This window comes from Antedon mediterranea, chromosome 5 (assembly GCF_964355755.1).
Source record: "Antedon mediterranea chromosome 5, ecAntMedi1.1, whole genome shotgun sequence".
In the NCBI taxonomy this organism is placed as follows: domain Eukaryota; kingdom Metazoa; phylum Echinodermata; class Crinoidea; order Comatulida; family Antedonidae; genus Antedon; species Antedon mediterranea.
The window spans coordinates 13,866,695-13,938,783 of record NC_092674.1 but is presented as its reverse complement, the minus strand read 5'-3'; the positions used below and the strand labels follow the sequence as shown (position 1 = coordinate 13,938,783).

The 72,089-nt window shown below is 32.2% G+C and overlaps 2 protein-coding genes and 1 long non-coding RNA gene across 3 annotated transcripts; 2 read left to right on the top strand and 1 right to left on the bottom strand.

Annotated features, from left to right (window-relative positions):
* Positions 1-20,385: 20,385 nt before the first annotated feature.
* LOC140049718 (uncharacterized) lies at positions 20,386-29,569 on the top strand. The gene is made up of 13 exons (XM_072094666.1): positions 20,386-20,765; positions 21,380-21,545; positions 21,921-22,024; positions 22,315-22,434; positions 22,772-22,885; positions 23,378-23,553; positions 25,730-25,819; positions 26,201-26,359; positions 27,530-27,778; positions 28,314-28,499; positions 28,869-29,024; positions 29,111-29,392; positions 29,564-29,569. The coding sequence occupies exons 1-13, from the start codon at positions 20,594-20,596 to the stop codon at positions 29,567-29,569; spliced, it is 1,980 nt and encodes a 659-aa protein (XP_071950767.1). The 5' UTR covers positions 20,386-20,593.
* A 5,040-nt stretch (positions 29,570-34,609) lies between these two features.
* On the top strand, positions 34,610-39,840 carry LOC140049120 (uncharacterized). Its single transcript, XM_072093948.1, has 6 exons — positions 34,610-34,676; positions 34,985-35,201; positions 36,395-36,568; positions 36,660-36,959; positions 37,450-37,773; positions 38,617-39,840. Exons 1-6 carry the CDS (start codon positions 34,617-34,619, stop codon positions 38,886-38,888), a joined length of 1,347 nt encoding a protein of 448 aa, XP_071950049.1. The 5' UTR covers positions 34,610-34,616; the 3' UTR covers positions 38,889-39,840.
* Positions 39,841-44,829: 4,989 nt separating this feature from the next.
* LOC140049134 (uncharacterized) lies at positions 44,830-46,137 on the bottom strand. Its single transcript, XR_011845192.1, has 3 exons — positions 46,056-46,137; positions 45,475-45,684; positions 44,830-44,997 (listed from the first exon to the last, which is right to left on the bottom strand). It is a non-coding gene; the product is annotated as an uncharacterized lncRNA (long non-coding RNA).
* Positions 46,138-72,089: the final 25,952 nt, after the last annotated feature.

Here is a 72,089-nt window from a genome sequence, read left to right as displayed (position 1 = left end):
GAATTCAGTCGTTATCCTCTAACCCAGTTGTTTAACTCTTGTCCAGCGTCTTCGTCCCTTCTGTCCTCGTTCTGTCTCGTGTTTTTGTCCTGTGTCTTGTTGTGCTTGTGTATGTAGCTTAAATTGTTTATTATTTTTCTTTATTCTTGTTATTTATTTATTCATATTTTATTTTCATTTATTTATTTATTGACTACTTTTGAAACATTTATTATATATACTTTTTGAATTATATATTTTTTTCTGGTGGAACTAGCCTTAAAGCCCTCCGGGCTTATGTTTCTCCAGCATAAGTGCATTCTAATTATAAAAAAAAACAAAAAAAAAACACTGTAATTTTATTTCACAATGATGTATCTTATGAAAATAAATTGAATTGAATTTAAGCAGGATAACATAATTCAGAAAAAAAAGATCATAATTTTCTGTTTTTCAATATGGTCTCGCAAACAACTTAAAAACACAAGAATTAAAAAATCCAAAACAAAAAATACAACAATCAGTAAATATAGAACGTTCAAAAGAAAAAGTATGGAAAAGCAATTATTTTTTTGAGAAATGTTTTTATAATTAATTTTAAAACTATTACTAGACAAGTTATCTTGAATATTTAGAGGGATCTTATTACAAGCTTTGGCCCCTGCAATTTTTAGCGATCCGTTCATTAATAAGCAATTTGGCATAGGTGGTATAACATTCAGAGATTGGGAATATCTCGTAGAGTATCCATGTTGGTCGTAAACCATTTCACCATCATTGCACAGACGGGGGAGGGGGGAGTGGGTACAATACCATGTATACATTTGTACGTATTACAAGTAAGAGCGTAGTCTCTGCGTTCATCAAGCAATTTCCATTTATTTTGTTTAATAATATCAATCCCACGAAAGTTTTTGTAGTCAAAATTATTTTTTACAACTCGGGCGGCACGTTTTTGTAACCTTAAAAGAATATTTTTATTTTTCGTGACGTAGTCCCCCACAGAGATAACATAGTCCATACAGGGCTGAATTACGCTGGTATATAGCATATTATTTAAAAGGGATTCACCTAGCGTTTCAGACAACTAATTTAGGATATTAATTTTGTATCCAATAGTTTTATTTAATTGCAGAATATGATCATTCCAATTTAGATTCTCATCAATTTGAAGTCCAAGATAACGGATATTTTTCACGACATCAAGGGTTTCACTACCAACATGAATATTCAGAGAGGACTGAGGGCGAACATTACGATTTCTAATTAACATAAGTTTTACTAGAATTTACTCGTAATTTATTTTGATTATACCAATTTCCAACATTATTCATAATTGTTTGCAGTTTGATGTTTATATTTTCCATTGCATTTCCAGTAGTGTAGATGACAACATCATCAGCAAAAATACTACATGATCCTGGGTAAACATACTGAGGAAGGTCATTTATAAATAATAGGAATAATATTGGTCCTAAGACACTACCTTGTGGTATGCCAATTTTGACTTTTGTTTTTTTAGATAATTTATTATGACATTTAACTATTTGTTTACGCTGGGAAAGATAACTTTTGAACCATTTAATTTCATTACCTTTTAGCCAATAATTCTCCAATTTAGTAAGTAGAATTGTATGATCAATGGAGTCGAAGCATTTGGATATATCGAGAAAACAGGCTCCAATCAATTCACGGTCATTTACATTTTCCATCCATTCATCCACAACACGATGGAGGCAAGAAACAGTGGAGTGGTTTTTTCTAAACGCATATTGGTCCACGCTTATGAAATCATTTTCATTTAAATAATTAATTAATTGATTTTGTATTACTCTTTCAACAATTCTCGATATATGGCATACCACAGATATCGGTCTATAGTTACTCATAACTCAGTTTGCTATACATCCCTTTCCTTTATAGATAGGTGTTGTTTTAGCCAGTTTCAATCATCTGGCACAATTATACCTGAATCAATAGATAAGTCTATTAACGAAGAAAGGGATCTTGCTATATTAGGTGTACCTATTTTAAGCAACTTTGAAAAACTTGAACTTCAAAATTCAAAATATCTAAATTACTATTTTCAGACAAACCTGAAAGGGCTTTTTCAATATCCTCACATTTTACCTTTTCGAAAATAAATTCATGGATACATACGGGATGTTTCCATTCGGGGCTCAAATTAATATCAAAAGATTGTGAAATTGTATTCCCAATATTGGAGAAATAATTATTAAAATCTTCACAATTTAGGTCTGTGTGTACACTATTTCTATTTTTATCTTTACCAATGGTCTTACTTATTTCTTCCCATTCCTAATTTTTCTGGTAACTAAGTTACGGAGTTCACGATACTTAATTAAATGTGCATCACTTTCAGATTTATCAGAGAGGACCTTTTCATGGTCTCCTTTATACATTTATAGTTTCAATAATATCAGGAGTCATCCATGGACAAAAGCGATCTTTCACGCGCATTGTCTTTAGTGGAGCGTGTTTATTACATATACTTAAGAAGGAGTTCATCCAATTATTCCAAAAAACGTTTATGTCCTCATAATTAAATATACTATTTGAAAGAAAAGGTTTTTATTTAAGTCATTTATAAAAGATTCTTGATTAAATTGTTTAAAGTTCCTAAAAGTTATGCTTTTGTGTTCGTTAACTTTTTCGATAGCTTAATACATGTATAGATAAAACAGTGATCACTAAGAGAAATTTGTGCAACATCAGAATAAATATGGTTGTCAGGAATTGAAGTAAGTATTAGATCAATACATTTTGCAGATGTGTTTGTAACTCGCGTAGGTTTATGTATTAGTTGTCTAAGTACAAACATATTCTCTATTTGATTTATAGGATTTGAGTTCAGGTCAACATTAAGGTCATAATTTATATTAAAATCTCCTAAGAGTACAATTTCCTTGTTTTCGTTTGCCACTTTCTCGAGCATTTCAATAATAAGATTAATATAGGTTTTTTTTGCGTTAGGGGATCAATATTAGCTTCCAACAAGCAGATTATTTTTTTATTAGTGATTTCAATTCATAAAGCTTCCATATTGACACATGTATTACGTTCGTCTCTTTCAACATAGGGAATTCCTTCTTTATGTATAAACACACACCACCTCCTCTGTTTTTAGTTTTACCATTACAGATTGTCATATTCCTATCTCGTCTGATTATATTGAAACTATCAATGTGAACAAGTACATCACTATCGTCTGTATTTAACCAAGTTTCAGAAATGCATAAAATATCCAGAGTGGCATGTGAAAAGAAAACTTATGTCATCGACCTTGTTTATAAGACTCCTCACATTAATTTGACCGATTTTTAGACTATGCTTTAACCTATCATCAGCACATTTTTCATATGCTGATGTGTGATTTTGAAGACCAGGTAAAGCATAATATTCATCTTCCAATTCAGAGTCAGTATCCAATAAAGATACATTATCACTATCAGAACTATCACATTTTTCATCTTCATTATCACTAATTACAGAATTAACAACACTAATATTTACATTATTGTCATTGTTATGTAAAACATTACAATTACCGTTAACATTATCCTTTACAGTATCACTATCATTCACAGTATCATTATCGTTGTCAATATCGTTATCATTGTCGCTATTATAGTCATCACGGTTTATATTTGTAATATTAATATTTACGTTGTTTTTATTATTAGTTTTATTATTATTTTCATTAATATATATGTTATTTTTATTGTTAGTTTTATGATTATTCTTATTATTATTAATGGTTTTACGATTGAAACTACTAAGACATGGTACCAGTGTATAATAATTTATTGGGATGTTGCCATCATCCACACTACTTGCTTGAGATCAGTTTCTTTGCCATCGGCAGAATTTCCTTATGCGCCCAAAACCACCACATCCATAACATTCGACTGTGCTCCTTGAATAATTCCTACTACGCCCATAGGATCTAACTGGCCTACGCGCATTGAATGGAAGTCTCTGGTTCCTACGCTCATAATAATCATTTTGTCTAAAAAATTCGCGCTTACGGCCGCGATCTCTCATTTCTGCGCTTAGAATTAATGTTCTTTGCCTATTGTGTTTATATATATATATATATATATATATATATATACATATAAATATACATATATATACATATATATATAATTATACATATACATATACATATACATAATATATATTATATAAATCATACTGTAAATTATAGAAACAGTGCTCATATTCGGAACATGATCTCATAATCGCGTCAAGCATAGCTCATTGGCGAAAGTTCCGTATTTTTTAGTTGTATGAAAAAATGTCTCTGGCTGGATTCGAACCTGCAACCTCTCGCTTACAGGGCGAGTATCATACCACTAGATTATCACAGATTTTCACCCACCAGATACATTCTCTCATACAACAAACGCCCTCACAATCAGTGGAGGCTTAACAAGTCAGAATAAATTCCAACTTTAATTCGCAACGGTTTTTTAAATAATATTGTGTATATGTAAATCAATGATGTTGCGTAGCACTGTGTAAATTATATATAAATCATACTGTAAATTATAGAAACAGTGCTCATATTCGGAACATGATCTCATAATCGCGTCGAGCATAGCTCATTGGCGAAAGTTCCGTATATTTAATTAATTAATTTGAAACCTTATCCACTCTCAGTAACGGCAAAATGAAACCAATGAAATTGGAATTTACCAGTCAAAATGTGTTACCACCTGAACACATTTTGGATACGTTTTCAGTCGTAACTGCTTGTTCAAACGCAAACACCACTGAATTATAATTTACATTGGTGCATCCAACATCGTGTATAAGAGAATGTTGTATAAAGTATAACAGCACATGAAAGAGTACTATAAGAGCATGATGTCAATACAGATAGGAGATTAGTGGCTTTCTGTAGTTTGCAAGGCCCTTTTTAGGTATGTATGTTAATAGAACATTGTCACAAAAAACATTGCATACACAAATAAGTCATGATATTTTTTTGCTCACAAAAGTTAATTCAGAACATCAATAAATATAATTATGAATAAAACTGACAACATGAATTATTTGTTTAAATTAATAAAATAAATACTGGGATTTACTATTACAGCTATACCCATCTGAATATACATACACCTTAATCAGTCTGTATACATTATCCAAATGAATACCGTAGATTCATTCCATAACATAGCTTTATTCCATCAAAACTACAAAAGTAACATTATCATTATCTTCTGATGATGAGAATAGTTTCTCCAAACATGTCACATTTTAAGGCTGTTTTGCTATTCATTAAATGCCTCACTATTGTTATTTTAACATTATCATATAACCATACCTACCACTTTATAATAAACCGAATGCTATCATCTCTTTTTGAAACTATTTTTAAATAGTGTGTTTACATATACACCGAACACAATAACATCTACCCGTCTTTGATAGTGCAGCCTATCAATACACTCTTGTACACTTGTTTGTGTCTTATTATCCAATGCCTTCCAACACAATGCTGCACAGACACCACCTTATTGCTCTGCTTAAGTTCGCTAGATCATATAAAAGTGCATTATATGATCAGATCCTTTTCCTATTGACCTTTATTAATAATTATAATATTGTCAACCATTCTGATGTTTCTTCATGGTTGTGCAGAGCGATGATAATACAATTGTCACAGCTGGAATAAGATGACCAGGGAGAAAATTAATTACTTCTGCAATGTTATGAAAACCTTTTTCAATAATATTTCTCTGCTTGAATGCTTGATTGTAATGAGTTTTTTTATAAAATATTGTTATAATGTGTCCTATTAATTTATTGTTTGTTTAAGGTCTTACCACACTCTAACTTTTAATGTGAAATCGAGTTAAATGTATTCAGAGTGAGATCTGACAATGTAAATTATCTTAATTAAAATAATTTACATTGAAAACTTTCAATTGTATTTATATTATATTTTATTAATGTTAATTGCTGTTCAAACACAAATACACAGATACAAACACAAAACAATACAAACACAGTCTACCAAATCATGGAGATATAAAGCTCAGTCAGACTAAAAACTGTTAACTTATGATGTACACAGCCTATGTAATACTTTGTTGAAATGCCATTATTTTATCATTTCAATCATTGATTTATTTAGAGAAATTTATAAAACTTCATCAGAAGTTTTAGAATGTGGTCATACTAGTTGTATTTTGATTATTTATACTACTATAACAATATATATTCAATTTTTTTAGTAATACAGTACCAACATGTATAGATAGCAATATAAAACCATGTTTGCACAGGAAAAAACAATAAAAATATGGATGTTTGTTTTTGAAAGAATATGGAATGGATCAGTGTATATCTTCACTGGGTAAACTTTTATTTATGAAAAGTTAAAATCATGACTGAATTTAAAAAAATGATTTAAAAAGATATATGAATAGTTAGTATTAATGTGTTTAAACAAATTAAACACATTAATAACCATGCCTCCTCATTGCTAAGAAGTTTGTAATATTGTATGAAATATTATATTCTATTTTTAGGATGGAAATACACCACTCTTGTTAGCTGCTAGCGTAGGTCAAACTGCAAGCTGTATAGCATTAGCCCAGCATGCTGATTTAAATCGCAAAAACAAAGTAAGTTGTGAATAATCTACGGGGGAAGCCCCTTCGTCGGGGAGCCTAGCGGGGAACGCGAGTACTTTCGTCGGGGAATATTATACAGTAAAAATTATTCGTGTTCACTTCGTAGCTTCAGCGCCTAGAAAACCACGACGTCCCATTGTTGTTAGTACGTCGGAGGGCTATTACACTTTATATGCATGCATTATTGCCAGCGATCTAATTCACAATATACCGTATATTTCGGTGTATAAGTCGCACTTTTGACACGCAAATTTGACCTCTAAATTAAGGGTGCGTCTTATACACCGAACATAAATGCCTCACCACACCGATTAGGTATCGGATCATCTCGGTCGCGTTTCATTTCGGTCGCGCTTCCGGTAAATCGAACTTCCGGCGATTTCTATGGAACGCCGCTCAATGCAGTACTGTACACTGTAAGCTCTAAATAAAGATCGAAGTGTAGTCTCTATTGTTTTTTAGGTGTTTATTTAAAAATGATTTTATATAATAATCATTATATTTAAATAAATATTGTAAAAACAATATGTTAATAATATTAGTTTAACTTTTTTTTAAATGTTTTTATAAGCATTATATTTTGATATATTTTGTAAATATTCTATTTGTTTCTGACGGGAAAAATAACATACAAACTCACTTTACACTTTTGTCAATGGTCATTCAATCTTTTTATTTTCAAAACAAAAACATATACACAATTATTTACATATATTTAAAAACAAAACATAGATACGTTAATTTAATGCAAAACAAACTCGTTTCACACTGTTTTTCAATTCAATCCTTTTATTTTTAAAACAAAAACGCATATACAAATGTTTACATTCATCATTCAAATTGAATATTGAAACCTTTTTATTTACATCTACAAACGTTATTTAATTTATCTATGTATTTAATATTTTATTTATTAACAATGTTTACCTCGATTTACATCTACAGACGTTATTTAATTTATCTATTTATTTAATCTTTTATTTATTAGCAATATTTACATCTATCTCATCTACAAATCGCGAACATCATTTGATATAACGCGCGATCCAGCATAAGGAGCGATCTCTCCTCCGATCGTTGGCCTGCGCGATACTCGTCCCAGAGGTGTAAGAGCGTTCATGAGCAAGTTAACAACATAATACATAATATTATAATTGAAAAGTAATTTTCTTACCACGTCGTCCTTTTCGATTCAGTCTGTTGTGATGCGGGTGTCTCGAAAACAGAGACATCGAGACCCGAGACACCCCCCCCCCCCACTAAAACGTCTAAATAATACGTTATATAGGGGGTCTCTGTTTAACAGACACCCCCACTAAACCGTCTCAATATTACATTATATAGGGGGTCTCTATTTTCGAGAAAAGCTCGAAAACAGAGGCCCCCTATATAATGTATTATTTAGACGTTTTAGTGGGGGTGGAGTCCCCACTAAAACGTCTCAAGAATGATGTATCAGTAATAAACGGTAACTGATATGCCGATCAAAGAACATGCCGCAACGATAAGAAGAGATTGATGAATTCTTGAACGCGTGTAAAAAGACTGTCATTTTGGAATACAAGGTCGACGTCCTAGAAGTAAGATGTATAAATGCATGCTGTGCCTTTTAGAAGCTAAAAAGCGGGAGATTATTTAAAAAGCTGACACTAGTTTCGTAACATTTATTTACAAGCATAAAAGATAATAACGTACAATGCAATAACAAAATGATATGAGGTACGACTTTGAGGCAGACTGGAGGATGAAGACAAATATATTGTGTTGGGCGCGCGAGCCTTAAAAAAGAAATGAATTAAAATAAAATAAATTGATAAATAAATAAACATAAATTCACGGTTTTTGCGATAAAAGTTGGGTGTTAATAATTTGTGACCAAGCTTGGTAGGTATTACACACTCACTCTTAATAAACAGGGATTATATTAGGGGGTCTCTAAGAGGTTAGAGTTTTATTATTGGATTTTAAAAAGGCCTACGATTTGATCGACCACAACATTCTCTTAAACAAACTCATTGCGCTGGGGGTTGATAGTCACCTGATCCGATGGGTTAATGCCTTCCTGTATAACCGACAACAACGTGTTAAAATTGGTGATAGTCTTTCTGAATGGCTATCGCCAAACGGAGGCATACCCCAGGGGTCGTGGATTGGCCCTATTATGTTTATTATTTTTATCAATGACCTTTTAAATGGTAAACCATGTGTTAAATTTATGGATGATACTACTGTATTCGAAAGGGTGTCTAAACTGTCCAATAGTAACTTGCAAAATATAGCTAACTCGGCCCTTGCATGGACTCGGCTTAACCATATGACCCTCAATGCTAAAAAAACATGTGAATTAATTGTGAGTTGTAAGAAAAACAAGTCGATATTTAATCCTCTAATTATTAATAAATGTAGTGTTAACCAGGTTTGCCGTACTAAGCTCCTTGGAATTATTATATGTGACAATTTATCATGGCAACCCCATATTGAGTCTTTGATAGCTAAATCAAACTCACGGTTATATTTCCTTAAACAATTGCGCCGGTCAGGTCTAGACGCCCAAGCCTTATGCTATTTCTATTGTTGTGTTATCAGACCTGTACTAGAATACGCCGTCCCCGTTTGGGGAACGTGCTTAACTAAATTGCAGTCTGACCAACTGGAAAGTATCCAACGAAGGGCGCTTAGAATCACGTTCCCAGAGCTCAGTTACAACAAAGCAATGGCTCAATGTAATGTGCCTGTGCTATGTGAACGTCGAACTAGACTGTGCAAGGATTACTATCAGAAACTTAAAAACCCTTCCCATAGACTACATCACCTTCTTCCAAAAGCGCCCAAATCTAGATACAATTTAAGACAAGTTAAAGAATTTTGCATTCCAAAAATAAAAACGGAACGATCAAAAAATTTTATTGTAAACTTTGGTCTCTTTCACAAGTGGTAAGCATACATATATATCCCTGCACAGTCGCTTCGTTCCCTGACTTGACTTCAGTTTGTCTGTTGTTCGATGTTTTTGTGTTATTTGATTTATATCGTTGATGGATTTGATATATTTTTTCATTTAAGTATAAGTATATATTTTTGTATAATTCAACCCAAAAGTTGCAATAAAGTATTTTTATCAGTTTATCAGTTATCTCGAAAAAAGAGACCCCCAATATAATGAGACGTTTTAGTGGGGGTCTCTGTTATCGAGTTTTTCTCGAAAACAGAGACCCCCTATATAACATAATATTGACTTAATATTGAGACGTTTTAGTGGGGTCTCTGTTTTCGAGAAAAACTCGAAAACAGAGACCCCCTATATTACGTAATATTGAGACGTTTTAGTGGGGGGTCTCAGGGTCTCTGGTCTCTGGTCTCTGTATTATACATAGGCCTAGGCTATCGTCACCTCGTTTGCTAGGCCTGAGTAGGCTAGGCCTAGCTACAGTAACTAAAGCCCCTTTCTCACAGATGTGCCTGCAATATACCGGTACGCAAAATTTTCTTTACTCGTCAGATAAGGCAGAAATCATGAATAATTCATTAGAATAATTATGACATAATATGCCACATTAGAGAGGGCGCTATATAAGCATGCAGAGATATTAAATAATTTGTGTAAACAGCGTTTGCCAACCGAAATGTTTGGTCTAGTGGTAAAAGCTTTAACCTATTACGCTGGAGCCCTCGGTTCGAGGTCTTTCAAGAACATGTTTTTTTTTAATAGTTGAGAGAGATTATTTAGGGGGTTAAGCCGATTTTCCACTAGGCGAATTTGTTCGCGCGAATCTAACGTTTCGAAGAGAAAAAAATCGCCTACTCTCTTTCCACTACATGAGCGAATATCTGCGACGTTCATGTTCCTCGCGTGGTTGCTGAGCATTTCGATTCGCATGACTGCTCATGAAAGCGTCATAACTCATTTCCTGAGCTCTGATTGGTTGCGCAATATTTCGCTTCGCAAAAAGTAGAAACAATTCGAACTAGTAAATTTCGCTGCAGCGAAAAATTAAGGAAATAGAATTCGTCACAGAAGGGAGTATGACAGACAGAAACTCGAATACGCATGCGCAGAGTATGACGCTTTCGATTCGCGTGAACAAATTCGCCTAGTGGAAAATCGGCTTTAGGTTTAGTATATTTAGGAAGTAGATCAGCTATCTTGCAATTATTGAATGAATTATTCATGATTTCTGCCTTATCTGTCGAGTAAAGAAAATTTCGCTACCGGTACAGTGCTGGCGTCGTGCCGGTATCGTTACCGGCATATACCCATTCTCATCGGACTATCGTGCAAGAAATATAACCGGTATATACCGGCTTTCTGTGAGAAAGGAGTCGGGCATATTCGGCCAATAAAAAGTCTCTGACAAAATAATTATTGAGGGCGTCCTTTATTGTTATTATTTTTGTCTAGCGATGATATGGCGGCGAATGTTAAGTTACAGATTATTATCTTCCTTTATAGCATATTTATGCAATACATGCTATGTACAGTATATTGTGCATATATTATACAGGTATAGCAATTAATTTGCCGTCATCGGCAATCTGTAAAACACCTTAGAAGGCCGTAGGCCTACAATTTACAAGGCGACGAAAGGTCAGGCACCAACAAACAAAGAGCTATGGCTGGCCTAGCCTAGCGGCCTATATAGATTATGCTACAAATTTCTTCTTGTCCCCTTATTTTAAGCAGCTCTCTTATCTCATTATCCCTCCAGTTCGACATTATTATTGTTAATTGAATTGAATAGGCGCCAAAGTGATACACTTGACTGCGCAAGGTGTCAAAGCCTCGACGGGGAACCCCGGAATATAACGGCAATACGTTCTCACAGAATGCCCGTCTGGCATTGCGGGGAATATCCCTAGAATATTACTAGGTCTAAAGCAGGTCATGTCGATGCCGGCATGGTGCCTGCATGATGCCAAGACGACCCGTTCTCACAGAAAACCATACCGGCATGGTAATGGTATATTCCCGCAATATTCCTGGCACACAACTCTGTGAGAAAGGGGCTTAACTAACGTAACGGCAACCTGCTTCTGCCTAGGCATAGTTTTCAAGTCATTTTAGCATGATGTTATACTAAATATGATGAAAAGATTTGTTCATTATGGCGCTCCGATAAAATTTCATTTGTAAACGTTTACGTCGTACGATTGGAATAGTATTTATTTATACAGTAGTTATACGCACGATCGCCGTACCCCAAGCGCAAGCCCTTCTTTTGGTGGCACATGGTGTACGGTATTCGACTAGTATATTCTCCAGGTGATTATAGCATGGACCTAGCGTACACACTTCTCGGATACATAGATACTAATCGAATAAGATTGTCCGTGAAAACGTGCGCCCTCTCGAAATGATCGAGCGAGGCTAGTGTAATATAACGAAATACTTTTATATTTAAGAAATTGACCTTTGTATCGGAATTCAAATAGGTTCACAAACTTGACCCAGAAAGTCCAGAGGAGAGTTTGTCCAGATGTTTTAATGACCATTTAGTTTATAATAGAATCCCTAAAGAAAACACTTAGCTTAACTTTGTGACTTTTCCCATCGTTAAACCAGGAGTGACTGACACTATTTAAGTACAGATTTGACAGTGTCATCCATCACAGAAATACCTTATTATACCGTTAATCACTCCCACTTAAACACCCCTGGATCAACTTAGGACCAATCGTTACCCTCTAATATTACGTAGTGACATATGCAAATGAACTGAGCCAATATACTCCCAAGTTTCAGAAGGGCCCAGACACACCTCACAGCCACTTCTTCAGAAGCAGACCTACACACTTCACACCTCACTGACAGCATCATTGATTGTCCGTTCCTTATCTATACTTATAGTTGTATATTGTACTGAAGTATTATACTGAATAAATAATATATGTGTTACGACAGTCAAGCGAGTAAGAGTCTTCATTAGTACCTCAACAACGCAACATTATATTACACTAGCCCACACACGTGCGTGTTACACACACGGTCATGCACTCGATGTTGCGGCGAAACTCATGAATAACAAGTTAGAAAGAACTTGTTGAGGCTGGGCGCGGCCGAGCCTAGGTAAGAAAAAACCTAAATAAAGGACGCCGTTGTAGATATAACAAAATATATTATTACAATAATATTGATTACAATTTAAAAAAACATTTTTTTGATGAAATATAAGGTGCGTCTTATACATCGACGATATAAAAAATACCGATATTTTACTCTCAGTTGGGGGTGCGTCTTATACACAGGTGCGACTTATACACCGAAATATACGGTATGTACGCACTGCATTAGGCCCGGCCGCAAAATTTTCTTTACTCGTCAGATAAGGCAGAAATCATGAATAATTCATTAGAATAATTATGACATAATATGCCACATTAGAGAGGGCGCTATATAAGCATGCAGAGATATTAAATAATTTGTGTAAACAGCGTTTGCCAACCGAAATGTTTGGTCTAGTGGTAAAAGCTTTAACCTATTACGCTGGAGCCCTCGGTTCGAGGTCTTTCAAGAACATGTTTTTTTTTAATAGTTGAGAGAGATTATTTAGGGGGTTAAGCCGATTTTCCACTAGGCGAATTTGTTCGCGCGAATCTAACGTTTCGAAGAGAAAAAAATCGCCTACTCTCTTTCCACTACATGAGCGAATATCTGCGACGTTCATGTTCCTCGCGTGGTTGCTGAGCATTTCGATTCGCATGACTGCTCATGAAAGCGTCATAACTCATTTCCTGAGCTCTGATTGGTTGCGCAATATTTCGCTTCGCAAAAAGTAGAAACAATTCGAACTAGTAAATTTCGCTGCAGCGAAAAATTAAGGAAATAGAATTCGTCACAGAAGGGAGTATGACAGACAGAAACTCGAATACGCATGCGCAGAGTATGACGCTTTCGATTCGCGTGAACAAATTCGCCTAGTGGAAAATCGGCTTTAGGTTTAGTATATTTAGGAAGTAGATCAGCTATCTTGCAATTATTGAATGAATTATTCATGATTTCTGCCTTATCTGTCGAGTAAAGAAAATTTCGCGGCCCGGCCAATTGCGGTTTACACGTGATATCATGTTCCATCCAGGGACCAGTATGTACTGTAGTTTCCAGGCGAACATTTCCAAAGCGTTACGTCGTGATGTGATGTAAATCGACGAACGCTATACAGCAAAAGGGTACGAATTATGTTGGCGATCTATTGTTCGTATGTTAAATTTTTAAAATTACGATTAACCCTCTGTACCGTGGGATACCTAAAATAGACGTTTCGCTGTAGGCTCACTAAAAAATTTCCAATGTCCTGTATTTCATGAACTGCTCATCGTACATCGAAATTCACATCTGGGAAATAATCTGATTTCCCCGAAGGGAAATGGTCTACGCTTGCGGACGTATTCCCTTCAAAATAAAAGGTAAAATTTTGGTCACTTTTTAAGGCCTCTAGGCCTGAATTTTTATTTATTTAAAAATGTAGTTTTTGAAGACCTGCAGCTCTAGTTTTCAAAATTGTCTTAGCTCAACCGTCCCCAATTATAGAGCTGGTCATGGATACTTATACATTTCATTTCATATTTTGATGTACAAGTAAAGTAAGTATTTTTTGTCCTATTCTGATGTAATTGTTCTATGCTGAGTGCATTGCAAACACTCGTGAATACATTCCCAAATAATTCTTGACTTGAACCCATTAGTTCCTGGACTGTTGTGTATCCCAGATTATTAGTGTCCCAGAGCCTAAAAATTGTTCTATCCTTTTCAATGTCTATCACTATTATATCCTCTACACTACTTTAATATGTTGGTGGTGCCATTAATTATTTTTGTTAAACTTATTTAAAATATATGCAGTACAGCTGGTGCACTTATTTTTTCACTTTTTACTAGAATGGAGACAATGCTATGCAAGTATGTGCTCGAGCAAATATTCAATATGAAGAACACAAGAATATTTTTGTGTTCTTCATACAGGAAGGAAGTATGGACATTTACAATAAAAACAAGGTAAGCTTGTTATTAAGTACTGTAATGAAATTATGTTAATAATATAGATGTTCTATTCTTTTTTTTTACGTTATATAATGAAAAAGGTTTATTCTTATCATTGACAATTTCAGGCTAGTTTCTTCTTGTCTAATCATCGAGCAATCTATTGACCATCCACCATGTACCTGTATATTTGTTTGAAAGAATGATTAATTACAGATATATTAAAATGAAAATGATACTCCCAAACAAATGTTATAGTGATTAATATTTATTTTTTTCATTACAGTATTCAAATTGTATTGTTAAAGTGTAAATCTAAATTGAATTGTTTATAATCACAAATAAACATAACCATGCGTCCTTTATTGCTATTTTTCTCATATTTTACAAAACTGTAAACTGAAGTATTATACATAATTAAATACAGATAATAAATAATGAAAGTACATTAAGTATTTGTTCTATATTTCTTTAAATTTTAGTTGTTGACATATTATTTGATATTAAATGTATCCTCTCAGTTGCTCATTATATATAAATATTAACAAAATAATTTATTTCAGCCGGATGTACAGTGTCAAAGATTTGTAAGCTTTAAATTTAAAGCAGAATGATTTTTGTGGTCAAAATGTTCAGTTAATCTAATCTACATTTGCTTAACCAATTCTAATCAATACATTTTTAAGACAATTTGTCTGACAATGCTTAAGATGAACACTTTTATTCCGTCTGTCTAGGAGGTCACGTTTTCACCCCTGTATGCATGTTGTTTGTTTGCTTGTTGGTTTTGTTTGTTTGTCAATTCAAATGTTGTCTGAGGATTTGTTTATGCTTTTCTACTGTAACTAATAAATATTGAGAGATAGTTAATCAGAACTTAGTGTCAAAGGCCTGCTACATCTAATTCTTACTTTTTTTTTTTTGTAATTAAAAATTTGTGTAAAAATTTGGTCAAAGCTCAATAGCTCAGTAATCAAATTTCAGGAATGTCATTAATTGTTTTACTTCATTATAGTTAACTTTTTACCGCCCCTGTATATTTGTTTGTTGTTGGTTATGTTTTATGTGAAAAACTTTGCAACACCAATGATCTTGACCCGACAGAGTTCTAGTTTAAAAAGAAATCGGTCATAACCCGCACAAAAAAAAAATATTCTGGGATTCGAATTAGGCATTCAACCATGGGAAGTTAGGTGTATACTTATTATACATCAAATGCACATTCACTTACTATGCAGTGTAATTAAGCTATGACACAAAATGTAATGTAGGTAGAGGTAGGTACAGCAAGATAAAAATTACATTTATATGATGGAGAAAAAAGACAAGGGGGTTATGGTCTTGCAAATTATGTGACATTTTAAGCACAAATTTGTAATATGTTTAGGACTGCTTAGTATAACATATTTTGTAATCATATAATAACATGACATTTATAACCTTTGATTGTTAGGAGGGAAAATCTGCCTTGGATTGCTATAATGAAAACAGTTGTGCTAAATATGATAAAGATCAGAAAAAAGAAATCATTAACATTCTGAAAGGTAAGTACTATGAAAACTTAAAACAAAGCTTGGAAAAGTAATAATGAACAAAATAAATATTGTGATTGCTTGTTAAAGAAACTAGACGTAATTAAATCTTAATGATCATGGATTCTTTTATCAAGTAGTAATTGTCAGTCCTATTATAAGATACGTACATATGAAGCGTAAAAAATACAAATTTTTGGTAAAAATTGCATTCTACTCATCTTCCTTAGTACATTCACCAAATTTGAGTCCATTTCGACTTAAAATAGTTATATACGAGCACGTTAAAAATGACAAAATGCGCACATTAATTGTACAAAAGTGCTAAAAATGGTAAAAAATATGGCCTTTTAAAATGAATATAACTCTTCCAAATGGAAGGTGACCCCCATTTTTTTTGTAATTATTATGGAAGCCAATGAGTTGTAGATATAAATGTATATACACATTACGACGTCATCATTTGGCCACATGAATTTTAAAAATAGGGTTTTTACCTCTTTTGTCATAGACCACCATATTCAACAGAGCGCAACTCGCTTATCTGTGATCGATTTTCTTTTTAAATTTTAATATCTTCTACCTCAACCAATTATGTTACTCATGAATTGCCAATATTTTCATTTTTAAACGTCATCACGTATTAAAATTTGAATAACGGTGGTTACGTAATTTCACCTACAACGTATATTTGAATACCTTACAGCTCTTCTGAATTGATTGATTGATTGATTGGTTGATTCTTTTATTTTTCACACAACATTCATATATCAAATAAAGAAACTAAAGTACAATAAAGTGTGAAAAACAGGATAACCACAAGCAAGCAAAGCTTTTTATCTGTGCCACCCTAACTTAAAATATAAATTCACAAATATATTACAAAAATGTTTTCAATAAGTAACTAAATTATTAAGGAAAATACAACGTACTATAATATATATATACACATCACAGTCACAGAATATATACGCAAATGTAATTAATTAATTTGAAACGATAAAGATACACGATGATGAATATGTTATATATGTCTAAGTTAGACATATTTACAAATGTTGTCATCACAAGGATATATTGTTTCTTTATAACTATTAATGCATTTTTTTAGTAATAGTTTTTTAAATTTTGATATATTTTTACTCTCTCTTATATTTCTTATGAGTTGATTCTATAGCTTAGGTCCTCTATTTGTTATACTTTGCTGACCCATATTAGTTGATTTTAATTGTATACAATAATTGTCTTTATTTCGAGTGCTATATGTATGATAATTATCAAATAAACTAAATAAAGAATTGAAACATTTTGGAAGTTGTCCTTTTTGGTATTTAAACATAACATTTAAAACACTGTTTTTATAAAAATCAAGTACATTAAATGTGCCCGTTTTCAAAAAAAGAGCTGAGAAGAGGGATGATGATAGTCTACCTTACAAATGATCCTAAGAGCTTTTTTCTGAAGCAAAAGAAGGCGGTCCATATTTTCTTTGTTTCAAACACCCCATACAATAATACCATAATGTCAACATTGGTAATATAAGTGTCTTGTATATGGTAAGTAACACTACAGTTGATACTACATTTTTTATTTGATACATGGCACCAATTATTGAGGATGCTTTACAAGAAACTGCATTTGTATGGTGTCTAAAGTTCAGTTTTTCATCAATGATGACACCGAGAAATGTAGTATATGTCACTCTGTCTATTGAAAAAATGTATTGAAAGTGCAAATTGGGATCTGTCAATGTTGGTATTCTTTCCACTAAATAACATATACGTAGTCTTGGTTGTATTAATAGTTAATATATTAGTTTTACACCATTTCTCAATTTTATTTAGTTCATTTGGCATTATTGTAAAGGCAGTGACGATATCATTGTGTTGTAAAAACATATTCGTATCATCTGCAAACATTATTAAATCAACGATCAATTCATTTTCTTTCGATATTGTTATCCACAAGTTTATTTTGATGATGTCATCAGTGCCAAAATATTAGAACATGATGTGTCCATAATTTCACCAATGCTACACTGTATATAGATATACAGTATATACTGTACATAATGTATATGGCATATAATAGACACAACTAAGCACTATAAGCGTATAATAGGATGGCATACATCAACAATTTTCGATTGTATGTTAACATACGTGCATGTTTAAAAATATTAATGTCAATAAAATGATAAAAATGATCACATATAATTCGTCAAAGTGACGAATTAAATTCTAGTTTTGGTTTTGTTTTTAGTCGCGTGGACGCGACTCTATAGTTCACTATGTCGGTCGGTTGATCGGTCTGTCTGTCTGTCGGTCCGGTATCACTATGCGTTTTATCGCTTTCTGACCTTATCTTGATATCAGTTTAATCACAGTATATTCTTTATGGCCAGGAATCGATGTGGTTATGTTTTCACGGTGCGCAATAGAAAATTAAGCGGTCTACGCACGATTTAACGAAATCACGTTTGTAATCATATCTTCACAACCATGAATCACAATTAAATAAAATTTGGTACTCATAAATTTCAGGGCATAAATCATCATATGGCAAAACAATTACGTGCGTAGCGCATGTAACGCATGCGTACGCGCGCTTAACATTTTCAAAAATTTATTTTCGATGAAATAAGAGTACGTTTCAGGAAATATTAAGCGTTTACAAAATTGCCATGAGTGCGCATATTTTTGCGCGCGCACTGCGCGTTAAAATGTTATTGCACACTCTTTTTGCCCGATTTCTGTTTTCTTGACTTACTTTTCAACTCGAAATTACGTTATACGAGCACGTCAAAAGTGACAGGCTACGCACGTGTAAATTAAAAAAAATATAAATGTTTTTAAACATTTCAACATTTTTAAACATGTTCAGTAATTTCGGTCAGTATAGTTCACTATGTCGGTCAGTATAGTTCACTATGTCGGTCGGTCTGTCTGTTGGTCTATCTGTCGGTCTGTCTGTCGGTCCGGTATCACTATGCATTGTAACACGCGACTTAATGGCTGTTGGCCTTGTTTACTATACCCCTTAATCAAATATTTACATCTTAGATGAATTTAATTAGACAAGCCTATTCAACTAGAAACCTCCCCATGGAATATCAAGTTTTTAAACTCAATAGATTTATTTGCAGATTTCCTAGATTGCTTAAATCATAGTATATCCTTCTATGCATGTATAATTCTCTTGCTTTTTGTCTGAAGTTTTTTAATAGTTTAGGTTATGAAGTTATTTTTGTATTTTATCATTTTTATCTTCCATTTTGCGATGCAATTATACGCTATGTCTATATTTTGGTAATATTATAAAGTAAAGTAAAATAAAACCAAGTAAAATAAAACAGACTATTGATTATTAATGATAAAAAGCATTGCCCTTTTTGCAAGTTTTAATAAATCTTTTTTTTTAATTTTAAAATTAAAACCTTCAAACCCTTTGTTACAACCGCTAATGTAGACACCTGGTGGTCACTTACAAAATGTGTGGTCAGTAAGAGTTGTAGTCGATTGTGGTCGATTATGTGAAGCGGTCCATTATGAGATGAGATGATCCTTTACGTGAGGTGGTCGATTATGAAAGCGGTCCTTTAACAGAGATGGTTGCTTACCATGTGTGATCGTTTAGAAAGTTGGTTGCTTACGAGAAGTTAAAATACTGTAGCTAAGTAAAGATCGATGCATTTGCACATGATGACATTTTTGTAAAATATACAACATTTTCTACATTAGCTGGCGATAGTAACTACATAAGCTGGGAGGAAATATCAGTACTACATAAGCTGTTGACCATTTCTGCATTAGCTGGTGTTGATTTCTATTTATACATAAGGTGTTGGTGTTTCTATATTAGCTGGTGGTTTAACTACATTAGCGTTGTATTGTTCTACATTAACGGGTGTTTCGTCATTAGCTGTTGTTAGCAGTTGTAACACCTTTCAAAATTAACTTTTTTTTACTAATGTATTTTACTTTTTTAGGTGGACCTTTACCATTCATAGATATCACATCATCAGGTATGAATATTCTTCAAAAATTTTTATACTATACTAGAAGTACAGTTTACACTGATTTGCTTGGCCTTTTCGTATTAGAGGTTTGGCTGAAATGTGTGGGGTTTGTGTGTGTGTTACGTTTTTTTTTTAAATGAAAGCGTGTTTGCCAATTGTCAGTAGCAAAGTTGTTTGTTTCCTGAAAATATTTCAGCAAAGATTCAATTAAGCCATGTGCACAGTGATTTGGAGACAACCATCTTACTAGACATGCTGAAGCTGTGAACACTGTGTTATATGTATCCCCTTTCGCATTGAATGTTTTACAAATTATGAGAATATCTTATTTTATTTAGATATAACAACCAAAGAATTAATCAACATAGCCATACATGTCATTAATTGGGAACAACTAGCAGTAAATCTTGAGTTTACCATGGCAGAAATCGATCATTTTAAACAAGATAATCCAGATGATAAATATGAAGTGTCTTATAACATGCTCGATGCTTGGGCCATGAAATTATCAACTTCTGAGTCCAAGCGTTCGCAACTTGTTAAAGCGCTCATGAAATCTGATGAAAAAGAGTTGGCAAATATAATTGACAGTAAGTGAAGACAGCTGGCTGTATGCTAACTTCCAGACTGACTCAGACCTCCCAACTCTCCCAATAATTGCAGGAGTGTTATTTCCCAATATGTTTGTGATCTCCTGCATTCCTTTTAATATGCTATTTCTCACATTTTTTTGGATAAATAAAGAAAAGAAAATCCTGATAAAGATTACAATAATTGTATGCACTGTTTAATGGGTGTCTAGAAAACTCGGATCTCAGATATATCTGATATTTCTAGTTCTAGAACACTCAGATTTTCTTCTGCTATTCAGGTTACTACGCTGTTAAATAATATTGAGCTAATATAGTAAATTTAATAGTTAAATAAAAACATTAATAAAACTATGCAAACCCTAATCTATAACACTGCAATGACATATTTTATAAAGGTATACAAAATTTGTTTAAATTCCTCTGATTAATAATGAATATTTCTGAGTTTTCTATATCTGAGTTTTCTTGTTTAATAGCCTATGTGAAATAATGAGTTGGCACTGTTTTTTCTGCCAATGACAGGCATATATTTCAGATACCAAGATCTTTAGAATTTCCATGAAAAAATGAAAGTAGGAAATTATACAATAATTTATTTTGTTTATTTTAAGATATGCATGTTCCAGAGGAGATATTGGCAAGAGGACCTGATGCGGTGAAAGCATTTCAAAATGCACTTGAAGATGGACAAACAGAGTTTAATCAAGGAAGAACTATTTTTGTAGGACTTGAAAATGTTGGAAAAACTTCTACTATCAATTCTCTTTTAAGAAAAGAGTAAGCACATTATATTATATTGTATCAATTTTTGTTGATTGATTGTTTGCTACTTGCAGTTGGGAACAGTGTCCTATATATTTTATTGCGTAGATGTATTATTGTTTGATTGGTATATAACTGTACACACATAGTTCCTGTGAACACACGTTGTTGAGGGTCTATACTGTCTGTAAGGATAAGTGGAAAGTTACGATAGAAACAGATGCTTTCAATTTGTTTTCAACAGGATATTGTGAACCTCAAAATAGGGTTTAAAATAAGATTATAATTCAACGTAAAAACAATGTATTTGCAGTATACCATCAAATTATGTGTCTCTAGATTATTAATGCAAACATTCTTTTATAAATATATAATGTCATTTTGTCATAGGTTTAATCCAGTGCATATAATAACAGATGCAATGGTTAAAACAACGGTGTGTACACCAGATGCCAGTAACAAAGAAATGCTGAAAGAAACAACGCAGGATATTTGTAAGTATTCACTTTATTCACATACATGTTGCTGTTAAAAAACAACCAAAATATTTTTTTTAATTCACCCTGTGACATGCTCTATCATCCCACAATGTGTTTTGTATTTTTTTTTACCAAATAAGTAATATGCCATTTTAATATCATATAATAGTTATCCACTTTGAACAAGGAGGATCAATTATTGCAACAACAACATTAAAATGGTTTCAATGCTTTTAAAAACCAATATGTATAACTGTGTAAAAAATAATATAATTTGAATTTATTAACATTTTTTTATTAAAAAGCTTCAGACATGTATCAGGATGCTGTCACTGATGTCACAGTTAAACAAATGTTGAAAAGTTCACGCTATACAGAAGGATACACACAAAGAGCAGGACCATCAAAGGAGAAAACCAAATCTGGTAAAAGATGTTAATTACAATTAATTCAAATTTAGTTAAAATGTCTTTATTGTTATTGTAATCTGCTGTAAAACATGTTTAACTGTATATATAAAAAAAGTAGTCTATATAAATTGAACAATACAAAACCACAAATTGGTACAAAAATGATTTTAGAAAATACATATACAATTTAATATAAAAAGACATGTTTATACAAAAAAAATGATTCATTACTGTAAACTTTAATTCTTGTCAAGTTAATTTGATTATAAAGCTTAATGTTATTGAATGTTAATGTATTATGCTCCTTATTACAAGATAGCATCATATTTAATTATATCAACACATTTTTCAGAAAGTAGACATGAGAAAGAGAAAAATCCCACAGGAGCATCAACATCAAAACAGGAAGCCAAATTTGCTGAAACCTCAAAAAGTTCAAATTCAATGCCAAGCCCACAAAAGAAGGGTAAATATTTATTTTGAAATGTGCCTGATTGTGCTGTTCATACATAGTAATGATATCAGAAATATTGAAATGATTTAAGGAGCGGAAATTTAATCATAATCATCAGTGTATGCTAATGAACATATTATCTTGAAAGTTACTTTGACAGTCAATACTAGTATTTGTATATTGTATGACACTGCTGTGTAATCTATTCAACTTGCAGTACAATGTGGTTAAATAAACTCATCACTAAACCATTGATTGGAAAGGATAAGGTTTAGAATGCTTAAATATTGCATTGGAAATACCTTTTCTTTTAACAAAACAGTTATAGTGTCATTCTGCTCTATATTCTCAGCCTGCCTCCATCTGTCTTGTCTGTTTTTACAATCATCAAGATTTAAGTAAAAAGGAATAGCTTTATTATGATGGATTTCTATTTTATTTTTAAATGTTGAAATGATATTGAATTAAACTGTTGTATTATGTATTATTATTTTATCACAACAGAACCACTGTATGAAGAAAAACTTGATAGACCACAAATTCCTAAAGTGGTCGTGAACAAAGTTGAAAGCCAACTTCGCTCTGTAAGAATAGGTGGTGACTCTAAAGTGGACAGCAACAAGTTTGTTATGAACCTCTGGGACTTTGGAGGGCAGCCTATATATCATGTGATACAACGGGTAAATTGTATTGATTTACCTAATTTCTTAGTTTTGCCTTTAATTTAGTATGCCTCCTGTTACAATACTACAGTAGTAGTAATATATTATCATGCCAGAATAGCCAATCACTGATCACCGTTTACCCATAACTTTGTACAGTTCAGTTTGAGACACCATAGAATAAAGATATACTTGTACCTTACTAAAGAGTTTGTACTTATTAATACATATACCTCCTTCTGAGGTTGTGTTGGGATCAGGATCTAGTAAAATTGTCTTTTGGCTTCGTTACAATTTCACCACTGACACTCACTTGATTTGAAGTAATAATCTACCTCCAAGGTATTACAAAAATGTTATCATATGTTGGTCTAATATGGTAACAGTTATAAAATACAATTATTATTATTACAATCTATATATAAATTATGGTTAATTCTGACATAGGCGAGCACAATGCAAAAACTTCTCTACAAATCTCCGCCTTGGATACCTACCTTATCTATCCGAGATGTACCGCGAAACGTAGATTTGATAACATTAGTGTGCACGCCGACGCTATTGTTCCATATTTATATCTTAGGAAGATATTATAAAGAGTATTTTAACAACATTTATGATTTCAACATTGGATTTTCCTCTCAATTTCAATTCTTCCCGGTCAAAGTAATTTCCGGGTTTAAGATAAGTTCACCTTAGTTTCAAATATTTTCTCTCTTTTATACACAAGGGAGCAGTTAAAATAATAGATTTGACCCTAAAGGTGAAACAGGCACTTTCCATCAATCAATACAGTGTCCCTTTGGAAGACGAAAAAAAAATTGGCCATTAATCATAGCCATTTCAGTTTTTTGTTTATTTTAAAACATACCACACGTGTGTGAAGGTACAGTAGTTAAATAATAGGAATTATACTGCAAATTAATAAAGATCAAATTAAATATACGCCATAAAGAATCAGAATATATTGTGGGGAATAGTATTATAAAATTACATAGGGAGATTTGATAAGACATTTTTCGAGTGAAATCCCGATAGCTGAGGTTTATTGAGTAAGCTTGCAGGAATAACTGTAGGCTATCTCCCTGTGTCCCGTTGGGACCGAGATGTCTGCCCATGTTGCAAGCCGTAATGTCTTCTTTCTTGGGCCCACTCTGTCACGGCAGTTAGTTTCAAAAGATGATTAAATAAAATAATGTATTAATAATTATTAGGATGGTATTCATTTGAATAAACGCCTCTCCAATAAAACATCACTTTGAATAATAACCCCCCCCCCCCCCACAACCCAACTATCTAATAAACGTCCATCCACATATTTATAATAACACAATTATACTATTTGTAGTAGAATTCACCGCACTGTTATCTGCAATTTACCAAGCATTTGTTACTCTTTTTTACCACTTTTCATATCTATGAGAGGATTTCATTTGATTATAAATGTTACCATATTATTAGAACTAAAAAATGTAACATATATCCCTCGAATAAGCACCTCCCTCAAATGACCTCCGCCTCCCCAAAGGGCCCTACCAAACAATAAAAACTATACTTTAAAATGTTATTAATCATCTAAAACACTGTGAAACAAAGTAGTTCAGTTTTACGAATGTCAAGCATTTTCAATAATGGTAACCGACAGAAAATGTATAAGGAGAACATTATCATTCCGAGAACCATCGTCTACACTTCCTAGAGGGGGAGCGAGCGAAGCGAGCTCACCCTCTAGTATTATAAATTATTTTATTCTTCATTTAATTCAATACAGTCTCTAGTCCCTAATTACCAGAAACCAAACAAGACTTGAGGTCAAAAAAGTTCCAAATTCTTTTTACCTTTAAAAATACATTTTGAATATCAGAATTTCTGTAAACTCAGAAATATTTTGCCAGCCGAAGGGTATCCAGGTTTGGGAGACTTTTAATAAAATAGTATTCATTGATGTCTACCATAATGTAATATTAGCATAGATGGATAGCAAAGAGAGAGAGAGAGAGAGAGGGAGGGAGAGAGAATGTAATAATAAAACATTCATTATTTATTAAACTAATGTTTAAGATTGTAAATGTTTCCAAGATGAACATGCAGTTTGTGAGGAAAAAAATAAGTATCAAATATTTAGTTGTGCCAGTATACTGACACATGTGTATAAACGGTTTTTAATACTGACAAATATGATTATGTTTAATAGATATTCATGGTGTCTTATGCTGTTGTATGTGTGGTATTTAACCTGAATCAAGATCTTGATGCCCCAGCTAAAGTTCGTGATCCAACAACTGTAAGTAGATTTTACAAATTTCAAATGTTCTATGTACTTGAATATACATAAAATGTTTATTTCTTATTTTATTTTATTTTTATTCAAACTCATTCAACAGCGGGAAACCCGCCCATTACAGAATGGAATAAACTATACCATATAAAAATATATATAAATCTTAAAATCTAAATCTTCCTTTACCTTAACAAAAACTGTGCAAATAGCAGAGAGGCCTGATACATGATTGTTGTTATTTCCATTTCCATGATAGTGTTATTTTTCTATATAAATGTGTGCTGCTATTATTACCACAATAATAAGATAATTTTCCACAATGTTTTCAAACTACCTGTTTAAGAATTTAAAATGAAACTTTTGTTCATTTTCTTTGTGATTTAGGGAAAAATGTATGAACATCGAATGACAAATCTTGAGCTCATTCTGTTTTGGATTCGTTCAGTTTTTGTAAACGTAAGAACAGGACAGAAAAACAAGATAATGCTGATTGGTACACATTATGAGAGCCTTGGTAAAACTGAACAAGAAAGACAACAAATGGTACATATGTTATCATATTTTGTTTCATTAAACATTACAAAATTGTATATTGTAATTGATTCATTGGAAACAATATGTAGTTTCATCCCTAACATTGGCAACCATATATTGTGTAATCAGGTGGGCGATTGTTTTATACGTCATGTCATGCTCATACTATTAGGTGCTCATGAAGAACGATTAGAAATACAACTAGTATATATAACCTTAAATATACAGTTCAAAACACTTAAAGCAGGGAGTTGTTTCCCTGCTTAAAGTGTAATTTTCACTTCTAATTTAATAGTTTAACGAAATAACATTGTTTTTGGATTAAAATTGCTGCTGTGCAATACATTTTGCGCGGCGTTTGTTTGCAAGGTCCCTAGCTAGAAAGGCTAGTCATATGTCGTACCACCAAGGCAAAGAGATTCAATAGGGACCCCGTGAGACAGGGGAGGGAGACTAGAGATAATGCTGTTCTAGCTTTTAGGCCATAAACCCAAATCAATACACCCATATCTAGTAAGTAGCCTAGGTAGGTCCCCTAGCTAGAGTAGCCCTATTATAGTCTAGTAGGCTAGTAGACATGGTTATCTCTCTCTCTCTCTGACCGTTCGTTGTCGTCTTCACGTGGTGGGTAACTAATAAAATGGCTCTGTCTTGTTTATAAATTTGCGCTCCAGCGAACAGAGAAAACTAACCATCCTGTTTCGTAAAGTCCATATTATGTAATCCGGTGGACGGTTGTTTCATTGTCATGACATGCACATACTACTGTACTGTGCTGGCTTATGATTAACTGATTATCTTACCTTAATTTCAATTAAAAATATATGTAGGCTAAAGATTAAAAGTATTTCAAATGATATTTTTTTGTAAAAATCTAAGATTATTTCATAAATGAAATACTACAGTATGTGCGCTTTCATTGTGATAATAATGTTCCATCTGTTAGGTCTATAATAAAACAAATAAAAGGGTATACAAATGTCTATGATTTAGCACACATTTTCTTATATTGGTATAATTATACCAGTGTACACTGGGTACATAAATGCGTGACATAAATTAAATAAAAGACTTGTTGCAGTTTACAAATTGGGTGGGGGTGGGGTCTTGTCTGGTACGGCACCCTTTAAATTTTCCCCATACATACGTTTAATTCCAATGTGATGTTATTTATTTTAGGTAAAGGCAATAGAGAATAAACTTTGGAAAGCCCTGGAAGGAAAACCATTTGAGGACATGGTGTTTCAAGAAGAGCTCTTTACAATTGAAAACAGTGTCTCATTTGAAAAGAGCGGTGCTTCTAAAATCATTCTCCAAATACAAAAATTAGTCCAGATGATGATTCTTACTTTGCCAATCAAATGGCTACAAGTACTGCAGGAAATACAAAAGTTACGAAAAGACAAACTGTATCTACCAACATCTGAGGTTAGAATATATACATTTATATAACAAAATTGATTGGTGTTTTAATAATAAGTGTTTAACATCCATTACATTTGTTTATTCTTAAATCACATTAAAGCATTAAACCCTGTTTTTGTATTGCTGCATCGAATGGTGTTAAAGTGAAAAAAAACTTGTTATTGATAGTAACATTAACAGTATCCCTGCTTTGCTGTCTGTGTTAATTGACTGTTTATGGTGAATCTTCAACAAATGTTTATCAAACAGGAATGGTGCAATTGTTTTAGTACCAATTGTGCCAAAAACCAAATGAACATTTTGTTTGGCAATAACAATTATTGAAGTAAGTAAGTAAGTGGTGAACCTTGAGTTTACTGTTGGTTAGGAAACTTTCAGATGTCAAATCTACCCTTGCATGATAAAATATTATGTCCTATATAAACAACCTTTCAACATTAACGAAATGATTGATAACATCAACAGAAAACCAGTTTGTAATTAATCAACATTTTTGTTTTCGTTAAATTTTTCATTATAATATTTCTTTGCCTTTTAGATTAATGATTTACTTGCTAGTTGTAAGATAACTGACAGAAAACAGTTTCTTGAGTATTTGCACGACATCGGTGAGATTCTGTTCTACCCAGATGACAAGATCCTCAAAGAAAAAATTGTTATAGATTTGATGGGAGTAGTTGACAAGTTTAAAACAATCATTACAGTTATAGATCCCAGCCTTCAGGTTTGCAAACTTCACTTCTTTGAGTGGTGTCAGTCATTGGTGAATATCATATGTAAACATTGTTTTTCAGTGTGATGGATTTCTGTAAACATGTAATATCTGCCACACAGAGAACGAAATTATATCTTATTAATTCTATTATATTCTAATACTAAAATATATGCTTGTAAGCGTATTACTGTAGCACTCCCATTAAGGGAAGACCCAACAAAGTGTCCCCTTAATAGATGTTAGCTGTGATGTTAACCTCATTCATTGCACAAGTAAGTTTCAATAAGGTTGTCCTAAATAAGAGGTTTTACTGACCAGAAGAACAGTAATTACTTTGTTGCATTGACAAATTACACTTGTGCTTTTATATTTTTTTAGCCATCTTTGAAACAGCTTTGGAGAAATTTAAATGGAGGTAAACTAGATGAAAGACTGTTGCGGCATATATGGAAGGATGATTCAGATGAGATGATTATCTTCTTTGTGTCTCTGATGCAAACCTTTGGGTTAATGTGTGAAAAAAGGAGTAAAGAGGTATTTACATTTTATTTAAAATATTTAGTTCAATTATTTTTTCATATATTCCATCTACTACTCTTGTTCCATTTTTGTTTCTATAGAATGTTGGACGAACGTTCTACGTTCTTTCACGCCTGAAGCCCCAACGTGATGATACAAAGGCTGTTAAATATGAAGAGAAACGTGCTATTTCTCTATTTCATGACTTTGATGGCTACCTACCAGATGATCTCTTCCAACGTGTCTCAACAAAATTTATTGAGGAATTTCAAATGGAAGATGTTGAACCTACATTGTCATATGAGCATGTAGAACTGCATATTGATGGCCATCATTTTGTGGTTCTAAATGTAGCTACTATCAACAATTGCCGTTTGTTTCAGGTAGACTTAATAAAATTGATGTTATAAGACTAAAAACTAAATCTGAGAAAGTATCATCTTAGGAACATAACTATAAATGTTTAATTACCTCTGAGAAAATATCAGTCTCAGATAGAATTATAATGGAAACATTATCAGTTTTTAGATTTTCAGTTATATTCTCCATTATAGATATAACATAATAAAATAACAGTAAAATTGAAATAGACTAAAATAAAAAGCAAATGCTTGTTCAACATTTACCTGCATAAAAATTAATAATGAGAGTACGTTTATTGTAAATACATAATATAAAAATAACGCTTAAAAGAGAACGACGTTTCGACTCCATCATGGGGTCATTATCAAGTCCAATGAATAAAATATAAAACAACAACTAATTAAGTAGCACAAGCCAAGGGTCAAAGTTTAAATAACAAAAGACCTATTGTCTAACATCCTGTCAAATGAAAAGCTTAGCTTTTACAGAGTCACTTTGTTTATTCAGACTAGGTTTTAATTGTCTGATATACAACATTTCATAGATAAGACAGTCAAATTTGTTTTTGCATTTCCTAAGTATACTAAAACATGAATTAATTTTACTGGGATTAACAATCACTTTATGATCCTTCAAATGCTGTCCTATTAAGCATCTACTATGTTCAACAATGCGTTGGTAGAGGTGTCGGCATGTATATCCAACATAACTTGCATCGCACAAGTCACATTTAAATTTATACACAACACATTGTTGACTTATAATAGTTGGTTTCTTTTCGACTTTCCTAATGTTATCTTTAACTTTTTTACTTATGAATACAGGGACAATGTTTTTGTTTATCTTGTGACTTAGTTGGCATAGTTGTCGCTTGACGGAGTTCGCAGATTTCTGGTCTTTGAATGGCAGGATGATTCGCACTGGTATTTCGGATAGATCTGTTTCATCTTCTGCAGTGTTGTTATTGCTCTCTGCTGGTTTAAAGTTCTGTATGGTTGTTGTTATTAGTTCATCTGGATATTTCAGACGCTTAAAAATCTTCCTTAGAATTTCACATTCATCATTAAAAAGCTGGTGGGTCGACGATAGTTTGTAAGCCCGATTTAACATAGTTATAATAAGTGACCTTTTATACTTGTTGTCAACGTGACTATTGTAGTGTAGCAATAAGCCTGTGTCTGTTGGCTTTCTGTAAACCCGTGTGTGCAATTTTTCCAAATCTTTGGTTATCAGCATTCCTAGGAAAGGGATTGAATTGGGATAGAAGCAGCCAATGAATTTTTAGCTTTACTCAACACAACCCATCCTGCGATAGCGTTCACAATGGAAACTGCCGTGAACAATTCAATCCCTTTCCTAGGAATGCTGATAACCAAAGATTTGGAAAAATTGCACACACGGGTTTACAGAAAGCCAACAGACACAGGCTTATTGCTACACTACAATAGTCACGTTGACAACAAGTATAAAAGGTCACTTATTATAACTATGTTAAATCGGGCTTACAAACTATCGTCGACCTTCCAGCTTTTTAATGATGAATGTGAAATTCTAAGGAAGATTTTTAAGCGTCTGAAATATCCAGATGAACTAATAACAACAACCATACAGAACTTTAAACCAGCAGAGAGCAATAACAACACTGCAGAAGATGAAACAGATCTATCCGAAATACCAGTGCGAATCATCCTGCCATTCAAAGACCAGAAATCTGCGAACTCCGTCAAGCGACAACTATGCCAACTAAGTCACAAGATAAACAAAAACATTGTCCCTGTATTCATAAGTAAAAAAGTTAAAGATAACATTAGGAAAGTCGAAAAGAAACCAACTATTATAAGTCAACAATGTGTTGTGTATAAATTTAAATGTGACTTGTGCGATGCAAGTTATGTTGGATATACATGCCGACACCTCTACCAACGCATTGTTGAACATAGTAGATGCTTAATAGGACAGCATTTGAAGGATCATAAAGTGATTGTTAATCCCAGTAAAATTAATTCATGTTTTAGTATACTTAGGAAATGCAAAAACAAATTTGACTGTCTTATCTATGAAATGTTGTATATCAGACAATTAAAACCTAGTCTGAATAAACAAAGTGACTCTGTAAAAGCTAAGCTTTTCATTTGACAGGATGTTAGACAATAGGTCTTTTGTTATTTAAACTTTGACCCTTGGCTTGTGCTACTTAATTAGTTGTTGTTTTATATTTTATTCATTGGACTTGATAATGACCCCATGATGGAGTCGAAACGTCGTTCTCTTTTAAGCGTTATTTTTATATTATGTATTTACAATAAACGTACTCTCATTCGTAATTTGAAACGCGATGACCAGCTTCACTTGTTCAGGAGACTTGAACAGTGTAGCAAGAAATTAGTAAGCTGTGAAACGTCAATTGAATTTCTTCAATTATGTCAAAACCTTGGACTCACTCCGACATTTGCTAAAGTGGATCAGGAAAAGTCAAAGAGATGGAGCAATTCTGCTAAATTCTTTGAGAAAAATGTAATATCGGAAGAGCTGAAAGCGAAGCTGAAACTTCTTAGTAATCTCAGAAAAGAAATAAATACTATTTACACAGAAATCAGAAGTCAATGTTCGTCATTTCGTTATCTCGCTATACTTCAGACTATGACCAAGCTACGCTGTAATCAGTATGGAGCAGAAATGAATGGACATTCTAAGAAAATCGCAAACCTAATGTACAGAGGTAAGAATGTGGATGAACACATCATTAATATATCATCATATAGACTATCGTTCTTTCAAAAGCTAGCGCTCAGCCGTGGCTTACAATTTGCTTACCCTCACCGAGTTTCATCCAGGGAAATTAAAGCAAATTTCGAGAAAGCGTACTGGAAGCTGGAGCCTAAAATTGTTGGTGAGGAAACTAAAGAATTAACAGCAGCTACTCTAAAGTCTATCGCACTTAATTATATAGAAAGGAAAGGACCATCCCCACCAAAAGCCTTAACAAGAGCACTTGGCCAATTAAAGAAGAGAGATGATATAATCATCACAAAGCCAGACAAAGGATCAGGAGTAGTAGTCATGGATAGAAGTGAATATGAACATTTATTATGTGAAGCATCAGTCAACAATGTTTCCAAATTTATACCAATCTCTACTGAACAACCAAGAACAAGAGGAAGACCAATGACACATTACCATCCACTCTTGAAAAAGGAGAAAGATATGATTTCAACGGTTCATAAAATTCTTCCAAAAGAAATTGCTAAATCAATTTGTCAAACCGGATCAAGGTTAGCTCATTTGTATGGATTGCCTAAAACACATAAAGAAAAGTTATCTATGAGACCAATCTTGTCAGCAACAGGTACCTACAATTATAAATTAGCTCAGTGGCTGGATGAGAAGTTGAAACCGCTATCCCAGAACGCATATACAATAGATGATGTATTTAGCTTTGCAGCTGATATACGCTCCACCGTTATTAATGCTAGTGATATTTTGGTATCATATGATGTCTCGTCCTTATTCACAAATGTTCCTTTAACCGAGACAATTCAAATTATTGCTGATAAAGCATTTACTAACAACTGGTTCAATGATAATTATGGACTAAACTTAGATAAGGACGATTTAATTGTACTCCTCAATATAGCAACGAAAGATCAGCTATTCCAATTTAATGGTAACTTGTATGAACAGGTTGATGGAGTTGCAATGGGATCACCTCTAGGGCCCCTTATGGCAAATGTATTTATGTGCCACATCGAGGAACGCCTTGAATCTACGAACCACATGCCCAAATACTACAAACGGTATGTTGATGACACACTAGTATTCATGCCAAATCTAGAAGCAGCCAATGAATTTTTAGCTTTACTCAACACAACCCATCCTGCGATAGCGTTCACAATGGAAACTGCCGTGAACAATTCAATCCCTTTCCTAGGAATGCTGATAACCAAAGATTTGGAAAAATTGCACACACGGGTTTACAGAAAGCCAACAGACACAGGCTTATTGCTACACTACAATAGTCACGTTGACAACAAGTATAAAAGGTCACTTATTATAACTATGTTAAATCGGGCTTACAAACTATCGTCGACCCACCAGCTTTTTAATGATGAATGTGAAATTCTAAGGAAGATTTTTAAGCGTCTGAAATATCCAGATGAACTAATAACAACAACCATACAGAACTTTAAACCAGCAGAGAGCAATAACAACACTGCAGAAGATGAAACAGATCTATCCGAAATACCAGTGCGAATCATCCTGCCATTCAAAGACCAGAAATCTGCGAACTCCGTCAAGCGACAACTATGCCAACTAAGTCACAAGATAAACAAAAACATTGTCCCTGTATTCATAAGTAAAAAAGTTAAAGATAACATTAGGAAAGTCGAAAAGAAACCAACTATTATAAGTCAACAATGTGTTGTGTATAAATTTAAATGTGACTTGTGCGATGCAAGTTATGTTGGATATACATGCCGACACCTCTACCAACGCATTGTTGAACATAGTAGATGCTTAATAGGACAGCATTTGAAGGATCATAAAGTGATTGTTAATCCCAGTAAAATTAATTCATGTTTTAGTATACTTAGGAAATGCAAAAACAAATTTGACTGTCTTATCTATGAAATGTTGTATATCAGACAATTAAAACCTAGTCTGAATAAACAAAGTGACTCTGTAAAAGCTAAGCTTTTCATTTGACAGGATGTTAGACAATAGGTCTTTTGTTATTTAAACTTTGACCCTTGGCTTGTGCTACTTAATTAGTTGTTGTTTTATATTTTATTCATTGGACTTGATAATGACCCCATGATGGAGTCGAAACGTCGTTCTCTTTTAAGCGTTATTTTTATATTATATAAAAATTAATATAACTATAAATAAAACACACTAAGCATTATAGGACAGACAAACAGAAACATGTTGGCAGAAAATCGGTGAAAATATGGCAATTATCTTGCCAACACCTAAAGGTGTTTTTTTCATTCATCTTGTATGTTTATAATATTACATATAGATTATATATAGACTATAGATTAAGTGGCAATTGCTTTAATGACAATTCAAGAGAAACAATTGTCAAATGAAATAAAACAAAAAATGATTTTTGATATTGCAGACAACAATCGTTAGAACAGACATGATGAATGCTGCTGGCCTTCCTGAAGATGATGATCCAAAACCTAGCATCTGTAAGAAGGTAAGTAATAGTACCCAAAGACAACAATAGTTAGAACAGACATGATGAATGCTGCTGGCCTTCCTGAAGATGATGATCCAAAACCTAGCATCTGTAAGAAGGTAAATTAATGTGAAAATAATGTTTATGAGTTGGATATGTAGAGATTAACAATTTTGATGTTTAAACCAAATTAAACAATAATTAATAATTTATTTATTTAAACTGTAATGTACACTTAATAGTAAAATAATAATGTATTTTGTATTTTAATATGTTTTGGTGATCCTATTCGGAATCATGCTTACATGTTATCATTCTTTGCTCTATTTACTAATTTTAGTTTGTATAATTATTTTAAATAGCTAATACTACTTTTTTGTTGTGGGTAGCAAAATAATCAACTAAATCAAATTATTCTATTTTATAGGTACTAACTTTTCTTGAAAAAGAATTGCACTTTTTGAGTGAGAAGAATGCACATGGTGTTAAAGTAAAGATGTACATCCCTTGTGTGTGTGGTTCAAAAGGTGAACATACTCATATGCATGTTGTACGCAAATTTGACAAAGATGTGTTGCCATGTGGAAGCAGAGGAATGGAAGTGAAACGTTATCGTAATCTGTTTGGAGACATTGTACTAAAAGGTAGAGGATTTGTGTTGTGTAGTATCCATCAGTGAAACTGATATAGGTTAACATTTTAGGATGAAGTAAGATAAAAAAAAAATGTTTCTAAACCAAAACAAAATAAATGAGGATTCAAGTTAATAATTTAGAAAATAAAGAATATATATGTATTCTTTATTTATTTAAGTATACTTAAGTTCAAGTCAAGTTCAGATAATGCAAACACATACAAAAAATATGATAGATACAAATGGTTGGAAATTAAGTAAAAAATAGTTGCATTATGCCTGGAGAATACCATTAAGAATAAAGTAAAGTTAAACATATTAATAATAAGCATAAGGTGAAGATTAGCTACTGACAGACAGGGACGGACATGTACGACGATACAAACACGACAAGGACAACAGGAAGGAAAAACGGTATTTATATGATTTGCTTAATTAAAGGATATAAGACATTGTTTGCATCATTCATGTAAAATGAATATTAATTGTATGTTATTTCATTATAAGAAGAACAATAAAAAAATTAAAAAAAAAAAAACTTTTTTTAGATTTTTATAATAAGTCTGTGTCATCATCATTTATGATAACCCACAGAATTAAAAAAAACAGTATTATTGAAGATGTACATCTAGGTTATACAGTTTGTAAAATGTTGCTTTTCGATTTATTTTTGTTTAGCATCTGAATCGAAAGATAGTACAAAACAAAGCATAGCTCCAGATTCTGACAGTGATGGTCACAGCAATGCACAAGCTTCTACTTCAAGACTTCAAAAAATCACTCGTAAAGTGAAGAGATTATTTTCCTCCAAGAAGGACAAAGGTGCAGTTGATGGTGAAAGATTTATTATGAATTGTTATCATCATCATCGTACACTACAATTCTAGGTTTTTAATGTTTAAACCATGCGATTTTTGAATGCAACTGACTTTCACAGATATAAATTAATATCAACACTATACATCGCAATATACTGTATGTCAACAAGTTGATGGTAAAGTATTGAAAATAAAAAACTGTTCAGCTAATACAGAAATTATCATTAGTGTATATTGCCAAACTAATACATTCATAAATAACTAAATTTAATTTATGATTATTATAACTAAAAGAGTAATAGTACATAAACATACAATACAAAACAAGCAATTGTACATCTTGGTTTAACTTTATCACTCTTTTGTTTTTGTATTGTCATTGTAGCTTCTACCTCAAAAGAAGCTGGTAGACAGAAGAACATAGATCCAGAATCTGATACTGCTGATGATGATACTGTTGCTAAGTCTCATAAAATGATGAAGGGGAAAACATCTCTAAAATCAAAAGTTAAGGGATCTAGTAAACGAAGGAGGATGTCAGATGTCAAGGATAACAAAGGTATACATTATGATAAAATAATTATTATGTTTAGTTACTATTGTGAAGGATTAAAAACACAATTGATTGATAATTTTGTTTTTTGATATAGACTATGTGGATGACCTAACTATTGACAATGTGTCCAGAGAGATGGATCTTTCCTGCAGACGATTTGGTGTTCGTTTGGGGCTTACATGGTCTAAAGTGAATACTATTTTTGATAATGAAAAGCAAACAGATAAAGCTACAGCAAAGATGCTGAAACGTTGGAGGAGAAAAAGTGGTAGTGACCTTAATCAGCAACAAGTATTGTGTACTGCACTAAGACAACATGGTCGTAATGATCTTGCTGATCTGCTGTTTCACATAAAGGGTGACAATGAAATGCCCAAGGTTATCAAACATTCAGGTATATTGCATTTTATATTGTAATGATTCGTGCCATTAAATAGTATACAAGTAATGAATGTTTATGAGTACACATCTACTTTTGATGAAAGGAGAGGCAACAATATTGTAACCTGTTGTTGCTCACTCACCGTGTAACAAAAATGAAAGTGCCAAATGAAATTACAGGTACTTGTGTGCACATATAACAACATTGCACTCTCATTGACGTCATTACAAGAGCAATAGCACATTTAAATAAAATTTGACTCACATTCTCAAATTAAATTATGAATCTTCTTATGTGTGTTATAAAATCTTGCTCATAGTACTAAATGCTTTAAAAAATGTGTTCTGATAAACATATTTTTACATAAATTTGTTAATTGATTGTATTTTTGTTATATTATTTTCTATGAACGAGAGATTCCGAAATAAAATATTGAATAGAATAGGGAGTTTAATTTAATTGAAAGAAAACTCATTACCTTATTGCTTTTATTATTTCACAGCTTGTTTTGATGATCAAGATCTCCTATTCTTCTGTGAAAAGTTACATCAAAGTTGGAGAAGACTAGCAGTGCGACTTGGAATCAAATGGGACAACGTTAATAACATTGCAGACAAAAACAAACATGTAGAAGATGCCATAATGGAGGTATTGGTCCAATGGAGAAATAACTGTCAACATACAGAAGCACATCAACTACCTACAATGATCAAGGCTTTAAAACAACAAGGACGTGTTGATTTAGCTGATAGCCTGTGTACAAGATATGAATACAAAGATGATGTCAGTTTAGAAGTTGCAGTGTTTACAGACCAATCAGGACAAGGTGGGTAATGATTGTTATTAAAAACAAATGTTATATTATGTATACCTGATACTACTGTAGAAATATTCACTATTTGACTTTCTATTATCATCAGCAATCATTCGATAAACAAGAAATGTTTTAAATGTGATTAAGCTAATTTGGCTACCAATCCATGGCTCCTGGGTTCAATTCCTGTCATATGTCAGGATGTTTTATAATGACAAATACAACTCCACCCCCAAAGACTTGTAATAAGACTTCGTTTATGTAGAGCATCTTGTGTATATGTTTGTCTTGTGAATGGGATTGCCACCTTAAGAAGGATAGTGATTGAATTCGCTTATTGTTATCCTTGGAAATTTGCCTAGATATATAAAAACAAACAAACAAAACTGTGTCTAAAATGAACACGCATCTGAAAAAAACATAAAAGAGAATGATCCATGCCTTCCCATTCTTCACCGATAAAACAAGTGTATTTTTACTGGCCATACAGATGCCTCCAATCAGTAAACTACATCCAATATTGACCCATGTTTCAGGGGTACGATCAAATATTTATGTAACTTATGTTGTTGTGATGAAATTGTGCAATATGTATTTTACGTAAGGACACATTTTCTATATTTTCGAGGGTTAAGTTCTCTTGTATTCAGGAAATAGGTTAGCTATCTTGTAATTCTAAGAATAAAATAATAAGAAAATAATTAGTAATTATGCTCATGCATTATTCATGATTTCTGCCAATACAAATAGAATGTTACATTCCAGAAATGTTGCTTAATTTCAGCACCTGAATGTTTGAAGAAAAACAACCAAATGTATTTTATTTAATGAAGTCAATTAAATGTGTTTTTACAGGATGCTTAACAGACTTGGACTTCCTGATAATTTCTGAGAAGATGACAGATTGGAAGAATTTCTGTAGGCATCTTGGTATTGCTGATGTTGAGCTATCACAAACTGAGGGAAGGTTTTCAGCGCTGACTGTAGAAGCAACAATGGAATCACTGGTACAATGGCGATGTAAGCAAGGAAGGGATGTGAACCAACGAGAGGAAGTAGTAAAAGCCTTGAGAGCAGTTGAGAGAATGGATATTGTAAAATTACTAGAAACCAAGAAAGAGATGTGAACCAACGAGAGGAAGTAGTAAAAGCCTTAATGGCAGTTGAGAGAATGGATATTGTAGAAATACTAGCAACAGTCTAAAGTGTCTAATCAAAACCTACAGTATACCGTATGAACTGCAGCTATATGGTAACTCAGTTCAACAAATAAACAATTTGTATGAACAATAGGAGATACATAGTTAATAAAGGACAATATAGAAGACCTATTGAAATAATGTTATTAAAAGTGCAAGATACAACTATGTTTTAATAGACCAAAGTAATACAAGTACTTTAACATAGGTCACGTACCTGACATCATGAGATGTCAGGTATGTGAATGACAAAATATTGTTATATTTGTATGTATTTTGTATCTGGTTAAATCATAACAAAATATAATGTTGCCATTCAAAAAGGCAGTATTCCAATTTTGGACATGGAGTTGAACAAATAGACTGCAGGCCTCTACAGGTTACTTAATCAATCAACAGCCTGGACTCTTCTCAAGCGTGTGGTTGCTCAATCTCTCTAACAAAAATAAATTCATAAAACTGAATTTCAGTGCCATACTGTAGTACATTTAGTTAATGTCATATGACCCACAATCGTCCAATCAAATTGTTAATAAAACAAATGTATTATATTTGTGCAATGGGAACAAAGGAACACATTTTCATCTCATGAAATTATTTGTTGTTGAATTCAATTAGAGGGACTGAATTATCCTAAATTATTTGTTGTTGAATTCAATTAGAGGGACTGAATTATCCTAAATGATGTGTTGTTGAATTTAATTAGAGGGACTGAATTATCCTAAATTATTTGTTGTTGAATTCAATTAGAGGGACTGAATTATCCTAAATTATTTGTTGTTGAATTCAATTAGAGGGACTGAATTATCCTAAACTATTTGTTGTTGAATTCAATTAGAGGGACTGAATTATCCTAAATTATTTGTTGTTGAATTCAATTAGAGGGACTGAATTATCCTAAATTATTTGTTGTTGAATTCAATTAGAGGGACTGAATTATCCTAAACTATTTGTTGTTGAATTCAATTAGAGGGACTGAATTATCCTAAATTATTTGTTGTTGAATTCAATTAGAGGAACTGAATTATCCTAAACTATTTGTTGTTGAATTCAATTAGAGGGACTGAATTATCCTAAATTATTTGTTGTTGAATTCAATTAGAGGGACTGAATTATCCTAAATCATTTGTTGTTGAATTCAATTAGAGGGACTGAATTATCCTAAATTATTTGTTGTTGAATTCAATTAGAGGGACTGAATTATCCTAAATTATTTGTTGTTGAATTCAATTAGAGGGACTGAATTATCCTAAATTGTTTGTTGTTGAATTCAATTAGAGGGACTGAATTATCCTAAATTATTTGTTGTTGAATTCCATTAGAGGGACTGAATTATCCTACATTATTTGCATTGTTTATTTTGATGTCTTGACACATTAAACTCTGCCAATGATATATAGTGTGCATCATAAGCATCAATATTATGATTATAAATATTATTATGATTAGAAGGCGTACTTGGTATAACTTGGGATTATAAAACCACACGTTTTGTAATAATTTTTAATCAGAATTCTAATCAGCTGCTGTCTAGTGTGTGTGACGATCAACAGGCTTCTGAAAACCTAAAACAGAATGGTCCTTTCTCCCCATTCATCACAAAAATAAGATATGTTTACTGACCGTACAGATGCCTCAAATCAGTCAATCACATCCAATATTAGCATGATGTGTTTTCTAGGAAAAATATGTTAGATAAATTATGAGTAATTCCTCCGAACTTTTGAGTTAAAATAACGTTTGTGAGGCATTTGATAAATAGGCAAACTGCCTTAAAATGTCTTGACTAAAAAAGTTTGACATTTTAAATGATTTGAATGCTAGTTTAATATTAACTCTTTTGTAATATTTACGTGTAATCGATTCTTTATTGTGCGCATTTGGCAAACTGTAAGTAGGGTAATTTAAAATAAAACCTTATTTTGTTCAATAATCGACTCAACTGACGCAACATTACAAGGAGAGAGAACATTATTAAGATATTTGTAAATATTGTCATTAATTATAGTGAGGGGAACAGTTCTTACTTAAAATGGTTTAAGGAATGGAAATGACATTAATAATTGCTAACTAAAATTGTAAATTTATATTTACAAGATAACTCTTGTAAAGATAAAGTACAATGTTGTGGTGTATGCATGCTGTTGATTTAAACTTAAAAAATATACATTTATTAGTAGAGTTACTAAATAAATACATATTTCATATTCTATTTTAATAAATGATAAATGATATACAATATTGTTAACTTTTTTGTATTGCATTTTTAAAATCTCAACGCGACCAATAGGGTTAATAAAAAGAATTTAATAGAAAAACAACACAACATTTAAATCTTCAATTGATCCTAAATGCATGGGACATAAAAATCACAAAATTAAATCATATTCCTGAGAATAATTGTTATTTACTGAAATTACATTGTTAGTTTTACATTGTTAGTTTTACATGATTTGTTTATAATAAAATTTAATATTAGGATAATTTCATTTTCATAAAGTTTACTCATGCGTGAAAACCAAATCGAAGCTGAAAGAGCTTCACAAAGACTGTATTATTGTTTTTATTGTGAATAAAAATTGGTAAGACAGCACACGCATGTAAAAAATTGTGTCAATATTCATTTTTCTTTCAACATTTATATAGTAGACAATTTGCGGCATTTGACACAACCTTGATACTGGTGGTAGTTCCTGGATTAACATACTTACAACAAACCAAGTAACACAATACCAAAAGCTATATTAACTGCAGGAGTGGTTGCAACACAAACTTGTTAATGATGGTTCCTTGATTTACAGGCTTCTCTTCTGTAACACTTTTTATATTCAGGTGCTCAGCAAATCAACAAACTGGTAAAAATAAATGTTAAATTGTATCAAGAAAAAAAAAGTATTAGATTGGTATAAACACCATAAACTAAATGTTTATGATTTGAATAGTGAGAATATTTCATGAGTTAAAAATTAACTGATCTCTCAGTAAATTAAATATTCTCGATTCAACATTTTTAGTTTTATAACTCAATACATATCAATGATGATGTGTTAATTCAACATCATTAAAGTACATGAGGATGAAGGAACATACTTCACTTGGTAAAGTATGTTGGTGCAGCGTAGATTGAGAATTGAGAGTTTTAAGTAAAGGCCTACCTCGTCTGAATCTACTTCATTTAGTTGTTCCTCTAACTTGCGTTGATGTAAACGAATTGAATATCCACTCATAGCATACTGTATGACACGTGCTGCCTCATGTCGTCTCTTTACATCTTCTCTCACCTTCCAGCCTCTAAAACATACAACACATCAATTCTAATAAGTGACTCAGCATCATAGCATAGTGTATGACACGTGCTGCCTCATGTCGTTTCTTTACATCTTCTCTCACCTTCCAGCCTCTAAAACCTACAACATATCAATCAGTGACTGAGCATCTAACAGTACATAAACACATTTAGTTTAATTTTAAAAATTTTAAAATGAATAAAAGTTAAGATGTAATTCAATGTTAAAATAGCCTTCTGTGGCTTGGTTTGGTAACAGCATGATGCCTGCAAGATATTTGGCAAAACACTATTACAATCAATACCTGTTTGACCTCTTGTTTACTTTTGGTTGCAAGGATTTTCCTCCACCATATCTGTATTACACCAGCACTTAAATTGAATTCCTTCAATCTTGCAACTTCAAGTTTATCTAACTAAAAAAAAAAAAAAATATATATATATAATAAATATACAATGATACGGATTCTTACTTACTTTTTTACACTGAAAATCTAAAAACAAAGTATTATAATGTGATGCTACACCTTTTTCATAATGTTATAAGATTGGAATTTTACTGATTTTGATTCAATGACTTACACACATTTAACTGGGTAATAATTTTTAATAAAATGGTATTTTTAAATTGTGTTAAATTGATTTTTCTTTTGATTTATATTTATATACTTTTTTTAAAAAGAAAAATGCCTCAATTTTACATAATTATGTATAGTCAATTTTGATGAATTCCTATCTTATACTACAAAATATTCCTTTAGCATTACTTTTAAAAATAAAGGTTTATTTCACGACACTGATTCTGCTCTACTGCAAATGTTTATATTATACAGATATTGCCTACTTTTTTAGAGGTGAAATATAACAATTGACATCCCCGAGGGAATGATATTTTTCTCGATGAACTATATATTACATCTGCTATATTAAAAAATGTAGCAAAGTGTATGGGTCGGCTAGCCTAAGTAATAAGACTGCCTAATTCACCTTACCTTTGCGAAAAATGACCGTATAAAGTCAATAACATTTTCACTTTACAAACGAATATAAAAGTTAATTTATTCTACTACAAATATAAAGTCAACATGTACAGTATGAACAGGGATATATAGTATATATATATATTTTAAAAACCACAGGCACAGAATAAATACTATACCGTGATATACTGAAATTTAATTAATTAATTTGAAGATGAGGAAATCTGTGAGAAGGAGAAAAAGTCGCCCCAACCGAGATTCGAACCCGGAACCTTCTGATTTTTTATTCTTTATATCAAACCAACAGTGTAAAACACCAATAACAGGTTGAAAATAATAATAATAATATACAGATAATTACTAATTAATGATTCCTTGGCAATAAAATATTCACTTAGGCCTAGACCGTTTAAATTTACAGAATAATTTCCATCAATAAGCATACATAATAGTATTATTATCAGGTCACATCTAGAGAGGACTAAAAACTAAGCGAGGGCGCTATGTATGAATAGTTTAAATAGTTTAGTTGATTAATTTCTTCAAGCAAGTTGCGTGATGGAGTGACAATTCATCGCGAGCTCAAGTCCCAGTAGATGACTTTTATTACTTTTATTAACTTATTTATCGCCAAACGCGAATGTTGCCACACGAAAATTACACAGTCAATATCATCGTACTCGAGAATTTGCTGGATTTTATATATATTTAATGACAGGGACACGATAATTACTCGACAATTACTCAGTCAATATCATCGTACTCAACCAATCACGTTCACGCATTTATATAGGCTATTTAATATATATATATATATAATTTATTTCTATGCCTGTAATAAATAAATAGCGAGCCTACGCGTGGATCTTAGAAACACTTTTTAATATTTAATATGATGTATTCAAATTAATTTTAAAAGCTTACTTATAAGTATTTTGGAAGAAAACAAATTGCTGGCTGTAGTTGTTTGTCTTTTTGTGAGATTCACTCTCTAAACTTTATTTCAATTTCAGTACATCATAACTTACTTAGAATTAGTATATCACTGTTACATATCAGTAAAAAAAATGATGTTTTGTTTTGTTTATTTTCATATTTTGATGCTATGGCTTTTTCTGTTAATACAAAGTTTCCCATGCAGCATCATCCATACATTAAAATAAAATATACGGTATGTACATCAATAACAATTATACATTGTATTATCATTAACAATTCAATAATTGGCTAATTTGTTTATTTTTTCCAATACTCTAAATAGGCCTACATTTTTATAAATTTGAAATTTAATTTTCTAAAAAGGCGAATTGCTGCCTATTCTCATGTTATTCCATTAGAGAATAGGCATCAATTCGCCTTTTTAGAAAATTAAATAATGCTATACAAAGTCTAAATTTAAATCGTGTAAAATACTTACAACCAGTTGATGAAATGCGTTTAGTTACCTATTATAAGGATTTTCATTAATTTGTTGGTATACGTTGATATACTAGTATTCTATAAAAAATCTAGAAGTACTGATACAAATCAACATCATAATGTTGATTAAAAAGTGTAATAGCGTTGAGTATTTAATAACCCTTATCATCCCAATTGCTTTATGAGCAAGCCAAAGGAGACTGGATTATTTTTTTTTTGGAACTGCTGTTTTTTCACGTTTTTACGGAAGTCTATCATGGTACGTTGGTGTAACGTTTCTCATGATATCAATGTTGTTTATGTCATAGCTTCTTTTTCTCCTAATTCTGCTGACGATAATTTTGTCACAGATCTGAAAATAAATGATAAAACGTTAATATTATCATTAATCGACATTAAATAGTGTAGAAAATAAAGTGAAAGAAATTATACAAATACACTCAAGGTACGGCTGGTTAGTTTAACATAAAATAGCTATTTTACGTTTTAACATGTTTGTTCAGACCATAAAATTCAAAAGTGATCGTATTCCTGTAACATTAGCATACGTCTACACGTCTTCCCTGGTCGAAACGATGCTATAAACTTAGAAAGAAGATAAACCACACACACAGAGACACCTACCAAAGCAACATGCTCTTACTAGCGCTGACAACAATTGATGCAAATATTACCTTTATAATTACAAAAAACAACAAATTACACATAATAATCATAATTCGTGCCTTGATAGATTAGACATCTTACTGAACCCATTATATTTCAATGACTGCGGTTTATTAGTACATTCTGAATGCAAATTTTGAAACATTTACAAACAAACCCTTACATTTTAAGTTCTGTGACTTCATCCATTGTATCTGGTAACTTTCTATTGGCAGTTTCGGGTAAAAGTAAAACAAGTACTCCAGATGAAATAGCTAATACACTGAATGTTAACATTGCAAGTGGTGCCCAATACCTTGACAGGTGGAGGATATATGGTGATAGGATGGCTCCAATCCGACCAGATGTTGAACAAATACCAACAGCAACTGACCTATTGCCAAATGAATAAAGCAGTCGGTTAGTTTGACAACTAGATACATTTATTCAATAACGCCATCATCATAATGAAGATGGAATGGATAAAGAACACATCAACATTACAATAAAAAGAACTAATAAGATTATAATGTCAAAATAAAATAATCATCAGCGAGAATCATTGTTTTATTCTGTATGAGTTTGATGATAGTGAATAGGGGAGTAAAAAGATGATGTGCTTTAAGTCCTCACCACCTCAGGACGTCGAATATACAATTATAATTATTATAATATTACAGTTGCTCGTTTAACACAATATTTAACTTTTATCAATTGAACTAGACTAGCTATAACCACCAAATAGGAGAATATTATATTTCTAACCGTATGTTAGTTGGATACAGCTCTGCAGTATAGAAAAATATAATACCGAATGCAGCGGTTACTCCAAACTTTCCTACCATCGTTACTGTCAGTCGTCCTATTCCCATTGCTTTTCAACAAAATAAAAAATATATTACAAAGTCAATTATTGATATAAACAAAACACAGTGATGTCTTACTATATTTATTCATAAAAAATCAATAGGTGATTCTTGTACGAATCACCTATAATTAAGAGGAACTTTTAATTCATAGATCTTCTTCATTGGCTACCAGTTCACACAGAGTATTGACCTTTGTATGCTTCAATATTCAATACGTTTGTGCTTGCGTGTGGGTGGATGGGTGTTGGTGTGTGTGTGATGGTGTGTTTGTGTGTTATATCTTATTGGTATCTTAGTTTTTTCTTCATTGTTTCTCAGTATAAAAAATCTTTAAATAATCAGATTACATTGCCATGTGTCATTGCTTTGAACACTATTATCATCCAAGTGTTTAAGTGCCTGATTGCCATATTCATGTAGTTTTCATAATTGTTTATACCATTCCATAATGTTCTCTTGTTGTTTTGCAATTTTTAGTTCCTTGCCGGAGTTCTGCTTAACTCGCCTTACTTTGACAGTCTTGTTTTTATGCATTGTTAATTTTTCTTTTTTCCAATATTCAGTTTGATCTAATATTTGTTTATTTATTTATACAGTGTATATTTATTTATATATATTTTATACATATATTTTAAATTATATATTAACTAGTATTTTCACTGAACAGATTTCTCTTTTTATATTTTCATTTTTTACTTGATGTACAACCTTAACGCAGATGACGGAACATCGTACCACGACCGATTATCAAACATAAACTTCTTCCCCTTGCCCAGCTATTCAGACAACCGTAACATTAACAGGAACCTTGGCAATTCTACATCTAACATTGATCCCGACTCTAATTTTTTCACCAACAGCAACCACAGTCCCTCTCAATATTATGATCCTAATGAATTTCTTGTTGACTCACTTTCTGATTGCTTCTCCACTATTCATTTCAACTCTAGAAGCATCCTCAAGCACATTGATGAAATTAAACAACTCCTATCATCCATTAATCTGCCTTTCGATATTATTGGAGTAAGTGAAACTTGGCTCAAGTACGATAATCCTTTGGTCCAACTCCCAAATTATAATTTTGTCTCTAACCACAGAACCCATAAAGACGGTGGAGGAGTCGCCATGTATATCCTTGATACTCTACAATTCTCCATTAGAAGTGACCTACACCCACACCCTTCCAACTGCGAATCCATCTTTATTGAAATTAAACGGCCTCATCACAAAAACATTATAGTGGGTACTGTATATAGACCCCCCTCCTCTGACCCAAATCAATTCTTAATTGAACTTGACATTGTCCTTTCCAATTTAACAAAAGAAAATAAAAATGTTTATATTCTTGGAGACTTTAACATTGACATTCTTAAACATGAATCCGACAATACTGCCCGTCAATTCATTAACACACTGTTTAGCAATCACTATCTTCCACTTATCGACAGACCATCCAGAATAACAAATTCCACAGCCTCATTATTAGATAATATTATTACAAATCAATTTGATTGTTCTCATATAAGTGGTCTGCTATATAGTGATATCTCTGATCATCTCCCTGTTTTTAATATTTCAAACCTCTCTGATAGTTTTGCCACTAGCTCAAACAATGAAGAGATCCCATCTCTCAGACAGATTAACAATACGTCTCTTAACAACTTTTACCATGATGTCTCTAATCAAACTTGGTTTGATATCCTTAATTCTAATGATCCTGACTTTGCTTATGACCTCTTTGATAACACACTTAAAGCCCTTTATGACCAACACTTCCCGTTACTGAAAAGGAACAATACAAACAAGAACAAAAAAATTAAATCTTGGATGTCAAATGGACTGCTAAAATCAATAAAGTATAAACATAAACTCTATGCAAAATTTCTTCACCGCCCTTCTCCTGCCAATGAAATCAAATATAAACGATATCGTAATAAACTTAACTCCACTATCAAAATTGCCAAAAGAATCCACTTTCATGATATTTTCACCAAGCAAAAAAATGATATTAAGGCAACCTGGAAATCAATTAACTCTTTATTGAACCATAAAAACCGAAACCAACACAAAGGCAATACCCCTGTCAACTGTAACGGAGTACCAACTAAAGACCCCGTCATTATTTCTAAAGCATTTAATGATTTTTTTGTCGAAATCGGACCCTCCCTTGCTAACAAAATCCCTCCCAGCTATGTTTCTTTCAAAGAATTTCTTCCTCAACCAAATCCGAAATCAATGTTCTTAACCCCCGTCCTAGAAGAGGATATCATAAGAATTATCTCCTCCTTCGATAACAATAAAGCTCCTGGTACTGATGATTTCCATACTAAAGCCATTAAACATGTTATCAACCTTATCTCCCTTCCCTTGTGTCACATTTTTAATCTTGTCCTCTGCAAAGGTGTTTTTCCGAACAGGTTGAAGCTGGCGCGCGTTACCCCTGTTTACAAATCTGGCCCCAAATCCAACCTTTCTAACTATCGTCCTATCTCCATCCTGTCAATCTTTTCGAAAGCCTTGGAAAGAATTATCTATGATAGAACATTTTCATTTATCAGCAAACATAACATCCTCTTCAAGAGACAATATGGCTTTAGAAAAGGACATAACACCTCCATGGCTTTGATCGACCTCACTAACAAAATTATTCATGCATTCGAAAATCGTCAATTTGGAATCGGACTTTTCATCGACCTTTCCAAGGCTTTCGACACCATTGATCATAATATTCTTCTTTTTAAATTGTCTCACTATGGAATCCGAGGACCCGCCTTAAACGTTTTCAAAAGCTATCTCACTAACCGCTCCCAATGTACTAAATATTTTAACTCTATTTCTAATTTTTGCCCTATCACCTGTGGCGTTCCCCAGGGCTCCTTACTTGGCCCGCTTCTGTTCACCTTTTACATTAATGATATCCACCGAACCTCAAACCTGCTAAATTTTTTTCTATATGCTGATGACACTACAGTTTTTCATGCCAACAAAAATATCCAAACTCTTTTTGACACCTTTAATACCAACGTTATCCCCTTGTCCCAGTACTTTATTGCCAACAAACTCTCCCTCAATCATAATAAATGTAGTTACATCCTATTCGGAACCCCGCAGTTGACTAGAGGTATTGATGTGTCCCCATTTAAAGTCGTTATTGATAATCAAGAAATTCCCTCTGTTAAGTATAATAAATTTCTTGGCATTATCATCGACAACTCTCTCTCATGGAAACCCCATATCCAAGAAATTGAGAACAAAGTGTCTAAGAACCTTGGGATCATTTCTAGGCTTTCTTCCTTCCTCCCAACTAATATTCTCAGGACCCTTTATTGCACACTCATCCTTCCTTATTTGAGCTATGGTAACATTGTCTAGGCCAACACTTACCCTTCAAACATCATTAAACTCTCTATCCTACAAAAAAAAGCTATCAGGACTATATCTGGCGCTCATCCACTGTCACATTCCTCCCACTTATTCTCCAAACTCAATCTTCTCAAACTCTCGGACATTAACCTATCCCAGCAAGGTGTCTTTGTTTTTTTGGCCACTCACTCACTTCTCCCTTGCCATCTAAACGACCTTTTCGCTCCTAATAATACCGTTCATAAATATTATACTAGAACAAGAAATAACATATATATCCCTAACCATAACACCAATTATTTTCAACATAGCATTAGATATTCTGGACCTCTATTGTTTAACAATTTACCCCCCTCAATTTCCTGTGCTGCCAACCGCTATTCATTTAATAATAACATAAAAAATTACCTTTTGTCTCAGTACTGATCGATATGTTTGATATGGTCGTTTTTTCCATGTTCCGTGACTTGCTATCTTTATTATTCAATTGTCATCATATTCGCTATATGCCATGCAGCTGTACTTTTTTCTGTTCTTTTTTTATTTTTTATTCCAACTTTTATCTACTGGTTTTATATATATTTTGTATTTCTTTATTGTCTAATTAATTTATTTTCTTTGTTTATATATTTTTTTTTTTTTCTTCTCTTATTTAAATATTTTGTAAAGGCAATCCCGTCACAAGATTGGTATCTTTTTGGGATTTGCCTTCGTCCATTTTCCTGTTTTATCACTTGCCATTTTGTTTTTGTTACTTTTGTCTTTTGGACGTGAATAAATGTTCCTTGAATTGAATTGAATTGAATTGAGTTCATCGCAGGATTAAGTGTGAATTACTCATAACCACATTTAAAGCACGACAGAATATTGCTCCAAATTATTATTTGAGTAGAATCTTGTATCGTATCAACCAGCTTGCTCACTTAGATCATCAGATGATACTATACTGTTTAGAGTTCCATCAGACTTTGGACAGCTGGAGAATGTTATGGAGAAGTTTACTATACCGCGTACAACAAGATCGTCAATGTGGGCACCATGAGAAGTTAATTAATAGAATAGAAAGTACCGGTATACAAAGGAAAGCAACAAGGATAATGCTGTTTAGAAAGGTTCCTGTGACACATCTTATTTGTATAGATTGAAAGTGCTAGAATTATTATCTATTGATGACTTGTTTAAATTACACAGACTTCTATTAGGACTTAAGTGCTGAAATGTTACTGTCCTCATTCTTATAATAATGTAGTATTTTAATACTACTGAAAGGTGTCCGTGTAAGTTTTTACGTTGTAATTCGAAAGGTAATACTTTCGAAAGCTAATTCTGTATTTGACTATGGAAGCAAATACCAAATCCTTTAAACAAACAGTTTAATTACCTTAGTACCACTAGTTGTCGTAGACCTTTATAGAATTTTAACTTGTTTTATTCATTTTTTAACATAAATGGTTTTATACATGTATGTATACTGCAGCTGTGGGCATTATAAATTATTTTATTATTATCATTATTATCATTATTGGTGTTGTTGTTTACTTACGAATAAAAATAGTTAGTAAACAAGCAACGCCACCGAGTAACAATGTTGCTGATAAAGATCGTCTGCGTCCAAAATAGTCCAGAGCTACAATACTCAATGCATAGGCTGGTATCTCGGTAGCACCAGATACAAGAAAAGATATGTAATGATTAACGCCAAAATCAGAAGTACTCAGAGAGAGGCCAAAGTAGGAGATATTAACAGCAATCCTTAAAAAAAACAATATTTAAATATTTAAACAATTATTATTATTAAAAATAGTCACGGTATTGATAAAATTGAAATATATTGTCGCCTTTGACGTATGGTAACTATTGAATAATACTAACACGCTATTGATAATCAGCCTAGTCTATCCTCTAGCAAACTCTAGTTTGCAAATTTGATTTTGGAAAACTGCTGAAAACCATCGTTTGAAGAAGGCCTGCAAAATGACAGACTCCAGTAACAGCAGGCAAACAAAATTCTCCAAGCAATGGTAGATGCTAAGGTATTTAGACAGCTTTAGTTTGCCAATTTCGAGTTTGACAAAGGAAGTTTTCCAATGTCTGTTAGCGGAAAACTTGACAAAACTAAAGAAAACTATTTAGTTTGCAGAAGTTAGATCGTCAAAAGCCTCTAGTAACTAGTGTCCAACAGACACAAAAACATCTCCAAATTGTTAAGTAAACTATGCTAGTGTAGAATATGCTTTAGGGAAGTGGAGACAAACTTTTATTTTTCAGAAGTTTCCTGAGGTTCTTTAAGTTTTTGTCACCATGCAGTAAACAAAATGAAAAGTTTGCTTGTGTAGACGTTTAGTGTTTCCTAAAAAAAAGATCCGTACACATCAGGTAAAATATATTATAAGCATAACTTACCAGCATAACATAACATTAAATGTTCGCTTACAAACTGGCCATGGTCTAAATAAATCAAGAAACGACATGGGTGAAGATGGTTTACCCTGAAAATATAAAAGTTCAGCAAGTGAATAGAAGAAATGTTATAACTTTAACATAATTACATCCTAGTCAAAATATCTAAGAAGCTTTTACCGCAATATAGAAAGGTGCGTTTAAATTTAGGAAACATACATATCTTTTGCTGTTGATAACTTAATAAAATACCCTTGTTTCGTGTGTAGGTGTATACATTTTTATCTTCATATTTTTATCGTTTGTCTATCAAGGAATACCAGAACCAAGATAAATGTGCCCATGTTGACTTTTAAAAAGATACGGGATAAGATACATATACATCTTCACCGTTTATAAATTGATTCCAGTATTCAACTCTGGTGGTTTGTAATGTCTCTATGCCTCTTTAAATCCGTTCGTTGTTGAAATCTCTGTATATATTGTAATTGTTTTACCATCAGGAAAAACCAATAAAAACATTTTGTATCTTGTATGTGAATGAATATTATTATTACTGACAATTTTCAATATTATAAACAATCATTGTTTTAAAATTAAGAAATATTCGATAACGTTTCATATACCTAATTATATGTAATAACTATTACACGTACAGTGTTTTCAGAAAAATGAAAATCTGTTGGCAAATTAACGTTGTTTACAATTGCTGCCTTCTCAGTTATCTTCTTTGCTTCATCATATCTTTTTTGAGAAATCAACCACCGTGCCGATTCTGGGAAAAATCTTGAAAAAGAGAGATTATTAGTATTTAAAGAGAGTAATTTCGATCAAGAATTTGAGCAAATGCATTAATTATTGTTTTGTTAAAAACTAAAATAATTTTCTATTAGTCCTATAATGTTAAAACATATGCCCTATTTTAGTTTAACAAAACAATAATGTATTTATTAATTTAGCGTATTTGATAGCTTTTAACATGTTCATACATGTTTTACCATTACACTGGTCAAAGTGCCAAATAAATGAATGAAAAAAAAATGTTAATCACTTCAAAATAACAACACAGGAATGACGATTAGGCAAACCATGGCATACTGTCGCTTCTGATATCGACCGAAGTCGCCAAGAAGTTTTAGAACATCGTCAAAATCCATATTGTAAAACGAAGTTGATATCAATGTGACTATATAAAATGAATAAAACTCTGGAGTAGGAGAGGACTGCACTGCACTGCCAATTGGAAGCCATAATCCTTTTATAAGTTAGACCAGCTAATAAAACTTTATGCTGTGTACGATTAGTCCACTATTGTTGCGTGTGTACATTGTACGGTTAGGTGATTCGCTAGACTTGATCCACAAGTTTGTAGTAGTTATTGTTTGTTTATTAATATTTCCAGTGAGTGGGCGTTCCAGTTTGTGTCTGTTAAGCTTGAATTATATATACAGTATACGTATAAGACGTCCTGTGTTATTCTTTTTACCAAGTTTAAGCCAAATCACTGTATAGAACCTATAAATGCGGTGATGGAAATATGATTTTTCGGATCGGAAAAAAAATTGTACATTGTCACCTTTTGGCATCTGAGGCGCTGTAATCGCACGAATTATTAGTTTAAATTGCATGTCGTGTTTCGTTTTAGGTCATAAAAAATGGCAAACAAGACGGACAATGACATGATAATTTGAAATGCTCAAAATAGCCGGCAACGTTTTAGGACATTTATTGTGTGCATTTTAAATGGTAAAGCTCTGTAGAAAGTTGACTATTTTGATATTATAAACCAGTGCTGTATTGGAAAATATCTGGTTTCGAATTTATGATCATAACATTTCATAAAATCGCGCGTAGTTCAGACTAAACGCGACCATATTATAAAATAAAAATCTTTGGCAGAAATGAATACAGTAAAGACCTATTACCTACAGTATCCATATTTATCTGCTGGTGGTCAAGTAAAAGATTACTGTTCATTCGTATGTTAAGTTAAGTTATAATATAAATTTATACATCGTAAAATAAAAGAAGTGTTTGTGCCGGTACTTTATTTTGACAACTTATATTATTAGAAGGATCAATAGACGAATATAGGTTATATTCAATGACGTAACACAAAGGGCAAAATGATGTGATAAAGTGTTTTATTTGATATTATCCTATAATAATATAGCTATTATAAAAACATTTGTGTACGGTTAATACTATAAATATCTATACAAAATATTACAAGCTTTTTTTTTCAAGGCACTTACGGATTACATTTAACTAATTTAATGTTTCAAACATTATATACATACACTAAATTCATAAGGTTGTAAGACAGCACTCGCAGCGCGCACCACTTCATCTGCTGGACATTGCAAGACATCGCAGTGTCCTACGCTGTCGATTTTAAAGACGAGAAGACGATACAACGCCGTTATATACCACACAGGCCATACTACTAATAAAGCAGCATTCATAATTCTAAAATATAACGTTACGTAAAGGTTGTACTAAAGTCAATTGATTTAATGAAAAGTATATGGCAAAATACACGTAACGTTAATATCAACACTCATAATAAATAAACGCGTGATCTATATTATACCTGGTGTACAAATTGAAGTTGGTGCCTTCATGACCAATCGACACATTGCTATTTATTATTGCCGATCTCTTTCTTCTAGTATAACATTATGATCAGATACAATTATTTACAAAAATAAAAAAAAAATAAAAATTGTGTAAACTAAGTTAGGCCTATAGGCCTAAATATATTACAAGATTATATAAAAAATGCTGTTGGAAAATCAGATAAACCTTTTTTTTTTATTGTCACAGAATTGGGTTAGATGTGATCGTGTTTAGTATATATTATTTAATAATTACATAAATACACTATTTTATAGTAATTCACAATTAAATAAAAAGCAATATCAATTTTGGTATTGTTGATGGTTTTTTTTAAGGGCCGGGAGCTTTGTACTGTAATTTTAAAAGATGAACGAGTCTTACTCTTCGCTGTTCCTAGTCCATAGCCAAGATTTTTAAAAGAAAATATAGCTGTAGGCCTAGTATAGTAGTAGATGAATGAATTTTCCAAATAATTGTCATGAGGCCTATTTACCACTTTCGCTGCTGGTTTCTAACTTGAAAAGGGCACCTTAGGATTAGAATTATTTTTAACCGAACGACCCGACATCCCTGGACGAGCTTGTGCTCTAGGCCTACAATAAGACTTGGTTTATATTAAATTCACTAAATACGCAATATTTACACAATTCAAACCCTTGAACTATTAATAACTACCACATTGATACTAAAAAAAATCAATAATGTACCGGTAAACAGTTTTTTTTAAGACGGTTATTTCATCAAAAATGTATATTTAAAGATTGATATTAAACTTGATTAAATAATTCTAATACAAAATCTAATCGCAAAAAGATTAAATTAATGACGTTTCATATATGATTTTTAAAACATTCTCTGCCAATTTTATATATTTGCCAAGGAAGCAGACAAGAAGATGCAAGATGAAATAAAAGTAGCATTTGGAAAACAATAAATTGTAGAATAAATATACCAGTTCATGGTTAAAAATGGTTGCAAGGTCATTAATATATCCATACCATATAATAACACGATCATAACTTATGTTCCTTTGACATTATAATACAGTCTATTTCGAAAAAGAAGCCCATAGTATCGTGAAAAGAAGCCCAATAGGCTTGATATCGAGATGGACTTATTTTTGATGTTTTAGGGTATATTATGTATATTATTGTTTGATCTTGAAAGTGGTTCCACGTTGGTTCATAAACGTTGTTATCTCATTTTGTTATTACATTTTATATTGAAATTATATATTAAACGTCTTTTCTGTCTTAAACAAGTAATAATATATACACATACAATAACAAAGTAATAATAAAAACAAACTTAAAACAGTAGTAAGTAGTAATATTACAACAGTTTTCCTTTTGTATGCCCTTTGTACAGGTTTGACACTAATGTAAATTGAGTCAAATTTACAAGAAAAAATGTTTTTTTTTTGTTTTTTTTCAATAACTTTTATTTTCTCCTTTTATCAAAAACATTACACTCAACAGAACGAAACAAAAAGGAAAACCAAAGACGTTTGAGGACGTCACATTATTTCAATCGTCATTCTCTTTTTTCATTATCTCTTTCAATGTTTGATATACCACAAATACCTCATCATAATCATTTCTTAAGTTAAACCAGGCTATAATAACCCCTTGTCAAAAATGATTACCAAGTTTTGCATTTTCAACTCTTATTCCTTAATTTAGTTTACAATACGTTTTTGATATGGACATTATACTTATTTCAATTTTTTGCAATATTATTCTCCACAATTTCTGTAAAAAGTACACAGTCCTTAACGTGATTGAAGTTAAGAGGACTTTTATATTTCTTGCATTTATATATGTATATCTCTTAGTAAGAAATTAAAACATGTTAATAAAATTTTAAATTTGTATTGAAAAAAATACCAAAGCATATGTCTCTATAATCTATTTTAAAACGGATGTCTAATTTCCTGAACCAATAAAACACATCGTCCCACAATTTAGAAGTTTTCTCGCAGGACCATATTAGATATTCTACTGGTTTTTTTTTCCTTACTACAAATAGAATATTTATCATCTTGAACCAGGCCAATTCTGTGCGGTAACTTATTTGTGGGAAGAATTATATGTTTAAATCTGAACTGCAGGAATCGTGTTTTAGTGTCAGGAGTACATTCGTAAGGCATCCTATAAATTAAACTCCAATCAACATTAAAAAGATCAGAAAAGAAGAAAGAAAATCAAAGACGTGTGTGGACGTCACATAATAATATTTGATTAAATCACCATACCTCATCATAATCATTTCTTAGTTTAAACCAGGCTATTATAACATATTAACAATAATAGTTACAAAGTTTTGCATTATCAACTCCTATACATTGATTTGGTTTACAAAGTCAAATTCTTTTTCCCATATACATAATTCACCAAAACAATATAAGAGAAATAAATTGTCAAATTTACTAAGGCGTTACAATGAATTATTTCATTTGCTTATGGGTGTGTTTCATTCAATTGTTGTTATCTCTTTCTAATACTGGTTCCTATTTTTTAATATGGACATTATATTTATTTTTAATTTTTGCGATATTATTCTCCACAGTTTCTGTAAAGAGTACCCATCTTTTAAAGTGAATGAAGTTAAGAGTAATTTCATTTATCTTGCATTTATATATATATATATCTCTTAGCAAGAAGTAAAATCATATTAACAAAAGTTGAATATTTATATTCAAAAAAATACCAAAACATATGTCTATATAATTTAATCTAATAGTGATGTCTAATTTCCTGAACCAATAAAACACATCATCCCACAATTTAGAAGTTTTCTCGCAAGACCGTATTAGAATTTCTACTGTTTTTTGGGTTTTTTTTCCTTACCACAAATAGAACATTTATCATCTTGAACCAGGCCAATTCTGTGCAGTAACTTATTTGTGGGAAGAACTATATGTATAAATCTGAACTGCAGGAATTGTGTTTTAGTGTCAGGAGTACATTCGTAAGGCATCCTATAAATTAAACTCCAATCAACATTAAAAAGATCAGAAAAGAAGAAGAAAGAAAATCAAAGACGTGTGAGGACGTCGCATTATAATATTTGATTAAATCACCATACCTCATCATAATCATTTCTTAATTTAAACCAGGCTATTATAACATATTAACAATAATAGTTACAAAGTTTTGCATTATCAACTGCGCAGTTATTCTACTTGTTGTTGGCTAAGTAATATAACAGATATCGTCTTTTACATCGGTAAAATATAAAATTTAACACCCCCTCGGGATGCTATTATGTTCTCGAGGAATTATATATTTCTCTCAGCTACGCTTCGAGAAATATATATTTTCTCGAACATAATATCATTCCCTTGTCAAATCTTATATTTCACCTCTAAGCAGGCAATATCTGTATAATAAGTAATATACATTTTAAAGCCGCGGTGTTACCCTTTAAAGAGATATTACCTGAATCCTCCACACGGCTTATTGAAAAAGAATATACAATCAAAGATATAAAGAACACGGCGCATTACAATAAATAAAACAAAAATTAAGTACAACATCCGAGTAACACGAGAAAAAACACTGTTAGAAAGAACTTTCAATGTTTAGTATGTCATGTCAACGTTTAAAATATACTACATTACAATACGGTACATTTTTGGTGAGTTCACATGTTTTGTCAAATAAAACAAATGTTACCTACTATTATGGTTAGCAGTACTCTATATACCGTAAATCTTCTAATTGTAACCCTCGGTTATTATTCTTTGATTGTTTTTTAGGTGGGTTACTATTGGAGGGAGGTTACTATTATAGTAATGGGTTACTATTACTAATCTTAAATTAGGCACCTGAAAATAGTAACCCACCCCCAACTTTTCTTGTCAGCAACTCAATGTAAAACAATAAAATAGTACAAATAAACAAATTTGGTTGAACTCAAAAACACTCAATCCTCCCTCACTCCCGAGATCAACATGCATTATCTCCTTATTTTCAAATTACAGCTGCATCATAATTTGTTGTGACTCTAATAGTAACCCCATGGGTTAATATTAGAGTAGTGGGTTATTATTATAGATTGACATAGGCCTATTTGCAGTAGGCCTACTCTAGATACTAATGAACTAACATCTTACGACCTTTTTCAACCCATACAGTATATTCAACCCACAGTAACTCACAAAAAAGGAAAATCACCTAAAAAATGAAATACGGTACGGTACCCACTCTGAAGTTGAGATTGCAAATAAATCACTACCGTAGTGATCTTAAATGGCACGACCTCATTACTGAGAGTTTTAAATAGGCTTTACTTTTGCGTAGACTCTAATCTTTTGTAGTTAACCCTCCCATAGGCCTACGTCTTTTAAAAAAAATAAATCTGTCATTGAAAGTATTATTCACCATGTAAGAATTAGCTGGAACGTATTGTTAGTTATGCTTCAGGTATATAGACTACAGTAGTTATAATTAAGCAAATCTCAATTTGATTCCTTTTTATAAGAGATGACTTTACTGAGGAAACACATTAAATTTTGAAACACCCAACCTATCCAATGCACTATTTTCAAAGAAAACGTCCATCACCTCTCGTAATAAATTCCGTAATCATTGTTACCATATGCCACTGAATTAGGGCACTGAATGTTAGAGAATGATATGTCGTGTTTTTTTTTTCAGTTTTTTGTCTTTGCATTGTATTGTGCTGTAGAGCAACACTGTTTTTAGTCGCGTGGACGCGATTCTATAGTTCAATATGTCGGTCGGTATCACTATGCATTTTAGCACGCGACTTATGGCTGTTGGCCTTGTTATGCAAAATGATACAATAAATGGAGATTTTCATTTGATTATAAAAAACATTTAAAAAAACATATTCCCTCCAAGTAGCGGTAAAATGAATCCAATCAGGTAGTGGGGAAGCCTAATCAAATGGTTCCAGTAGCTTCGGGATAACGATGTGGTTTCTAAAAACGCACGAGTTTAACTACTTAAAATGGACCTGAAATGGATTTTCGATTTTTTTCATTTTAGAATAATGTTTTGGGGGCTATTAGGTGTTGCTAGAATGTATATTGTTACAAAATATAAATTGGCCCTTTTGGGGAAAGCCCCATTTGAAAATAAAAAAAAATCGCGGGTGACGTCACTTTGCGAATATATTCCTATCCCTCCAATGAACAATTTGCAGTTTTTTGGCTATAACTCTTGAAATCTATGGAGTATTTTCTTGCTTGTGCATTTGCAGAAACGTATTTAGAATTTTTTTAGATAAAATTATTAACGTATAAACGGTTATTCATCGAGTAAATGACGATTTAAAATCTTAAAATCAACGGTTTTTTTTCTGGCAATACCGAAGTTGGCCTGGCAACGTTGTCCGGGATACAGCTCCGTGCGCAATGATGTGTATCCATATTTTCCGTTCGTGTTTTTTGTATCGTTCGTAATTTATACTGCTAAAATGTGTTAGTTTCTTTAGTTTTTAGTTTAGCAGAATTAAATTAGTAATATGAGATGATAATTTATTTGTCACGAATCAGGCAGTTCGAAAACGAATTTTATTCATATTTTACTTTGGCTTGACAATGAGCGCAGCAAGTTATTGATATCGCTTTGGTCTTGGATGCACATGAAACGGAGCCTCGCCGCATGATGTGGGTGGTGGATCGACTCCGCGCACTGGATTGGGGGGCCTAGGCCTAGTAAAGCTTTGGGAGGTAGGCCTTCTAAATTCGGGGTTTAGAACAAACGAATTACATTTTAGGGACCTATATTTCAACAACATTAGATATTGAATAAATTAGTATTAGTGTCAACGCTTCGCGTATCTTTCCAGGCCGTCGATCATTCACTGACTATCGGGCGGAATACACGCTCTCGATATCATCGTGTGTATATGTGACGTCGTGAATATAGAGGCTTCCGACGGCCGTTGAAATAGAATATTGCAATGGCGTGAGTAATTTTCGCTAATTTACCATGGTATCTTAACATTTCGTTTTTACTCAAAATACTATACATTTTGTTTTTATTTGTATGGGTTTGTGTTAATTTGATACATTTAAATAACATGTGTGAATTTCTTGAAAATCGAAATTCCATTTCAGGTCCATTTTAAAAGTAGTTTAACCTAGTGTAATTACATGTCTGATGACTCCCTAGAAGGTGAAAAAAGATGGTGGATATACGGTGGATAATTTTTGCTTTGGAAAGTCAGTTATCAAAGATAGTTTACTTCGTTGTCTTTTAAAGCAATGGATACCTTCAAGCAAGATCTTACCAAATAACTTGTATTTGAGTTGTCACTACGTTTTAGAGCAGGACCATTTTTGTTTTCATTGGAATCCTTTACATTGTAGAATTCAATTTAAGGTACTTGTGCATGTTGATAATATTAACTCATCTAACATATTACATACAATAAACGCCGCTCGCCTTTTTGACGTAACAGTTTTAAGTATTGTTCTTTCTTTATTAAATGTACACATAATCGCGGGGAAGGTGTTGTCTATAGGTACGTAAATAACAGCATACTGACAACACATAAAGATACGATATGGGACACTTTACAAATTATACATTTACCATTACTTTCAGTGACAAACAAAGAATTACTACATCATACGTATAATGTACAAACAATATTATTGTTAAAATAGTTTCATATAGTTTAAATCTATCCAACGATTCAAAACAGGAAATGATTTGACAAAGTGTATGTCACTATTTGGACATTTATTATAGTTTCCATACCAAGTACATTATAACATTCTGACTTGTCAATGTAATACAATGTTCAGTATTAAATACATGGCCATGTTTAGTGTGGGTTGTGGGACATTACTTACCAGTATTTTACCAGTATTCTATAAAACTTTAACAATGTTAATTCAGTTACAATAATAATATAATACTACTATACCTCATAACATGATGGAAAAACTGATTTAAATTCATCGTAAATCATGACAAATTCGGTTACAATAATAATATACTTTTATCCTCAATAAATTAAAATGTTCAACAATCCACATTGCATGTAGCATACTACTACACCTCAGTAACATAACATAAATACTAAAACTATCTGAATTTCAAATCATCGCCTATGACAAAGGTCTATGTAAAGGAGACTAATTAATGTAATGTTTAAATATATCGTTAGTGTGAAGTTACACCAACCACTTAGTGTGTTCCCATAACAACAAAGTTTCTCTAATAGAAAACATAATTTTAGCTTTAGTAAATAAATATTCATTTAGATGGTTAAATTGCACGCACGCACATCTCTGATTATCAGCTATTTAAAAGGTTAATTAATTATGATATTTTTTAAACTAGTATTTTAAGGCGAATTAGTTCCACTTCACACCCGTACTGTGGTATCGTCTTATAAAACAACTTCTTTTTGAAGAAGCGACTTAGCTTTTGCCCGAGTGCTGTCTAAAATTATTCACCGTTATTACCAATATTGTTTAAGGGTTTATATTTTATAAGCAATATACATTTTAAAGCCGCGGTGTTCCATTTAAAGAAAAATTACCTGAATCCTCCGCACTGTTTATTGAAAAACAATGTACAATATATGTAAAAATATAAAGAACACGGCGCATTACAATAAATAAAACAAACATTAAGTACAATATCCGAGTAACACGAGAAAAAACTCTGTTAGAAAGAACTGTCAATGTTTATTATGTCATGTCAACATTTACAATATACTACATTATAACACGGTACATTTTTCGGGAGTTCACATGTTTTGTCGTGTCAAATAAAACGCCCTCAATTACAAATGTTACCTACTATTATGGTTAGCAGTACTCTATATACCGTAAATCTTCTAATTGTAACCCTGGGTTATTATTCTTTGATTGTTTTTTAGGGTGAGTTACTATTGGAAGGAGGTTACTATTAGAGTAATGGGTTACTATTACTAATCTTAAATTAGGCACCTGAAAATAGTAACCCACCCCAAACTTTTCTGGTCAGCAACTCAATGTAAAACAATAAAACAGTACAAATAAACAAATTTGGTTGAACTCAAAAACACTCGATCCTCCCTCACTCCCGAGATCAACATGCATTATCTCCTTATTTTCAAATTACAGCTGCATCATAATTTGTTGTGACTCTAATAGTAACCCCATGGGTTAATATTAGAGTAGTGGGTTATTATTATAGATTGACATAGGCCTATTTGCAGTAGGCCTACTCTAGATACTAATGAACTAACATCTTACGACCTTTTTCAACCCATACAGTATATTCAACCCACAGTAACTCACAAAAAAGGAAAATCACCTAAAAAATGAAATACGGTACGGTACCCACTCTGAAGTTGAGATTGCAAATAAATCACTACCGTAGTGATCTTAAATGGCACGACCTCATTACTGAGAGTTTTAAATAGGCTTTACTTTTGCGTAGACTCTAATCTTTTGTAGTTAACCCTCCCATAGGCCTACGTCTTTTAAAAAAAATAAATCTGTCATTGAAAGTATTATTCACCATGTAAGAATTAGCTGGAACGTATTGTTAGTTATGCTTCAGGTATATAGACTACAGTAGTTATAATTAAGCAAATCTCAATTTGATTCCTTTTTATAAGAGATGACTTTACTGAGGAAACACATTAAATTTTGAAACACCCAACCTATCCAATGCACTATTTTCAAAGAAAACGTCCATCACCTCTCGTAATAAATTCCGTAATCATTGTTACCATATGCCACTGAATTAGGGCACTGAATGTTAGAGAATGATATGTCGTGTTTTTTTTTTCAGTTTTTTGTCTTTGCATTGTATTGTGCTGTAGAGCAACACTGTTTTTAGTCGCGTGGACGCGATTCTATAGTTCACTATGTCGGTCGGTATCACTATGCATTTTAGCACGCGACTTATGGCTGTTGGCCTTGTTATGCAAAATGATACAATAAATGGAGATTTTCATTTGATTATAAAAAACATTTAAAAAAACATATTCCCTCCAAGTAGCGGTAAAATGAATCCAATCAGGTAGTGGGGAAGCCTAATCAAATGGTTCCAGTAGCTTCGGGATAACGATGTGGTTTCTAAAAACGCACGAGTTTAACTACTTAAAATGGACCTGAAATGGATTTTCGATTTTTTTCATTTTAGAATAATGTTTTGGGGGCTATTAGGTGTTGCTAGAATGTATATTGTTACAAAATATAAGTTGGCCCTTTTGGGGAAAGCCCCATTTGAAAATAAAAAAAAATCGCGGGTGACGTCACTTTGCGAATATATTCCTATCCCTCCAATGGACAATTTGCAGTTTTTTGGCTATAACTCTTGAAATCTATGGAGTATTTTCTTGCTTGTGCATTTGCAGAAACGTATTTAGAATTTTTTTAGATAAAATTATTACCGTATAAACGGTTATTCATCGAGTAAATGACGATTTAAAATCTTAAAATCAACGGTTTTTTTCTGGCAATACCGAAGTTGGCCTGGCAACGTTGTCCGGGATACAGCTCCGTGCGCAATGATGTGTATCCATATTTTCCGTTCGTGTATTTTGTATCGTTCGTAATTTATACTGCTAAAATGTGTTAGTTTTTTTAGTTTTTAGTTTAGCAGAATTAAATTAGTAATATGAGATGATAATTTATTTGTCACGAATCAGGCAGTTCGAAAACGAATTTTATTCATATTTTACTTTGGCTTGACAATGAGCGCAGCAAGTTGTTGATATCGCTTTGGTCTTGGATGCACATGAAACGGAGCCTCGCCGCATGATGTGGGTGGTGGATCGACTCCGCGCACTGGATTGGGGGGCCTAGGCCTAGTAAAGGTTTGGGAGGTTGGCCTTCTAAATTCGGGGTTTAGAACAAACGAATTACATTTTAGGGACCTATATTTCAACAACATTAGATATTGAATAAATTAGTATTAGTGTCAACGCTTCGCGTATCTTTCCAGGCCGTCGATCATTCACTGACTATCGGGCGGAATACACGCTCTCGATATCATCGTGTGTATATGTGACGTCGTGAATATAGAGGCTTCCGACGGCCGTTGAAATAGAATATTGATATGGCGTGAGTAATTTTCGCTAATTTACCATGGTATCTTAACATTTCGTTTTTACTCAAAATACTATACATTTTGTTTTTATTTGTATGGGTTTGTGTTAATTTGATACATTTAAATAACATGTGTGAATTTCTTGAAAATCGAAATTCCATTTCAGGTCCATTTTAAAAGTAGTTTAACCTAATGTAATTACATGTCTGATGACTCCCTAGAAGGTGAAAAAAGATGGTGGATATACGGTGGATAATTTTTGCTACAGCATGAAAATAAAACTATGAAGTATTATCTATATTTAGTCCTATGATTTTTTACCACACTGTTTATTTTATTTTTTTTTTAAATTGCCTCTCTATTTACAACATTTGTGTCCAACTGAATAGAGATTTAATTGTGTAATTTGAACTATCCCCCATGATAATAAAGTGCATATTTTCAACAAGCTCGTGTAACACAAATAAATTCACAAACATTATGTAACATAGTTGAAACTATAGATATTGGAATGCAAGATCAATAGAATTTGTTTGCCCTCACCTGGCTTTTAAGTTAGTTTTACTTGATCACATCGAAAAGATTTCAATACAATATTAAATAGCTTTTTGTAGAAGACTATGCTACTACTTATATAACATGATGTGTGTTATTATTTCAGGATGGATGGTCGCCTTTAAATGTGGCTGCACAAAAGGGCCACACAGACGTTTGCACTATTTTGCTCAAGGCAGGTGCTAAAGTGGATCTTCCAAACAATGTAAGTGTTACAAATATTATTAATAACAGGTGCTATATAATTCAGTGTGATTTAAAAAAATGTATTTATTTACAATTTAATGGGCGTGCCGGTAATAATATAGGTAAATAAACCAACCACAATGCGGGTCATATTATAGATACTGTAATTTGTAGCGAGGATGACTGTACTGTCAATAACTGCACGGCGGTCGTACCTCTCACATAATTATGGTTCGGAACACCGGTCGGTACCTTGTCAAGGTTAATATTGACATTGGGAAGTCAGTTATCAAAGATAGTTTACTTCGTTGTCTTTTAAAGCACTGGATACTTTCAAGCAAGATCTTACTAAAGAACTTGTATTTGAGTTGTCTTTACGTTTTAGAGCAGGACCACTTTTTTTTTCATTGGAATCATTTTCATTGTAGAATTCAATTTAAGGTACTTGTGCATGTTCATAATTATTAATTCATCTAATCTAGCAAGAGATATTCTAAGATTTTGTTAAGACTGTATGGTTGTAAATAATGGGTACTTCGCTATATAAGCAAATATTATATTAACAATATATCATTAAATATTATTATAAAGTACAGTATGTATCTATCTATTATAAATTATGGTTAATTTTGACATAGGCGAGCACAATAGAAAAACTTCGTCATAAATCTCTGCCTTGGATACCCACCTTATCTATCTAGATGAGTGGAAATAGACTTTTCAGTCAAACAAATTGCAACAGTTTGTTTTTTTGCTGAAACATGCTCAACTATATGTAGATATTATCATATCCAAAATCTACCCTGATCTGCCTATTATAAATTACCTAATTTGCATAAAATCAAAATGGCTGCCAATTTACAACTTTGATCCCAATTATCTCTTAAACCATAAAGAATTTGGTATAAGAATGTATTGAACACAAATATAAACATGACCCCAACGATTCAGAATAATATATTTGATTTTTCTTTGGGGTCAAGGTCAAAGGTCATTTCAGTTTGGCATCTAAAATATGCTAATTATCTCTTAATCTCTTAGGTATTTTGAATAAGAATGTATAAGTACAAATATAAATGTGACCCTAAAGATTTAAAATAATGTACTTGATTTGTCTTTGGGGTCAAGGTTAAAGGTCATTCCAGTATGGCCTCTAAAATATGCTAATTATCTCTTAATCCATTAGGTATTTTGAATAAGAATGTATAACTATAAGTACAAATATAGGCCTAAACATGACGCTTATAATGGTTTAGAATAATGTACAGTAATTGAGTTGTATTAGGGTTCAAGGTACAAAAGGTCATCTAATTACACTATATACAATTTGAAAATAACTCTCAAAACATCAGGTATTTTTAACAAGAATGTATTTAATATATGACCCTAAATATTCAGAATGATGCAATTGAGTTGTATATGGGGTCAAAGTCAAATGTCATCTAATTATGCCATATAAAATATGCTAATTATCTCTCAAAACATCAGGTATTTTGAACAAGAATGTATTTAATAGAAATATACAGTAATATGTTCTTATGATTTGCATTTGATTTGTATTGGGTCAAGATAAAATGTCATTATCTTACAATATAAAATACTCTAATTATGAAGTGAATTCATTTCAATTTGGATGATGTACCTATGAACAAATCATATTTATTTTGAAAAGCTCATTTGAGTTAACTTCAGGGATCAGACTATTAAGAAAGAAAGGTGTTTTAATTGTAAGGAATATAGGTAAATAAACCAACCACAATGCGGGTCATATTATAGATACTGTAATTTGTAGCGAGGATGACTGTACTGCCGATAACTGCACGGCGGTCGATCGTACCTCTCACATAATTATGGTTCGGAACACCGGTGCCTTGTCAAGGTTAATATTGACTTTGGAAAGTCAGTTATCAAAGATAGTTTACTTCGTTGTCTTTTAAAGCAATGGATACCTTCAAGCAAGATCTTACCAAATAACTTGTATTTGAGTTGTCACTACGTTTTAGAGCAGGACCATTTTTGTTTTCATTGGAATCCTTTACATTGTAGAATTCAATTTAAGGTACTTGTGCATGTTGATAATATTAACTCATCTAATGCCGCTGGCCTTTTTTTACGTAACAGTTTTAAGTATTGTTCTTTCTTTATTAAATGTACACATAATCGCGGGGAAGGTGTTGTCTATAGGTACGTAAATAACAGCATACTGACAACACATAAAGATACGATATCGGACACTTTACAAATTATACATTTACCATTACTTTCAGTGACAAACAAAGAATTACTACATCATACGTATAATGTACAAACAATATTATTGTTAAAATAGTTTCATATAGTTTAAATCAATCCAACGATTCAAAACAGGAAATGATTTGACAAAAGTGTATGTCACTATTTGGTCATTTAGTATAGTTTCCATACCAAGTACATTATAACATTCTGACTTGTCAATGTAATACAATGTTCAGTATTAAATGCATGGCCATGTTTAGTGTGGAGTGTGGGACATTACTTACCAGTATTTTACCAGTATTCTATAAAACTTTAACAATGGTAATTCAGTTACAATAATAATATAATACTACTATACCTCATAACATGATGCAAAAACTGATTTAAATTCATCGTAAATCATGACAAATTCGGTTACAATAATAATATACTTTTATCATCAATACATTAAAATGTTCAACAATCCACATTGCATGTAGCATACTACTACACCTCAGTAACATAATATCAATACTAAAACTATCTGAATTTCAAATCATCGCCTATGACAAAGGTCTATGTAAAGGAGACTAATTAATGTAATGTTTAAATATATCGTTAGTGTGAAGTTACACCAACCATTAGTATGTTCCCATAACAACAAAGTTTCTCTAATAGAAAACATAATTTTAGCTTTAGTAAATACATATTCATTTAGATGGTTAAATTGCACGCGCGCACATCTCTGATTATCAGCTATTTAAAAGGCTAATTAATTATGATATTTTTTAAACTAGTATTTTAAGGCGAATTAGTTCCACTTCACACCCGTACTGTGGTATCGTCTTATAAAACAACTTCTTTTTGAAGAAGCGACTTAGTTTTTGCCTGAGTGCTGTCTAAAATTATTCACGGTTATTACCAATATTGTTTAGGCCTAAGGGTTTATATTTTATAAGCAATATACATTTTAAAGCCGCGGTGTTACCATTTAAAGAAAAATTACCTGAATCCTCCGCACTGTTTATTGAAAAACAATGTACAATATATGTAAAAATATAAAGAACACGGCGTATTACAATAAATAAAACAAAAATTAAGTACAATATCCGAGTAACAGGAGAAAAAACTCTGTTTCATTTCATTTCATTTCATAATAACATTTAGGCCTATTTCCTTCATAATATACAAAATAAATAATATAATACACAAAATTCATGACGAGAAGAAAGATAGTTAAAACAATACAATTTTTTTTTTCTCATCTTTAACATGAATAAAACAATATTATGAAGGAGGCACAATTTCTAAAAAGCAAAAGCTTGTGTTGAAAGTGCCTGAACAAAACAAAAAGTAACTAAAATCAAATTAGTAAATAATAGTAAATGGTATATAGGAATAAAGTAATTACCATAACGGAATATGAAAACAATAAAAAACTGATACCTAGAATATAACTATTTAATTAATTTACTTTTGTATTAGATATTGTTTAGTGTTAAAGACGAAGCTATGTTTGTTTGCAGAAGTTGTAATTTTGTTAGGAAGTGAGTTCCATATCTTGGGTCCAGTAAATCTAATATTATGTTGAAAAGAAGTCTTTTTATGTTTAGGAATATGAAGGTTATTGAGGATTCTTGTGGAATAGCCGTGAAATTCATAATTGGGAGAAAACATATCGCGTAAATGAGATGGAAGAAGAGCATTTTGGCTTTTGTAAATAAATAAACATTGTTGGAAAATATTAATATCTGTTAATTTTAATAATTTGAGAGAACGAAATAAAGGATCTGTACTAGTTCTAGGTGAAACATTCGAAATTATTCGAATGATTTTCTTTTGTAGTATTTGAAGTTTATTTAAATTAGATGGGAATGTGTTACACCAAACGATATTGCAATATAAAAGATATGGCAAAACAAGGGAGCAGTAGAGTGTTCGGAGAATATGATGTGGAAGAAAAGATGCCAGTCTACAAATTATACCAATATTTTTTGAGATTTTGTTTTCTGTCTCAATAACATGGGGTTTCCATGTCAGACGACTATCAATGGATACACCCAAAAATTTTGCATGATTGACCATGGGGAGAACAGAACCATTTAGTTTAATTTGCAATGGACCTAATTTAATCGGCATCGTACTACTTCTAAACAAAACATAGCTGCACTTTTTTAGATTTACAGAAAGGCTGTTTGCCAGAAACCATTCGGATACATTAATTAAACTTGTATTTACAGTGTTAAATAACGACTCTAAGTGTCGATTTTTACAGATTAGTGTTGAGTCATCTGCATATAAAAAGTATGATAAAGATACTGACGAATTGTAAATATCATTCACATATAAAAGAAACAGAAGAGGACCTAGTAATGAACCTTGTGGTACTCCACAGGTAATAGGCAAATAGTCAGATTGGGAATCACAAAACTTGGTACATTGGTAGCGGTTGGATAAATAGCTCTTAAATAAATTGAGAGGAACACCGCGAATACCATAGTGATACAGTTTTGAAAGAAGAATGGGATGGTTAATGGTATCGAATGCTTTCGATAGATCGACAAAAACACCAATTGCAAACTCATCATTTTCAAATGCATCTATTATTTCATTGGACAAATCAATTAAGGCCATTGCGGTATCAAAATGTTTGCGAAATCCAAATTGCTTATTGAATAGAATATTATTTTTTTCCATAAAGGCATAGGTTCTATTATAGATAATTCTTTCTAATATTTTAGAAAATAGCGAAAGGACTGAGATCGGTCGGTAATTAGATAAAGTGTTCTTTTTTCCTGCTTTAAAGATGGGAGTAACTCTTGCCAATTTCAATTTATTTGGAAAAACTCCTTTTGTTAAAGACAGATTAAATATGTGACATAGAGGTTTAACCAAAAGGGAAATTGATTGTTTAATAACTTTTGGACTGAATTCATCAAGTCCTTGCGCTTTATTAGTTTTAAAACACTTGACAATATCTATAATTTCTGTATCAGACACTGGACACATAAATAAAGAGTTTAAAGTAGGTAAGGGCAAATACGTTTTAAAATCAGATTGATCGGTTGGCAATTTTTTTGAAAGAGTTGGTCCAATTTTGACAAAAAACTTATTGAATTCATTTGCGATTTGAGACGGGTCTTCAATGGATTCACCATTATTGCCTGTTAGAACAACTTTCGTATTCAAATTCGGAGACCTTTTAATCAAGGAGTTAATTACGCGCCAAGTACCTTTAATATCATGTTGACATTGAGTGAATCTGTTTTGATAGTATTCGGTTTTAACACGTTTAATAAGTGAATTTAAGGTATTACGGAATTTAGTGTATTTTATTTTATTATGATTGGTAGGATTATTTAGGTATTTAGCATATAACTTGTGTTTATATTTAGTAGATTGCAACAGACCATTTGACATCCAAGGTTTTAATTTTGTGTTTTTTTTACTTTGCGTAGTCATTGGAAAATGTTTATTATATAAAAGTTTTAATTTAGTTTCAAAAGTATTATAAGCTTGATTAGGTTCTTGCAATAAGTTCACATCGTTCCATGTTATTACGCTAAGCTCTCGTTTAAATTGTTCGATGTTATTTTCATTAATTTTCCTAAAAGGTTTATTTGGAGGTCTACTGACTGCTTGAGTATTTTTGTATGTTAAGGTAGATATAGAAAAAACAGGTAGGTGATCGGAAATATCGCAATAGAGCTGACCACTAGCGAGGTGTAAATCAGGCTGGTTGGTTAATATGTTATCAATAAGAGTAGCACTATTTGATGTTATCCTAGTAGGTCTAAGTATTAGCGGTAAATAAAAGTTGCTAAAAAGAGTGTTTACAAAATTGTTAGTTGTGGTTTCATAAGTATATTGCAAAATATCTATATTGAAATCACCCAACAGATATACCAGCTTATTTTCAGTTGAAAGAGTATGAAGTAGGTTATCTAGGATATCATTGAATGCATTGATATTCAAAGACGGAGCACGATAGATTGTTCCCACGATGATATTTTTCCCATGTATCTGTTCTATTTCAATAAATATCGATTCACATATTGATTCATCTGTTGTTAAATCATTACGGACAGTAACTGATACATTGTTTCGTACGTACAGGGCTACGCCACCACCCGCCTTAGATTTCCTATTTCTAGAAAAAATATTATAACCCGGCATATCTGTTAGGGGATTATTGTCATACTGTAGCCAAGATTCAGTAATAGCAATAACATCAAAGTCAAATTCAAGTGTAAGAAGAAAACGTTTTAAAGAATCCATCTTGCCCAAGAGACTACGTGTATTAAAATGGATAGTAGACAAAATATTTTTATCATTGTTATGCTTAGAGAAATTCTCTGAGAATGTTTCTGGATCAAAATAATTAGATTCATTTAAACTAGCATAAAATTGAGAATGTGGATCAACATTTTCGTTAATATTCATGTTCTCGTATGCCACAAAGGGGTTAAATTTCACATCAGTTGTAGGGTTGGATTGGCACATTAATTATAGGTATCATAGATAATTTAAACATTAGGTAAAAGTTAACAATAATATAA

Coding starts and splice junctions, on each gene's coding strand:
- LOC140049718 (XM_072094666.1), top strand. CDS start 20,594: ATGGCAGAAATCGATCATTTTAAACAAGATAATCCAGATGATAAATAT. Junction 22,435..22,771: donor AAAGGAGAAAACCAAATCTG/GTAAAAGATGTT, acceptor CACATTTTTCAG/AAAGTAGACATGAGAAAGAG. Junction 22,886..23,377: donor GCCAAGCCCACAAAAGAAGG/GTAAATATTTAT, acceptor TTATCACAACAG/AACCACTGTATGAAGAAAAA.
- LOC140049120 (XM_072093948.1), top strand. CDS start 34,617: ATGATGAATGCTGCTGGCCTTCCTGAAGATGATGATCCAAAACCTAGC. Junction 35,202..36,394: donor TGGAGACATTGTACTAAAAG/GTAGAGGATTTG, acceptor TTGTCATTGTAG/CTTCTACCTCAAAAGAAGCT. Junction 36,569..36,659: donor AGATGTCAAGGATAACAAAG/GTATACATTATG, acceptor TTTTTGATATAG/ACTATGTGGATGACCTAACT.